At 42.4% G+C, this 72089-nt stretch overlaps 1 non-coding gene across 1 annotated transcript; it reads left to right on the plus strand.

Annotated features, from left to right (window-relative positions):
* Positions 1-17478: 17478 nt before the first annotated feature.
* On the plus strand, positions 17479-17604 carry LOC112579239. Its single transcript, XR_003103740.2, has one exon. It is a non-coding gene; the product is annotated as a U6atac minor spliceosomal RNA (small nuclear RNA).
* The last annotated feature ends 54485 nt before the right edge of the window (positions 17605-72089 follow it).

Genomic DNA, 72089 nt, shown 5'->3' on the forward strand with positions numbered 1-72089 from the left:
TACAGCCATCATGTTATTAAGTTTTACTTCATTTTTTTTGATGGGCTATTTTATATCTAATTTTAAATGGTTATTAGCACACAATTAGCCAAAAAAAAAAAAAAAAGTTCATCAGTAGAACTGATTTTAATGTAATTAGCCACATTTCAAAATTATTTTCTATACTAACCTGTGACCAAAGATGCTAAAGCTTTCCTATTTAAGAATATTGTAGATAGAGGATATGTTTGGAGGAACAATAAGGAAAGGCACATAGTGGCTTCTATTTGCAGGAAACAGGAATAAAAATGCACTTTTAGTATCATCATGGTGACCATGTCTTTGACTTGGTCAAAGTGAGACGTGGTCAGACTTACCATTCTGTTGGCTGTTCCCTAGGTCCCACATCCATCAAGGTGATGCAAGGCCTGTGATAGGTCTATTGAATATTCTATCTTTCCTCTTAATGTCATAGATGTGTCATACTCATTTATTTCCAGGATGCAAAGAAGCAAAAATTCAATCTTATGTCATTTCTGGAGCTGGATGGCCTGGGATATTTAGACTTCTTGTTTGAATTGCCTTTGTTACTTTTTTCCTGAAATGTTTTCAATGTTGGGAGCCTCCTGTCTGGAGAGAAGGGAAAGCACTCCCTCTTTGGCAATGCACAGACATTGAGCTGAAAAAACAAAACAAAACTGGCTTTGGCCAAATGAAAAAAGAACGTTTCAACTCTCCAAAAGGGAATGACATAAGGAAAACAAAACTAGACTGTGCTGTTAACTGTCCAAATGTGCAATTAAGTGCGTCAGAGTTTTAAGTGGTCTGCAAAACGGTTCCTGAATAATCTAGTTGATACAACTCAGTGGCTCCACAATAATTGCGACTCTTCATATGGAGTAACTCTCCATGCCCTTCTCTGGAGAACACTCTGGAGGAAAAAAAAAAAAAACCAAAACTTGGTCCTTCTGACTCACCAGCTTGTTCTTAAAACAGCAACAGCAGCAACAAAATGCTGGGTTTAGCCTGTTGGGTTTCCTGATATAAGAGTCACTGAAGGGGGCTGGAATCCGTAGCCAGCTTGGGGTTGTCAGCTTCATCCCCCACATCCTGACAGCAAACAGTGGTTGCATTTTAGTCTGCCTGCTCCTTATTTCTCTAGCAGTCGAACATTTCTTTATGAGCATCCGTCCTTTTGGAGCAGTAAGCGATAATTTCACTGAACCTATGCTGTGGGTGTCTAGCACAATGATTTGTATAGAGTTTAAGTCCCTCAGTAAACATTGGCTGAAGTGAATTGAATAAGATTTAAAAACAGAAAGGCTGAACTAGAAAAATCTTCTGTAGAGAATGTGCTATAAGTCTCCTTTAATTGTAGACATTGTTACCAAGTTGAAGCATTATATGATTATATGTTGATTCACTTGAACAAATATTTACAGAGCCTTCCGGGCCACACTTCACCAAGAACCTGGAAGGTAGAAGAGAGAGTAGTACAGATGATATCAAACAAATCTCTGGCTCTCCTGGAGTTTATAATTCAGCAGGACAGATGGACTACAGTGATTGCCTGTTGTTGTTTTTTTTTTTTAGGTTGGATAATAAAGACCGTTGGAATGTCCTTGAAGCAAACTCTTACTTTTGTCACTCAAAGAATACCAGATAAATGAAGGGGGAAACAAAAGCCTAGTCTGAGATGGAGAAAAAAGGGCACGTGGCATTTTCTGAGGATAGATGAAGTACTCCTGGAGTCATGCCACCAAAAGCCAGGGCTTCTTGTTTCCCAGTGAAGACCTGACTCACAGGCTGGTTCCCTTCCTCTCCCAAGTTACCCTGACTCCCTACCCCTTCTCCCATGTCTTCATGACTCAGTCCCTGGGGCTTTGACTTAAGTTCAACACAAGGGAGTTACCAAGCAACCGTGGTGCCCCTCCCCCAACCCTCCATGCCTCACTGATGCCCTCTACTGGTCTGGCTCACTCATGAACTATAATAATAGGGGATCAGTTTCAAAAGTTTTGAGCATTGTGCAAAGCTCTTGAACAAGAAAACACATATGGTAGCTCAAATTTTTAGTTTTTTAAGGAAACTCCATACTGTTCTCCATAGTGGCTGTATCAATTTACATTCCCACCAACAGTGTAAGAGGATTCTCTTTTTTCCACATCCTCTCCAGCATTTGTCATTTGTGGACTTTTTCACGATGGCCATTCTGCCTGGTGTGAGGTGATACCTCGTTGTAGGTTTGATTTACATGTCTTGATGATTGAGCATCTTACCATGTGCCTCTTGGCTATCTGTATGTCTTCTTTGGTGCAATGTCTATTTCGATCTTCTTGGCCATTTGTTGAGGGGAAATGTGGAGTGGGATGAATTGGGAGCTTGGGATGACATATATACATGACTGTGTATACAGCAGTAATTAATGAGAACCTACTGTATAGCACAGGGAACTCTGCGCCAAGTTATATGGCAGCCTGGATAGGAGTGGAGTTTGGGGGAGGATGGATACATTGTGTATGTGTGGCTGTGTCCCCTTGCTGCCCACCTGAAACTATCACAATGTTGTTAATCAGCTACAAAAAAAAGAAAAAAGAAAACCCTTACATTGGCCTCGGAGAGACCCATCTTTCTGGGTGCTCAATATTTCTTGAAACTATGCCAGCATTGTGGAGGCTACTGTCAGGCATTGAATGGAGCCCCCAGATCAGACACTGGTGGGATGAACCATGGAGGAGCCTGCTTGTTTTACACTTTCTTGGGAAACAAGAAGCTACTGTGATCTGCTCTTATCTCTCAAACTGCTTACAAATGGTTTGAAATCTCAATGCTCTGAGAACAGTAGCATTTCTAGCTTGTCCAGAGCCTTCTGGAAATAACCCCACTCTTGGAAATTGGCTTCCCTGATGACTCAGGTGGCGCTAGTGGTAGAAAACCCACCTGTCAATACAAAAGACCTAAGAGATGTGGGTTTGGTCCCTGGGTCCAGAGACCCCCTGAAGGAGGGCCATGGCAACCTACTCTAGTATTCTTGCCTAGAGAATCCCATGGACAGAAAAGTCTGGCAAGCTGCAGTCCTTAGGGTCACACAGAGTCAGACACGACTGAAGCAACTTAGCACAAAAGTATGGCTCAGCAGATAAAAAATCTGCCTGCCGTGCAGGAGATATACAAGGTGTGAGTCCAATCCCTGGACCTGGAAGACCCCCTGGAGAAGAAAATGGCAACCCACTCCAGTGTTCTTGCCTGACAAATCCCATGGACAGAGGAGCCTGGTGGCTACAGCCCAGTGGGTCTAAGAGTTGGACACTATTGAGTGACTTAGCATGCACGCTCTTGGGAGTTGCCTTTCCTCCCACTCTAGCTACATGGTTCTAGAAGGAGTCACCTCATTCTTAGCTAATATCATCCATCTCACCACAGCTGATTGGTTCAGGTGTGTACAAATTATCCAAAATGGGAAACTCAAAAATTAATTCCTGGGATTTTCCTAATTGGAATGGAGGAAAAAAGAGTGAATTTCTCTCAGGTTGTGGGAGACTTGGGATAGGAAGCCTGCCAATTTGGGGCAGCTGTGTTTTCTATTACATGGTATCAGAGAGTCTGCAGTGGGATAGGATATACCTAGAAAAAGAAGGATAAGAGATGCGCTAAAAGAATCCTAGTGGGTTTGAGTCCCTGGTTCCCACTGCTTGGGAGGCACAGCTTAACTCTGCATGGATTTGTTTGTTTAATCTTTTCATTGGTTGCTAGAAACACACCAGTATGTGTCTAAATAATCTTTCGCTTTTCATGTATCCTACTTCACATCGAGTTTTCATCACTTGCAACCTTTAAAAGAACCCTGATTATAAAAGGATTTGCTCTGATGCTGGTTCCTTGCCTCTCCTTCTTCTATATTGTTTCCTCTGCTTTTATAAATCACCAGTCATTTTCATTCTTTTGTGGATATTTTTTTCCTTTTGTTTCCTCTCCATTTCTCCCTGATCTTACCTTAGCTCCTTTCCCTCTCTCTTCTCCCTTCCTTTCTTCCTCCCTCCCCCGCCCCTTTCTCTAACACTGTCCAGGTGTCCACTGTTGTTGCATCCTAGTGGTTATCATTCATTCTGTATAAACAACCAGTTTAAAGATGTTTTCAATTGTATCCTGAAGGCCTTTGGAAGTGATTCTTTGGCAGCTATTATTCAGGATTATGTTGAAGATGAAGATTCAGAGTTGGAATATAAAGAAAGCTGAGTGTCGAAGAATGATGCCTTTGAACTGTGATGCTGGAGAAGACTCTTCAGGGTCCCTTGGACTTCAAGGAGATCAAACCACTCAACCTTAAAGGAAATCAGCCTTGAATATTCATTGGAAAGACTGATGCTGAGGCTGAAGCTCTGATACTTTGGCCACCTGATGCGAAGAACTGACTCATTGGAAAAGACCCTGATGCTGGGAAAGATTGAAGGCAGGAGGAGAAGGGAACAACAAAGGATGAGATGGTTGGATGGTATCACCCACTCAATGGACGTGAGCTTGAGCAAGCTCCAGGAGATACTGAAAGATAAGGATGTCTGGTGTGCTGCAGTCCATGGGGCCACAAAGAATCAGATACGACTTAGTGACTAAACAACAATAGCAACAACAGCGAACATTCAGAAACTAGAAATAAACGTGACTCTCCTGTTGATTACCTTTGAATTATATAGTTACAGATGATTCTTTTGGGCTTTTTATATTTCTTGGATTTGTTTTATTTTTATTAAAAATAATTAAAATATTTTGTCTTTGATCACATGAATTTGTTGCATACTTACCTGTTTCTCATTTGTCCTTGTTGGTAAAGTATGTCATATTAAAGGATTTATATAAAGATGACTCAATCAAAAAGTCTTCCCTAAGAAAGTCTGGAGACTTATAACTTAATTCTCCTTGGGAAATATGAATGGATAAATGAATAAATAAATGAATGGGTAGGGGAATGAATGTGTTTCCCCTAGACAAAAAGCAGATACCATCATGGCAAAGCCTGATTCAGTATAAGACCCTCAGATAATTTACCAGGCTGTCAGTTTCTTTCAGCAGATATGCCTGTGCTATTTGACCAAAGATAAATATTCAGTAAATTCTCTGGGCTAAACCTGGTGATGGTATATTTGACAGCTTTAAATAGAGAAAGAAAACTATACTTCTGGATTTAAATAGAGAAAGAAAGCCAGTAAAGGAAAGGCAGATGCTCAGTACAAATATTTTAGCAAATCACAAAGACAGAAAAAGGAAGATCAAGCTAAAAATAATGCTCTCTCAAATGAAACATCTGGCCAAGGAGAGTCAGATGTGGTGCCTTTGGTCTAAAGGGACATTTAACCTAAATTACTATAGAAGGAGTTGCCACATGGATGGCAAATTAGGGGAAAAATAAGTCAGTTAAGGAGAAACAGAGGTAAAGAGAATGATAATACTCAGGATATGGAGAAACTGGTACATCATATAGATGGAGTACCCATGCATGAGTGCTAAGTTGCTTCAGTCGTGTCCGACTCTGTGCGACCCCATGGACTGAAGCCCGCCAGGCTCCTCTGGAGCGGATTCTCCAGGCAAGAATACTGGAGTGGGTTGCCATTTCCTTCTCTGTAGAGTACCCATGGAAATGTATATCAGAACCACATTTGTGCAAAATACTCTGGTCATATGTCCTATGTCTTCTACCCAAGCAAATCTACTTGAAAGTATTTATATTTCAAAGTTTCAGGAAAGTTTCAGAACATTGTACAGACATATAAAGATGTTGACTGGAGTATTACTGTTAAGAAGAAAGAAATTGAAATCACTGAAGTATCAACAGGCGGTTCCTGTTTGCATTATGGCATATCCAGTGAACATCATGCAGCAGTTAACATTGATATTTATTATTCATGGGCATGGATATATATTCAACATACTCACATATAATTTTAACTGAAAAAGAAGATTTTAAAGTAGTGTGTATAAAGTGATCTTGTTTTTATTAAAAATAGTAACATGTATATGAATTCATACATATAAATACAGCATTTTTAAAATTCTGAAAAGTTGTGCCAAAATGTTTGCAATAGTTCTATTTGGAATTTTTGTTGTTGTTGTTTAGTCACGAAGTCATGTCTGACTCTTTGCAACGCCATGGATTGTAGCCCACCAGCCTCTTCTGGTCATGGAATTCTCCAGGTAAGAACAGCGGAGCAGGTTGCCATTTCCTACTCTAAGGAATCCTCCAGACCCAGGGATTTAACCTGAGTCTCCTGCATTGTTAGGCGGATTCTTTAACACTGAGCCATCAGAGAAGCCCATTTGGGATTAGAAGTATTTAAAGGTATTTTTTTTTTTGCCTATCTTGGTTGTCTATTTTTCTATAAGGAATACAAGTTAATAGCATAATAATATGAATTGAGTTTTAAAGGGGAGATGGGACACTCTTGACACCCATAAGTCAATTCCTGCCATCTCACATTTCATTCCTTGACACCCCACTCCCCCCACTACCTTCTTCTTACCCTCAGTCCCTGGATGAGGTGGATGGAGCCCATCCATCCCGGACATTCCCCCTGGGGCCCTGGAGCTGAGACACTGAAAGGCAGAGCCACGTAGTGAGTGTCAAACTGAAAAGCCACGCGGGGTAGATCCAGAGTTAGCGCTGGGACCAGCCAAAGCCACTTGTAAACAGAACTGTGGCAGAGCAGAGAGGCCCAGAATAAGCTTGAAAGGCAGTGTGCAGAGAGGGAACAGGTGGAAGGCAGATGCCAGAGGGGAACGGAGGTGAGAGCCGAAGGACCCCTGTGGAACGGAAGGCGAAGCTTTGCTTTCGGCCCCTCCAGTTCCCATTCCTGCCTGGTCTGACTCTTCCATTTATGACTTTTAGAACTTCTAGGAATTTTCTGTTTTACTTGTTAACTAAGATTGCCTCTTAACCCAGGATTGGAGATACTTTATATTCATTGCGATAACCTTGATAAACACAGAAAAGCATCCTTGGAAACAAGCAAAAGGATAGGGCAGCCCTGGTGGACTCTGCGTGGGCTGCCATCACCTCACCATCGTCCACGGCCCCATGAGAGACTCGCCAGCGTGTGGAATGCCCAGCAGAGCTTTTACTTTTTCATCCTTGGCCACAACGACTGGGAAACTGGGGCAGCTGTTCTCTCTCAAGAGCAAGCTGGAAAACACCAGAAGTAAAATCTTGATAAACATTCTCCTGAGGCAGCTGCAATTCCTACCTAAGTCATGTCTACCCCAAAATGTGTGTTTTTATGTGTGTTTCCTGAAAGACTTTTGAAGGTGAGGAATTTTACAGGGCAGTTCTCTTTTCAATATTCTGAATTCTGTTGTGCAGAACTTAGCCTGATGTGCTTGACAGCCTTGGTGACAAAAAGCACTATATAAATGCATCATCAATATAATAATATAAATTGAATTAGAATGTTCATTCTGTTCTGCCGAGTTTCTTTCCTGAGCTGATTATATCTGAAACAGCTCTTGTTAGAGGCTTTCTCATTATGAGGAACTCACTATCCTGTTCCAGCCCTCCATCAGGTACCACCTGTTTGACACTTTCTATTCTTTTTTTTTTTTCCCCCCTAAGTTAAGTAGCCTACATGAGGATTTGAAGTGCAGAGTCATGGCATTAGAATTACACCCTGCTGTTTCTCCTGATTAAGTTTTTCTGTTAGTAAGTTAAGGTTGCACTTTGAAGAATAAAGGATGACAGTTTGGATACTAATGGTTGATGAGGTCAAATGGTGGCCCAACAAATGATGATCCTAATGTTTTCTCTAACAGTCCTCTTCTCATTGCATAATTCATCTTTTATCCTCAAATAGGAGTATTTGCAGTGTCTTAAATCACACACCATTCAAGTGAACTGGGTAAGTGTTTAAATAAGTGTCTAAATTATGCTAGAAAGTGAAAGTGAAGTCGCTCAGTCGTGTCCGACTCTTTGTGATCCCATGGACTGTAGCCTATCAGGCTCCTCCGTCCATGGGATTTTCCAGGCAAGAGTGCTGGAGTGGATTGCCATTTCCTTCTCCAGGGGATCTTCCCGACCCAGGAATCGAACCTGGGTCTCCCACATTGCAGGCAGATGCTTTACCATCTGAGCCACCAGGAAAGCCAAATTATGCTAGAAATGGGTCTTTAAATATAAAGGAAGTTCTCATATGCCTCTCCCTACCCCACACCATGTTTCCCCTTTTATTAACATCTGACATTAACATGGTGCATTTGTTACAATTAATGAACCAACGAGTGTGTGTTAGTCACTAAGTCATGACCGACTCTTTTCAACCGTATGAACTGTAGCCCACCAGGCTCCTCTGTCCATGGGATTCTCCAGGCAAGAATACTGGAGAGGGTAGCCTTTTCCTTTTCCAGGGGATATTCCCAACCCAGGGATCAAACCCAGGTCTCCTGTATTGCAGGCAGATTCTTTGCCATCTGAGCCACCAGGGAAGCCAATGAACTGATATGGATACATTATTAATTAAAATCCATAGCTTGTTTGGATTTTACTTTGTTTTCACCTAGTGCTTTTTTTCTGTTCCAGGATCCCATCCAAGATACACAGTACACTTTGTTGTCATGTCTCCATTAGGTCACACTTGGCTGTATAAAACAAAACCCCAAGCAAGTAAGACCCCCAAAGAACAAATTCAAGGACAAGAGACACAAGAACAAGGACAAGAAGTGCTGAGATTTGCCTTCTCCTGGTGACTCCTACCCTGGGCGTGTATCTCTCTTCCCCTACCTTGATCTGTCCCTCAGCATTGGTAAGACACAGTGTAACTTTCACACATGAAGATTAAAAACTGAGGAATAAGAAAATTTAAGGTATATGAAATAATATTCCATTGTATATATATACCATAGTGTCTTTATCCATTCATTTAGAAAAGTGGTGCAGAGGAGCCCATTTCCAGGGCAGGAATGGAGACACAGACACAGGGAACAGACTTGTGGACGCAGATGGGGAAGGAGAGGGTGGGACGAACTGGGAGCATTCATATACACACTACCATGTGTAAAACAGAGAGCTAGTGGGAAGTTGCTGAATAGCATAGGGAGCTCAACTCGGTGCTCTGTGTTTACCCAGATGAGTGGGATGGGTGGAGGGCAGCAGGGAGGTCCAGGAGGGAGGGGATATGTGTGTACATATAGCTGATTCACTTCATTGTACAGCAGAAACTAATGCAACATTGTAAAGCAATTACACTCCAATAAAAAATATATATATGGAAAAATGACTCAATAATAATAAATTCTCTGAATAACCTCAGATATGCAGATGACACCATCCTTATGGCAGAAAGAGAAGAGGAACTAAAGAGCCTCTTGATGAAGGTGAGAGAAGAGAGTGAAAAAGCTGGCTTAAAATGCAACATTCAAAAAACAAAGATCGTGGCATCCAGTTCCATTGCATCATGGCAAATAGATGGGGAAACAATGGAAACAGTGACAGACTTTATTTTCTTGGGCTCCAAAGTCACTGTGGATGGTGACTGCAGCCATGAAATTAAAAGACACTTGCTCCTTGGAAGAAAAGTTTTGACAAACCTAGACAGTGTTTGAAAAAAGCAGGGACATTACTTTGTTAACAAAGGTCTGTCTAGTCAAAGCTATGGTTTTTCCAGTAGTCATGTATGGATGTGAGAGTTGGACTATAAAAAAGGAAGAGCACTGAAGAACCGATGTTTTTGAACTGTGGTGTTAGAGAAGACTCTTTAAAGTCCCTTGGACTGCAAGGAGATCAAACCAGTTCATCCTAAAGGAAATCAATCCAGAATATTCATTGGAAGGACTGATGCTAAAGCTGAAGCTCCAATACTTTGGCCACCTGATGTGAAGGGCCAACTCATTGGAAAAGACCCTGATGCTGGGAAAGATTGAGGGCAGGAGAAGGGGATGACAGAGGATGAGATGGTTGGATGGCATCACCAACAAAATGGACATGAGTTTGAGCAAGTTCCAGGAGATGGTGAAGGACAGGGAGGCCTGGTGTGCTGCAGTCCATGGGGTCACAAAGAGTCAGACATGACTGAGCAACTGAACAACAACAAAAATAGCTTTGTTATCTCCTATCCCAATAGAAGTGTCAACTTGCTTCACTAAACTCCCAAAGGTCTTTATTCTAGTGTAAAGTTGGTACCAAATTACGGTTTTCCTCTCTTCCAGTGCAGAGGTGGCTCAAGCCTTTTCTGAATTTAAAAGATCTTAGATGATTTCCTCCTACTTAGTTCTAGTTTCTAGTTTGAGAAACTTGCTGCAGAGTTTAGTCCAAGCTTCAGGATGCCTCCAAAGTCTAGGGTCCTCTTTCAGAGGCCATCTTCCTTCCTCATTGAAGAAACATTCTAGGCAGTTCTTTAGGCAAATATGTTCCTGTCACAATGTGACTTGGCCAAGACATTGGCTTGTCTTCTTGGCCTTGGCTGACTAGATCAGATGTGGCCATCAGGCCAAGGACAATCTATAAGCTATGAGGTGTGGAGCAAGAATGTTGTTCAACCAGAATGATGAGGATTAAATTGGATTAATCTGAATTTCTGAAATGAAACCTAGAGAATGAATCCAGTAAGGTTGTAGTACAGATGGGCCATGAAGGATCATGAACAAGAGAAATGATGAGTAAGCAGACATCTTGAGTAAACCAGAGTGATAAATAAGTGGAAACCAGAGTGATAAGTAAGTGGAAAACAGATGCCATGGGTAGTTGTTTGCCACACTGGGAGAGGTAAAAAAGAGACAGAGTAAAATGCTGACTCATTATACTAGGAGAATTCTGTGGACTTTAGGGGCTGAGGGCATGACAAGGTAACCAAGATTTAGAATTGCCTTGGATCTCCTGACAACCTCCCAGCTCATGAGCTTCATTCCTTTTCAGGGTTGCCTCATCTTTCCAATACCTTCAGGTTCCACAGGTATCCTTGTTGTCCTCCTTTCCATGTGCATCCTTACATTACCCAGGTCTTGTTTCTCAAGAAAACATCAGGGAGGTTAAACAGCACACATGCCTTGTCTCCATTCAGGTTGGCAGGAATTGCAATCAACTCTGCAACTGATTCAACCTTTTCCAGCTCGGCTTCTTTGCCCTGCACATCTCAGAAATGTTCCAAATTGTTCCATAGATGTTTGACCTTCATCTCCAACACAGGGAAGTAAGTAGCCTTACAAAAGCCCAATTAATGGAATAAAATTAATTTATATCATGGGCAAAAAAGGTTGTATCCCCGCCCCCCCGCTCCCCTCCCCCACCACCCGCCACAAGATTTCCCATCTGCTTGCATTGTGTCCTTAGGTTAACTGACTCACCTTAATCAAGTCAGTTATTCATTATTTGATTTCAGACCAGTTATAGGTCTTCTCACCTGCCCTCTAATAATGAGTCACTGATATTTACATATGCAAGGTACTAGTCTAAGAAATGTATATGTAATTATTTTAATCCTCTCATCAACATTCTAAGGAAGGTATGTATAAGCATTATTTCTTTTTGTATGTAAGGATATTAAGGCTTAGAGAGGTTAAGTAATTGATCAGAGTTCACACATATGTCATTAATAAGTGAGACTTGATGTAAAACCTGGTAGTGGAGCCTTAGTTCTTAACCAGAGCCAGGTTCGCTGGTTCAGAACTAGTCCTTCCTACATAGTGGTAGTTGGCACACAGGTTCACATTCAGTCGACTGCCTGCCTGGGTCTCCCTGAGGTCTAGACTCTCCATTAATACACTCAGCCTGACTGTAGACTAATCACTGATAAACACCCCTGAAAGGTGAGTATTGTGGAAATAAACTTGAGTAGTACTTCACCCTGGAGCCATAGGAATCCAACCCCCAATGTCTGCTTCCTCAAATCACCTGTCTGAACCAGCTTGCCTCAATATTCAGTCATTTCCACGGTGGAATGACTTGGCAGAACAACATTTTTATCTAGAGATTGATGTATTTCTTCCATTTCATCAGCAGCTGGCACTGTTTTTTTCTCTGAACATTGGGGCTTATAAGGCTAAGAGACATTGAAAGGTGTGGTCATAAGGATTCCCACAGCTGCTGGACATTGATCATTCCCTGTCCTCCAGTAACGGTGAATTCTGCCGAGTCCCTCTTCTCTGGGGTCCTGCTGCCCTGCATGGCTGTCTGTGTGATGGGCTCAGGTGGGTGCTGTGATGGAAGTGGTCTCCTCTGTTTACAGGAGCTTCATTAGAAAAGTTGCCATTTCCCAAGGAGTTCTCTTCCTGTAATAATGATCCCTTGCTAGGGGAGTGAGTGACACCCTCCATTCAGGCTCCTAATGCCTTTTCCTAATAAAGGCAGAAAGGAAAAGATGGACTCCAAATTATAAAGCTCCTCATGCCAACCTCAGGTTGTCCAATAGTAGATTTTTTCTTCTAGGAATTCACTACCTCTGAAAAAAGGCCCAGTTTTACAGGAACTGATAGCTCTCCAACACTTTCTGAGCAGTTTCTAGTGGGAAAGCTATCCGAATATAATGCGTGGCCTTTCCAGGAGTTTTCCTCTCCCTTTCTTTATTGGACAAGCCCTTCTCTTACCACTGGAAACACCAGTTACTCTTTCCCCAGTCTTCCTTACAATTAGCATATAGGCAAGTAACTCAGTATTGACCCATGGAACCTGAAGAAATGTCTGATAAGGGTTTGGAAAAAAGGTTTTTCTTCCTAGAAATGGGAAGCATCCCTTTTCTCTTTTCTGAATGTGATTTGTCAACATATGACCTCTGGAACCATTGCAGCCTTTTTGAGGTCATTAGGGGAGGCATCAATGTCACATTTTAGGTGTCAAAACACAAAGAAGAACTCCAGGTTCATGAGTTGTTGCACCCCACTTGGAACTTCCTTGCCTTGACTTACTTGTTATAACGAAAGAAAGTGAAAGTTAAGTCACTCAGTTGTATCCAACTCTTTGTGACCCCATGGACTGTAGCCCACCAGGCTCCTCCGTCCATGGGATTCTCCAGGCAAGAATACTGGAGTGGGTTGCCATTTCCTTCTCCAGGGGATCTTCCTGACCCAGGGATCGAACCCAGGTCTCCTGCATTGCAGGCAGAAGCTTTAATAGTAATAATAGTAACCGTGGGCTTCCCAAGTGGTTCAGTGGTAAGAATCCACCTGCCACCGCAGGAGATGCAGGTTTGATCCATAGGTCAGGAAGGTCTCCTGGAGGAGGAAATGGCAACCCATTCCAGTATTCTTGCTTGGAAAATTCCATGGACAGAAGAGCCTGACAGGCTGCAGTCTGTGGCATCACAAAGATTCGGATATGACTGAGTGACAAGCATGCACAATAGTAACTGTTATTGTTATTCCTGGCAATAAAGACAATTAATACTTCTACAGTTTTAATTACTTCTTAATTACTTTAAATACTTCTACATATTTAATTATTATGTAACATTATAAATATCTATATTGTTTAAACTATAACTTTTAGTTGAGTGCTCTATTATTTGCAGATGAAAACACCCTAATCAACATGCTTGCCACCCTGTTCCTTGCTCTCTCAAAGCCTTAGAGGTCTTCAAGAGGCTTCTTTAAAAAACAGACTTGAGCCTATGCCATCTAAAACATATACTCCTCCCATCATGGAGTGAATCTTCTTTTCCCAGGATCCGTCAAAGAAATCTCTTCTCCTGAGAAGAAGCTTCCTGAACTCCACAGCTAAAGGGTCCTGGGAAACCAGGTGTGAACTTTCCATATCTTTATTTTCAGCCTGGTGAGTTACACAGACAATAGAAAATAGTACACATGGTTCTTAGAGGACCACGCTCTCATAAAAGCATCTGAAAATGAAGACTTGGAGAGAGAATGGGTGAAATATTTCTAAGATTCCTCTATTGGTCTCATTCCCTTCCCTTCACATTTCAAAAAGTCAATCAGGTTATTCTAAGGGCTCAGGAGGCCCTGAGGAGCTGTAATTAGTCCACTGCAGTGAATATTTATCTGGACATGTCTTCCCATAGCAATCATTTTCCTGGTTCACACATTCCACTTGACAATATTTTATATAATAAAATAAACACCATCACCAAAGAGCTCTATAAGCTATAAAATATTATACAGAATTAACTTATGATGATGACAAAGATTTATTCATTACCTGCTCTCAATATTACTGACTCAGGGTCCTAGGAATATATTTATATTTTAGCCTGTTTTATTACCTTATTCAACTATCAACATAACCTGATTTTGCACCAAATATATTGACTGTGTCAGAACTGGTTGTGTTTTCTTTCATTGCTATTGAATTATGTCTCACATGTTTATTAATAGTTATGACCAATGTTGGTCAGCATTTTACAATTTACAGTTGGTTTTTCCTGTATGTTGGGGTTTCCCTGATGGTTCAACAGGTAAAGAATCTGCCTGCAATGCAGGAGACTTGGGTTTGGTCTCTAGGTCAGGAAGATCCCCTGGAGAAGGAAATGGCAATCCACTCCAGTATTCTTGCCTAAAAAATCCCATGGACAGAGGAGCCTGGTGGGTTACAGTCTAAAGTGTCTCAAAGAGTTGGACACTACTGAGTGTGCTGTCACTGAACTCTCAAAATCATAACTCATTGGAGCTTCATAACAATCTTATTTGAAAATAAGAGTATGGAGGCTCAGATTTGTTCAAGATGACTCAGGAAAAAGCCAGAAAAGGAGCAGGTTCTCCTGAAGGCAAGGAAAGTCCTTTCTTCTGGGAGGTGTTGACACTCCTCTGGATCACCTGTGGTTTTAAGATGGAAAAGGGACCACAGGGGCAAGAGATTGGAGTTCAGTAAGGAAGGATGACATGTCAACAACAAGCTAGGTAGATCTTTCAGCGCTGGATGGGCCATGGGGGATATTTGATGAATTGGTGATATCCTGAATTACAGAGCTTCCCCTGTAGCTCAGTCAGTAAAGAATCCATCTGCCATGCAGGAGTCTGCCTGCAATGCAATAGACCCAGGTTTGATTTCTGGGTTGGGAAGATCCCCTGAAGAAAGAAATGGTAAGCCACTCTAGTATTCTTGCCTGGGAAATCCCATGGACAGAGGAGCCTGGCAGGCTACAATCCATGGGGTCTCAAGAGTCGGACATGACTTAGCAACTAAACCACCATGAATGACCACATGGTTAATTTTTCGTGGCTCCCAGGCAAGTTATCAGGGCAAGTCACTCACCTCAGTTTCCTCATCAGTAAAACAGAATTCCCAATAGCACCCACCTCAAAACATTGTTGGTTTACATGAGTTAGAACATTGCTTATCTAATAAGTGCTTCATAAACTTCTGCTAGTTTGGTTTCTATCCTGTGGGAACACTTAGTGTGGTTGAGGAGAGAGATAGGGCCATTCAGCTACTTTTGTCTTCCTACAGACCCTTCCCATCTCTCTATCCTTGTAAAAGTCTGGGATAACATGTAGATTACAAAGCCTGTGTGTCAATGTCCTCAGGGATCACCAAACCTTGATGGTAAGCACCCTGGTAGTAAAGTGAAGCTTGAACTTAAATGAAAACTGTAATATTCAGCTCTGCTCACTGTTTAAGGAGTTCCTTTAAAGGGCTTAATAAAGAGGATCAGCAAGATCCCTGGGTATTAAACATGTCTTCCAAAGCAATATTTTAATGAGGTTAAGTATAATACAGCAAGCCCTTGGATTAATCTTCCCTTAAACTACCCATGAGCTCAAGATGCAGAGAAAAATATCCTCAGAAAATTGCCGGGACTTTTATTGAACCCATGTGTCAAATGCAAGAAAATTACAGGTGCTTGACTCCTAACCCCCATCAGGGCTGGTGTGGTCTCTCCTTAAAATCCCGAGATAAAAAATGAAGATCACAGAGGGAACTTGACAATATTGCTTCTTTGTTGCTCCTTTGAAAGGCTCTGTAGCAGCGATCTCAGGCTGGGTTTCTCCTGGGGGCTGGTGGGCCAGTTGTGCCCATTGAGATATTTCCCAGTGCTGGGGATGGAGAGTTTCTTTGCTCAAGCCCTCACGGTGTGTCTCCCTGCAAAGACTGTCTTTCCTCTGAGAGCTCCCAGTTTATTTTTAACAACTGGTGCCAAGACCTAGCATTGTTTGCCTGCATCAGAGTGTGGGCAGAGAGGACACATGCAGGAAATTTCAGAGCATGGGGGCCACTTGTCTGGGGTTAGTCATGAGGAAGTGGCTGCCGCCTCCTCTGGCAGTCTTTTATAACTGAACTGTTTTAGGTTCTCTGTCCTTATGTATACAGTTTAATTTTGAGTGCTTTAGTTTAATTTTGGCCTTCGAATGCCTTTATAAATTACAGCATCTTGTGATGATTGTTTTTCTTTTTTGGAAAGGAAAGGACTAGTACACAAATCTCTGAAATGAAAGAGAGGAAGGGAGAATAAAGGGTGAGGATAAAGAGGAAGAGGGAGCTGCCAGGGAGGGAAGAGAGGCAGCTATTCTCTTCCGTTTCTCCTTTATCTTGGACATTGAGACAGACACAAATGACCTCAGTGGACCTCAAAGGGCAGATGGAGTAAGATGATTTCTGTGGGGTTTGATTTGATAAGTTGGACATGGATTGTCCGATTTCCCCACATTCTCTCCACTTTTTGCTCTGATTTATTCCTTTCAATTAAGCACTGCCTTTCTCTAAGATGCTCCTTAAAAGGCAAATCCTCTGAGAAGGCTAATCATGAAGTTTTAAACTCATGACGAGAATGAATTCACAGATTAGTGGTTCCCAAATCCAGTTGATCATCCCAAGCCCCGAGGGTACTTGTTAAGCATACAGATTTCAGGGCCTTACCCCAGACTTGTGGAGGAGTCAGAAGGTCTAATGACATGAATCTGCATCTGCATTAAAAAACAAAACAAAACCTTTTAGGTGTTTCAATGATTTGGGAATTTCTTACAGACTCCCAGACTTGCCTCCATGTCTAATTTGTCATCCTAGAAAGAAAGGAAGGGCACAATAGTAGAACTGTACTGGGTCCTTCTAGAATGAAGATTCTAGAAAGAGGGTTCAAGTTCTCAAGTGTTAGTTGCTCAGTCGTGTCTGACTCTTTGCGACCTCGTGGACCGTAGCCTGCCATGCTCCTCTGTCCATGGAATTCTCCAGGCAAGAATATTGGAGTGGGTTGCCATTCCCTTCTCCAGGGGATCTTCCCAACCCAGGGACTGAACTCAGGTCTCCTGCATTGCAGGTGGATTCTTTACCATCTGAACCACCAAGGAAACCCAGAAAGAGGGTAAAGAAGGTAACTTTTTTAAAGACAGTGGAGAATTGCTACCTAACACTTTTGCTCTAAATTGGCTGTGCCAGTGGAAATGTACCTTCATCCAAAGTCATCTTTATCAATACAGTTTCATAAATCCATTGCAGAAAGCTTTGTTTTCCTTCTGGCACTTCAAATATTGAAGCCAGTCAACAAGTTGATACTGATCTGGCCTTGATATTTTACTGGTTTAAATAAAGAACCAGTCCATGTCAAGAAAAAGAGAGCTTAATTAATCAATTAAAAGAACACGTGCATGTTGTATGAAAGGAGAAAAGGTGAGAACTTCCTTTGACTAAGTTGGAAGAGGCTCTCGGGCTTGACAACACGCATATGATGAAGGCATTGCCACCTACTTTGTGGTAGCTAACCACTGTTTTTTTGATTTGAGAGACTAGCATTGAAACATATACATTACCATATGTAAAATAGATAGTGGGAGTTTGAAGTATGACGCAGGACACCCAAAGGCGGTGCTCTGTGACAACCTGGAGGGATGGGGTGCGGAGAGATGTGAGAGGGGGTTTCAGGATGGAGGGAACACAAGTACGCCTATGGCCAATTCATATTGATGTATGGCAAAAACCATTACAATATTGTAAGGCTTTTAAATTAAATTAAAATAAGCTAATTAATTAAAAAAAGAACGCATGCACATTCATTTATATTGGCAGGTTATTTCAGTTTACCTGTAGGTGTGATAATCACAGATGGAGGTCCTGGTGATGAAGCATCATCATTTGGCTTCTGTTTCTTCCTTCCTTATTTCTTAAAATAAAACAGAAGAGTTTAGAATCTATTCTTGGGACACATAGAGGTAATAATGGGACTCTGCATTCTATTTTTAATAACTGAATAAAAAATCGGATTAAACACTGTATATTTACTTCATAATAAAAGTTCATGAGCTAATAAAAAAATCACGTTTCTTTATTTTTTTGGTGATAAGTATTTCAGCTCACTCTTTTTTAGCACTGATTCACTCATGTTGAATTGAAATTATCATTTGGATTTATACTGTTGATAAATAGATAAATAGAAAAGAAACAAAATGAAAACACAAGGTCCATTTTTTCATTCATTTGGTTGTTTTATGTCATAGGGAGTTCAGATATCACTCCCAGAAGCATTTAGATAGAATAAAAAATACCCCAAAACCTTCAGTAACAGAAAAAGACCAGAGAAATATTTTATTTTTTACTTTATTTTTTATTTTACTTTATTTTTAAAAAATTGTTTATTTATTTGTCTGTGTTCAGTCTTAGCTGAGGCACACTGGATTTTCATTGCATCATCATGTGGGATTCCTTGTGGTGCATTGAGCGTAGGCTCAGCATAGCCTACTGAGTGTAGGCTCAGTAGATGTGGCTTACAGGCTTAGTGAAGCCGCCCAGTTATGTCCCACTCTTGGCAACCCCATGGACTGTAGCTTACCAGGCTCCTCCCTCCATGGGATTTTCCAGGCAAGAGTACTGGAATGGGTAGCCTTTCCCTTCTCCAGGGGATCTTCCTGACCCAGGGATCGAACCCAGGTCTCCTGCATTGCAGGCAGAGGCTTTACCGTGTAAGCTACAGGCTTAGTTGCTCTGTGACATGTGGGATCTTAGTTTCCTGACCAAGGATGGCACCCTGATTGCAAGGCAGATTCTTAACCACTGGACCACCAAAGAAGTCCTGAGAAATATTTTAAATAGGGCACTTTCCATGAGCTCACAAAGAAGGTTCTGCCACGTAGTAAGTCCTCTGTTTTATTGTGGGGCTGTATAGGAAGTAGATTCTGAGATGGAGATTTTTAAGCCAGAAGTCTATTGAAGGCAGTTCTTTGGGGCAATAAGGAAGTCCTCAGCCAGTCCCACAGAGAGCTCGGGAACAGGGATGACCCATCAGAATGATGACAAATTCCAGAGAGGAACTCAATTGAGCCATCAGCCCTCATACTCCAGGAGGCATCTAGAGGCACACCCAAGACAGACTCTGCTTTTGTGCCATCACCAACTCTCTACGTCTTGTGATATATGTGGGCACATGTTCCCCCCTCCCCCATACTCCTAGGACCTGTGTTGTCACATATAACGTATCAAGCCTTTTCTTTTGACTTTGTGGTTGCTGAAGAGCATTAACAGAACACATTAAGCTACTTTACAATGCCAATTCTTCATGTATTTTCACAGGAGTTAGGTCTCTGAGTTGACTGCTCATGAATGCTCTCACCAGTAATAATATATTGGCCATAAAGAGAAGGATGGGGCAGGGGAGAAACTAACAGTTAAACATACCTACCATATGCCAGGTCTTGAACTAGACTCCAGAGCCAAATAATGAATTGAACATAGTAGGAATGCACAGGTTTACAAATTAGTAATTGCAACACAATATTATGGGTGCTCAAACAGAGTATGAATAAGTTCAATGGAGATGTAAGAATGAGCCTGGTGAATTTTCCATGAGAAGTATTCAGGGAAAGCTTTCTGTGAAATGTGAAATTTGAAATAAATCTTGAAAGATGACTAAATAGAGTCCAGGAAGTGGCACACATAAAGACGTTCCAGACAGAAGCAGGGTATGCAAAAGTCTGGGGTCCTGGACTTGCTTGGGAAACGCCAATCATTTTGACATTGTTGAAGCTTAGGTTTGGGGATGTGCCATGCTAAATGGCAAAGCTTGAGAAGTGGGAAGATCATAGAGTCTTTGATTTCTTGTCAAGCTCTTTGCCAGTATCTTGAAGGCAAAAGGGAGCCTCTTAAAGATGTGTGTGTGCTTCCTCGTTAAAGAGAAGAGTGACATGATCATATTTATATTTTTGAGAATCCACTTTGACAATGCACAGTACTACTAGGCTAAGGCAAATTGTAAACTCTTTGAGGGACAAGCTTTTTAAGCCTTCATTTGATTTAAAGGTTGTGGGTAATCAGGGAATAAAAGCCAAGAATGTGGTGCTTTAATGAGACACAGATGTAAAGAACAGACTTTTGGATTCTGTGGGAGAAGGTGAGGGTGGAATGATTTGAGAGAATAGCATTGATATGTATGATGATACAATAGCAATGACATGATACATTATATGTATACATAATATACATATAACATGTATATTACCATATGCAAAATAGATGACCAGTGCAAGCTCAATGAATGAAGCAGGGCACTCGAAGCTGGTGCTCTGGGACAACCCAGAGGGATGGGGTGGGGAAGGAGGTGGGAGAGGGGTTCAGGATGGGGGGACACATGTGCACCCATGGCTAATCCATGTCGATGTTTAGCAAAACCAACACAATATTGTAAAGTAATTAGTCTCCAATTAAAATAAATCAAATTTTAAAAAAAGAATGTGGTGCTTAAAATTGTTAACTTTGTTACATATTTTTATTAAATAAAAGCAAATGTGAAGACTCATATTTATGGGCCCCATCCAACATTATAGTCTTTGTTAAAGTCAAATGAATCAATTCATCTTTGTCAGCACACTTCAGAAACTCATGCTGTTGCTTTCATTTATCTAGAAACAATCTAATAAAAAGTAGAGAATTTGTTTAGAACAAGTTTGGCAAAGAAAGAAGTGTTCTTAGATATACTGAGGATGTAGATCAAAGATGCAGTCATATGTGCATCACTCCATACATCAATCCATCCATCCATCCATCCACCTATCCATCCATTCATCCATATCTATCCTGGCTCACTCCAGGCACTCTACAGGATACCAGGGCTGCAAAGAGGCACAAACTCAGCCTCTGTTCAAAGAGCTAAGAATCCAAGTTCAAAGAACATATATAAAACAGATGATGGTAACATTATATGGTAATATAAATACTACTATAAAAATATATTTTCAAATAAAACAGACAATTATTTGACCACACTGATATATACCATTAAAAAATATGTACAAAGGAAATAATGATTGTACTTTATCCAAAAGAATCAACTGAAAACCATTCAAAATAAGAGTTCAACAAATTTGCTGCATATAATACAAGTCCTGAAAACCCAAGAACACTCATGTACAACTTGGCATTGAAACATGTAAAATATCATGTATGAAACGAGTTGCCAGTCCAGGTTCGATGCACGATACTGGATGCTTGGGGCTGGTGCACTGGGACGACCCAGAGGGATGGTATGGGGAGGGAGGAGGGTTCAGGATGGGGAACACATGTATACCTGTGGCGGATCCATTTTGATATTTGGCAAAACTAATAACATTATGTAAAGTTTAAAAAAAAAAAAAAAACTTTTGTGAGAGAAGATCTGCCACAGCCCTAAGCATCCATGCGTATTCTTGGTGGATGTGCCAAGAACTCAAGGTCCTGGCCTGGCCATGCTTTATTCTGCCCAGCTCTCAGGCTTGGGTTTGCAGCAAGCTACTTTGAGGGAAAAGGTAACATCTCCACACACAGAAAAAGCAGGCTTCTTTCTTCTTACTATTCAAGTGAAGAGGATCCCAATCTCAGAGTTCTTCTATAAATTCTGCCCACTGTGTGTGCAGTCGTCCAGGCAGAGTCCTTCCCCTCATCCTTTAGGAAGATGGAGAAGTCACACAAGCAGGGTACTGGCACACTGGCTGCTGCTTCTATCACGAGGAGTCAAGTTCTTTTTCTGACCAGGGATTCTCATGTCTTCTGCCAGCATTCATGAAACAGTGACAGATAGGCATATTGGCTGGTAATTAGTGTAGAATCTTGGACCTTGTGTGGTTCTTGACAATAACTATGATAGCTATTTAATACTATAAAAAAGAGATTGTCAGCACTAATAAACATATGGCAAAAAGAGATGATTTACAGAAAAAGTACTTCTGACTTATATGAAGTCACCTTATTATATGTACATGTATATGTATAAGCATATTATATATAAACATACCATGTTTAAACATATATATTTGCCTTCTCTATTCATCTGTGATATTTCCTTTATTATAAATGTTTGTGTATCTGTATAGTATATATATATATATGTATTTGTACAATTTTTTTGTATCTATATAGTATATACAAGGTCTTCCCAGGTGACGCTAAGTGGTAAAGAACCTTCCTGCCAATGCAGGAGACATAGGAGACGCAGGTTTGATCCATGGATCAGGAAGATCCCCTGGAGGAAGGCACAGAAACCCACTCCAGTATTCTTCCCTGGAGAATCCCATGGACAGAGGAGCCTGGTGGGGTACAGTCCATAAAGTCACAAAAGTTAGACATGACTAAATAAACTGTGGAAAATTCTGAAAGATATGGGAATACCAGACCACCTGACCTGCTTCTTGAGAAATCTGTATGCAGGTCAGGAAGCAACAGTTAGAACTGGACATGGAACAACAGACTGGTTCCAAATAAGGAAAGGAGTACGTCAAGGCTGTATATTGTCACCCTGCTTATTTAACTTCTATGCAGAGTACATCATGAGAAACACTGGACTGGAAGAAACACAAGCTGGAATCAAGATTGCTGGGAGAAATATCAATAACCTCAGATATGCAGATGACACCACCCTTATGGCAGAAAGTGAAGAGGAACTAAAGAGCCTCTTGATGAAAGTGAAAGAGGAGCGTGAAAAAGTCGGCTTAAAGCTCAACATTCAGAAAACGAAGATCATGGCATCTGGTCCCATCTCTTCATGGGAAATAGATGGGGAAACAGTGGAAACAGTGTCAGACTTTATTTTTTGGGCTCCAAAATCACTGCAGATGGTGACTGCAGCCATGAAATTAAAAGACACTTACTCCTTGGAAGGAAAGTTATGACCAACCTAGATAGCATATTCAAAAGCAGAGACATTACTTTGCCAACAAAGGTTCGTCTAGTCATGGCTATGGTTTTTCAAAACCTGTGGTCATGTATGGATGTGAGAGATGGACTATGAAGAAGGCTGAGCACCAAAGAATTGATGCTTTTGAACTGTGGTGTTGGAGAAGACTCTTGAGAGTCCCTTGGACTGCAAGGAGATCCAACCAGTCCATTCTGAAGGAGATCAGCCCTGGGATTTCTTTGGAAGGAATGCTGCTGAAGCTGAAACTCCAGTACTTTGGCCACCTCGTGCGAAGAGTTGACTCATTGGAAAAGACTCTGATGCTGGGAGGGATTGGGGGCAGGAGGAGAAGGGGACGACAGAGGATGAGATGGCTGGATGGCATCACCGACTCGATGGACGTGAGTCTGGGTGAACTCCGGGAGTTGGTGATGGACAGGGAGGCCTGGCGTGCTGCAATTCATGGGGTCGCAAAGAGTCAGACACGACTGAGCGACTGAACTGAACTGAACTGAACATACAAGTAGGTACGTATCTGTATGTGTATCCATTATATACACATGTATATATATATATATATATGTATCATGTGTGTATATACTTGTGTGTACAAATACATATGTATACACTGTGCTGTGCTGTGCTAAGTCGCTTTCAGTTCAGTTCAGTCGCTCAGTCGTGTCCGACTCTTTGCGACCCCATGAATCGCAGCACGCCAGGCCTCCCTGTCCATCACCAACTCCCGGAGTTCACCCAGACTCACGTCCATCGAGTCGGTGATGCCATCCAGCCATCTCATCCTCTGTCGTCCCCTTCTCCTCCTGCCCCCAATCCCTCCCAGCATCAGAGTCTTTTCCAATGAGTCAACTCTTCGCACGAGGTGGCCAAAGTACTGGAGTTTCAGCTTCAGCAGCATTCCTTCCAAAGAAATCCCAGGGCTGATCTCCTTCAGAATGGACTGGTTGGATCTCCTTGCAGTCCAAGGGACTCTCAAGAGTCTTCTCCAACACCACAGTTCAAAAGCATCAGTTTTTCGGCCCTCAGCCTTCTTCACAGTCCAACTCTCACATCCATACATGACCACAGGAAAAACCATAGCCTTGACTAGACGGACCTTTGTTGGCAAAGTAATGTCTCTGCTTTTGAATATGCTATCTAGGTTGGTCATAACTTTCCTTCCAAGGAGTAAGTATCTTTTAGTTTCATGGCTGCAATCACCATCTGCAGTGATTTTGGAGTCCAAAAATATAAAGTCTGACACTGTTTCCCCATCTATTTCCCATGAAGTGATGGGGCCGGATGCCATGATCTTAGTTTTCTGAATGTTGAGCTTTAAGCCAACTTTTTCACTCTCCTCTTTCACTTTCATCAAGAGGCTTTTTGGTTCCTCTTCACTTTCTGCCATAAGGGTGGTGTCATCTGCATATCTGAGGTTATATGCACAAATAAATATGCGTGATGCATATACACACATACATAAGCAGGCTTCCTTGGTGGCTCAGTGACAAAGAATCTTCCTGCTGAGGCAAGAGACATGGCTTCAGTCCCTGATTGGGAAGATCTCTTGGCTAAAGAGATGACAAACTGCTCCAGTATTCTTATCTGAGAAATTCCATGGAGAGGAGCCTGACAGGCTACAGTCCATGGGGTTGCAAAGAGTCGGACATGACTTAGTGATTAAACAACAACAACAAATATACATAAATACATTATATATCTATACACAAACATTTACAATAAAAGAAATATCACAGTGAATACAGAATGGAGTGAATAGAGAAGGGGCACACATATATATGTTTATACATAGTATGGCTTTGCAAACACATATATTAATAATAAGGTGTGAGCTTCAAAAGGTGGGAGTCAGGGTTGCATTTAATGAAATGATAGCCCCCCAACAGACTAATAATTCAAAAGAAATCCCTTGGAGCATACTAGGTAATCCTGCCTACTAGGAAATATTTTATGCAAAATTCCCATCAAATAAGCTCTTCTTTCCTGCTTCTGGCTGCCAAAATCAAATACAGGCTCTGGTGCAAAGGTTAATCACATCCCTTTAAGGCGAAAACCCTCTAAAATCTGATTGCCAAGTGTTAGGGGAAAGTTGTAAATAGGTAGTAAGTTTTGAATTAAATTTAAGGCTATTTTAATTATAAAAGCATTAATGACAGCAGGAAATTTAATGAAATAGTGGACCATGAAATCAGTGTTATCATTTTAATACATAGCAGAGTATGACAAACTCTGTAAGATTCCTGTTCTCTTTCATGTCTATTACAATTTCCTTCTATTAGTTTCTACAAATAGAAAATTACATATAAAATTGAGTTTAACCAAATCTCTGTTAAAATCAGGCAATCTGATTTGGTATTATATAACCACACTGAAATTTCATTTAATTTAGAAAGGGCTTCTCCTGGTGTCTTGAATACTAACTACTTTCCTAACAACACGTATGTAGCTCTGAGTTTGACAGGGGAATAATCCTTGTGCTCAACAATAGATCAAGATTTTTAAAAAAAGAATGAAGATGGATAGAAATGGAGAGCTTGACCCATCCTTCTATTGGAGAGATTTCAAAAGCATTTCTTGAAACGGTCTGAAAATATTTACTCTTGCTTATCATCTTACAAAAGAATTTTTTCCTGTGAAAAAGTTGAAGATTCAGATGTCAGGCCTGACTGTCTCCAAATACAGCATGTCTGTATCTCTCCCCTGTGGTCTCTATAAAGAATAAAAAGCCTTAGAAAATAGGTCTTCTGTGCTTCTACTATACTGACTGGTTGTTAGAATAGAGGTGTATTTGAGGTTTTCTAATCTTTCACACAGATAAGAAGTGTTTCAAAATGAGATATTTTAATAGGAGCTTAGTTTATTTTAGAGGAAAGGGCCCAACCTAGCAGTTAGGAGAGAGGTGACCCTTGGGGAAGGAGTGCTGATTTGAAGGAAAGATGACTCGGAAATCTGGGTGCTGATAGTGTTCTTAACCTGGGTGCTGGTTAGAGAGTGAGAGTTGTAAAAACGGACCCTATAATTGTGATAGGTGCGATTCTCTATATGCATATTAAACTTTACAAAGATTTTTTAAAAATATTATACTTTTATAGGGCTTTTATTGTTGTTTAGTTGCTAAGTCATGTCTGACTCTTGATGACGCTATGGACTGTAGCCTACCAGGTTCCTCTTGTTTAAGTGATTTCCCAGGCAAGAATACTGGCGTGGGTTGCCATTCCCTTCTTCATAACAGGGTTTTGCCTTTAAACAAATATAATACATCAGAAAAAGATCCATTGAGTAGACTATACTCCCCTCTTATGACTTGAAAAATATGCCTGGTTCTTTGAGCAACCAATAGGTGAAGAGTAGCCCTTACCCTAGGATATCTGCTTGCTTCTGGAAGAATCTGCACCCTAGGCTTTAACTAGCAGACCCTGAGCTACCCAGCCCTCAGGTCTTATGAGAGGAGCATGGAGTTTTATTGGTAACCAGTGTTCCTTCCTACTGCTTATACCTTACAAAGTTGTTTTAAATTAAAAAGTAATTGCCTGTACCTTTTCTGTTAAAAATACAGATGCCTGAAATAATACAAAAACCTTTATACTTACCCACTTTATATACTGCTTCCCTGGTGGCTCAGCAGTAAAGAATCCACCTGAAATGCAGGAGATGCAGTTGTGATAAAGTAAGGAAGATCCCTTGGAGGAACATATGGCAACCCACTCTAGTATTCTTGTTTGGAGAATCCCCGTTGACAGAGAAGCCTGGCAGGCTACAGTCCATGGGGTCACAAAGAGTCAGACACAACTAAGTGACCGAGCACACTTTCTGTTAAAAGTACAGTTGCCTGAAATAATATAAAAATCTCAGTCATTAAAAAAATTTCTAGGTTAGAACTGGTAGAAATTCCTAGGCTTGATTTATGTTGTACACCATAAAGGTAAGATTAGAAGCAACTAATAGGATCCCTATCTCCTCTGAATCTGACCACTCCATTGTGACTTGTCCAGTCGTATCTCCTAAGAACCGTCCAATGAACGTATCCTTAACCATGCAACAGAATCCTAAAATGTTTGCCTAAGCCATTACTTTTATTTTGATTGGTTTCCAAGTTGGCAACTTTCTGTCAGCACCTAATCTGTATTGAATCCCATAATCTAACAGTGAATCATGCGCTCATTTAAGCAAATTGTCCTGAGCATCTAGAAATATAACTCATTTCAGCCTTTAAGGGTTTTTCACATCTGGCCACCTCTCTTCTCCCTTTCAGTTAACCCTATCTTCAGTGGTATGGCAGACAGTCCTGTTCCCTGACACTGGATCTCTCTCTCTTTTTTTAAAGTAATTAATTAATTTGGCTGCACCAGGTCTTAGTTGCAGCATGCTGGATTTTCCATCTTCATTGTGTCACATGTGACCTTTTAATTGCAGCATATGGGATCTAGTTCCCTGACCAGGGATCAAACCCAGGCCCCTTGCATCGGGAGTACGAAGTCTTAGCCACTGGACCACTAAGGGAAGTCCCACGACTCTGGATTTCTTAAGGAGATTACTGCAAAGTCAGGCTGGAAAGCAATGCAGAGTTAAAAAAAAAAAAAAGTAGTGCAAAAACAAGAATCAGAATGAGAATCCCCTGGTTCCAATCAGCAGTTTACTTTTAAATAGATGTACGACCTTGTGCAGCAACTTTGCAAAATATCAGGAACTTTGCAAGATATTTGACAAAGATAACTTTGTCAAATATCTGCCCTCGTGGGTTTATTATGAGGATTGAATAAGACAATGTATGAGAATACATCTTGTTCTCATAACAGCATATACAGCTATGCAGGAGTTTTGACAGTGAGGTAGTTTATGTGTTGTAGGCAACGGCTTTGTGCTTGGGGGCAAGGAGCTACTATCACTTTGAAGGTATTTTTAGCTCTTCTCCTGTAGAGAGGTACTCAGAGACACAGCCAAGACAAAGAAGGGCAGAACCGTTTTTGTTTCACTTCTGGCCACTTCACTGGGTATCTTTCAAAAGCAGCTAGGCTTGCAGTGCAAGATGCCAAATTACAGCTTCAACCCTGTGAGACAGGATGGTCCTCCTTTCTCCTTCCAGATGACTGTCTGAAAGAATTTTGTGTTTGTCCTCAATTTGCTGTGTTGGGAGCTTCCCAGATAACTGACAACAGTGGATTGTGATCATAGTATTTAGGTCATCGGCGGCATCTTGGAGCAAGTCTGTACAGAAAACATTAAATGAGCTGAACATTTTAAGCTCCAGTGATAACGTGCAATGGGTGCTCTATAAAGAAACTGGGTTGGGGGAAAAAATGACTTTGGAATTCTTCAGTAGACTGAGGCCATTTATTTTCTTTTTAAATTAAAAAAACTGTTTATTTGTATTGGTTGTTGTTTAGTTGCTCAGCTATGTCCAACTCTTTGCTACCCAGTGAATGGACTGTAGCCCACCAGGCTCCTCTGTCCATGGGATTTCTCAGAGAAGAATACTGGAGTGAGTTGCCATTTCCTCCTCCAGGTGATCTTCCCAACTGAAGGATAGAACTCGTGTCTCCTGTGTCTTCTGCATTGGCAGACAGATTCTTTACCTCTGAGTCACCGGGGAAGCCCTTTGTATTGGGGTATAGTCGATTAACAATGTTGTGATAGTTTTAGGTGAACAGTAAAGGGGTTTAGCCATACATATACATCTATTCTCCCCCAAATTCCCTTCCCATGTGGGCTGCTATATAACACTGAGCAGAGTTTTATTGTTGGTTGTTCATTTTAAATATAGTAGTGTGTACAGGCAACCGTATGTTCACTCTCTAAGTCTGTGAGAGACCATTCATTTAGAAGTGGATTGTTTCTTGAATCCAGGAGACATTTCCTTGCAGGAAAACGATTGTATAACCTTGGACTGTCTCTTGCGGACTCCTAGGGACCCCATCCCCACTTAATTCAAGCAATGTTTTAAAAATTATTTCAATTCAACCCTGCTGGAATTCTGAAACCTGCCTCAAAGGGTTTGTAAGGTTACATAGCCCTGAGGGAGTTGGAAACTAAATTGAATTCTTTAGCTTTACAATTTCTTTACCCAGTTGGAGCTTACATATGACATTATTTACTGCGCTTCGAAGTGGTAGCCTCTTTCTTGTTCATAAGTCTCAGATAAGCCATAACTAATACTTAAAGAATTACGAATGCAGAGAATAGACAGTTTAAAATAAACATAAAGATGTTTGCAATTCTCATGGAAAATAACAACTCTCTATTCCAAGGAATACAGGCCATAAATATGCCCATAGACCAGAGTTCTAAATTTTTTTCAGGGGAAGCCGGGTAGTGAAGCAAGTTAATTATATTGTTGTCCTAGGGGCCAGATGGAAGGTCATGTAATGCCTTCAAATGCTTTCTACAGTTCTGTATATTAGAAGAATGGCACTCTCATCAAAGTAGCAATCAAGACATCCCATTTGTCGTCTAATTTCATTACATGCTTTCAGAAGCTGCAGCTTTCTAGCCATAACCTGGCATGATTCAGAGAGACAGAAAAGAGGGGACAGATGGGAGGCTGTGGAAGGGGTCTTTGCAGTCACTTTCCACCCCACACCCCCAGAAGGACAGGGCAATTTCTGAGAAAGGAGGCCTGGGTTGGGAATAGGTAACGGAAGATACAGAAAGAGCTGTAGGCTGAGGAACTGGTGTCAGGTATGGGCACAGGGCCTGGGTAAAGAAGACAAAATTCTCTGGGTTGTGATCGTCAGCAGCCCATCACCGGCCTTGCTGGTGCAAGACTGACATCTAAGCTTCCTGTCGCACCCTGTGGTAGATGTCTGCTTAGCTGAGCCTTCTCTCTAAAAGTACAAATCTACTCAAGAGAAGCAACTCATTAAGCCACCTAACACCTTAGCATGAGTGAACCTGGACAGGTGAGGCACTGGAGGGAGGGAAGTAGAAAGGGAAGGTGAAGGAGGCCAAAAGTCAAACTATAAATTTATGCAGGGCTTTGCCCAGACAGGGGAGGGGGAGGGTGGGGGAGGGGGAGGGGGAGGGGACAGGTCAGGGAGGGGAAAGGGGAGACCGGGGTGTGCATCTGGCGGGAGAGGCAGCTTGCTTCTTTGCCTGCTCATTCCCGGGGCAGTGTCCCGTCAGGGGTGGGGGGTGGTCATGAGCAGAGGATGGCCAGCTGGCAGATGTACAACAGAAATCCTGGCTTGAAATGGTTAAAATCAGGGGCAAATAAGGCAACATCTGTCTTGTCTAATTCCAGGCATTGTCCATTCAAAAGGAGTTGCAGGTCCCACTTCTCTCACTTGCTCTGGGTAGACTCTCGAGGTCAGCCTCCTGTGAAATGAGAGTGTGTAATCACAGTTTGGTTTTGAGCTTGGACCACTCCCGCAGCTTCCATCTCATCTTATGCTGTGTCCAGTTCTGCTATGTTCTGCTATGCTATGTTCAGTTCTGTTCTGCTGTTCTTCCTTCCTCCCTCCCTTCCTCATTTTCATGCAAAATTTGCTCTGAGGTTTTTGGCCTTGGCACTGCCTCTCTCTGCCCTCCCCACCCTCTCCCTGACTCTCATCTGATTTGCCTTCCCTCCCCGCTTTTAGTCCACCCGCATCTTTCTCTCCCTGAAGTGCTTCTTCTTCTCTTTGTCTCCTCCATCTCTCTTCCCTAAGATGAGATAGAGCCAAGAAAGTCAGTAAGGGAATCCCACAGCCTGAAAACCTTGTTCCCTGTGCTCTCCAGAACCCACTCTCAGGGGAAGTTGCTGCTCTGTAATTAAAACTCAGTGCTGTAATTTTTTCCCCTACAGGAGCCCTGGGGAAGGAAATGGCAACCCACTCCAGTATTCTTGCCTGGAGAATTTCATGGATAGAGGAGCCTGGCGGGCTACAATCCATGGGATCACAAAGAGTCAGACACGACTGAGTGACTAACACTACTTATTGTATTTTTCGCGTGTGCTGATATGTTTTAAAATATTCAAAAAGGAAAATACTGGTTTCACTGCATGACAAAATATGATCTATGTGGAAGAGCAAGTCTGGTAGAAAGCACCTTTCTTGGGAGCAAAGGCAGGCTCCATCCCAGGCTCCGACCTACTTTCTGCCACTGCAGACACCCAATGACCAGGGTCCACTGACCAGGGTTGTCCATCTTCTGTGAGCGGCATGGAACACAACAGGGGACACCCTTGTCTTGAGATCCAGGAGCAATGATTCCACCTGCTCAGCTGGGTCTTATAGGCTCTGGATTCCCACTATACTTTGCCTGGGACATTTCTAGAGTCACTTGAGATCATAACCAATTTCTGGGGCTGTGGCCTCTGACCCACCTACACCTTTCCAGTTTTGCCTTTTCTTTCTGCTTACTTATTCATCTGGTTTCTTGCATTCAAGGCCTGGTAGCAAGATATGTTTGCAGTACAGAAACATTGCATGGTAATAAGCATTTGTCAAGAGAAGGAAATAGTGTTAATATGCAGAAAGCCATGATCATCAACCTTGACCTCCCTCCCTAGTGTTTGTTAGTTTGTTAGCAATATCACTGTTCTGCAGTGTTGTTGCATATTTTTATCTCTTCTCTGCCATTTACATGATAATCTTACTTCAGCTTCTTTATATCGTCCCTGCAAAATGTCCCTTGACTCTGTCCCCTCCTTTCTGTGTCTTGGGTCACTACCTCAGCACGGGCTCCTGTTACCTCTTATCTTGAAAGATGCTGTTTAGAATTTTTTCCCCTTTCTTAATCATCTTCCAGATGGTTTCCTAAAATCTGAAATATGATCCTATCACCCCCACCCCACCCCACCCCTGCCTAATAGTGTTGCTGCCTGCACACTGCTGGCATCATGAGTGTGCCCTGAGTGGCCTTCACCCAGCACACTTCCTGACCCCACCCCTATCTTGTGCCCCTCACCCATCTTACATCCCAACCCTTGTTTTTATCACCAGGCAGCCCCATGAGCCCCCTCCGCTTGAGCATGCTATATAATGGACAGCCTTCACACTTCAGGTCAAACTATTTACTTTTCTTGAAAAATGTTTTCCTGCCTCCACTTGTCTAAACCCAGTGGCATGTTCAAGACAAAGCTCAAAAGCTGCCTCCTCAGAAGAGTCCCCCTCTATCAGCCAGGCAGAATGAGACGCCGGCCCCCACTTCTGTTGCCATAGCACTTGATTCATCCATCTCTTGACAAAGCCATCATTTTCCCTACTACTGTAGTTATTATTCACAGATTTTTTTTTCCTACTAAACCCTGGTATCCTAAAGATTAGAGTTTTCCTTTTTTTGGTGTGTGTGTGTGTGTGTGTGTGCTCAGTCACTCAGTCATGTCCAACTCTGCAACCCTATAGACTGTAGCCTGCCAGGTTCCTCTGTCCATGGGATTTTCCTAGCAAGAAATACTGGAGTGGGTTGCCACTTCCTCCTCCAAGGGATCTTTCTGACCCAGAATCAAGCCCGAGTTGCCTGTATCTCTTGCATTGTAGGCGATTCTTTATCACTGAGCTCCTGGTGGGAGATGTGTTTAAAAATCCCTAGCAGAGGGCCTGGTATCCCAGTGGCAATAAGTGAGATGCAGTTAGGACCTGTGTCCAGGGATATTTGCTGATCCTGAAATCCCCAGGTTGTTCCTGCAGCCTTAGGTGCACATAAGGGGCAATGCTATTTGGGAGAGCCAGGCTGGAGGAGAACCTCTTTCCAGTATCATACGGTGAGTGGCCCACGGTGTTAAAGCTGGACTCTTCCTGTCTTGGGGTTTCGTCTGAAGTCTTTTTTTTTTTTGTTGTTCAATTAATTAATTAATTAATTTTAATTCGAGGCTAATTACTTTACAATATTGTGGTGGTTTTTGCCATACACTGACATGAATCAGCCACGGGTGTACATGTGTCCCCCATCCTGAACCCCCCTCCCATCTCCTTCCCCATCCCATCCCTCTGGGTCATCCCAGTGCACCGGCTTTGAGTGCCCTGTTTCATGCATTGAACTTGGACTGGCGATCTATTTCACATATGGTAATATACACGTCTCAATGCTATTCTCTCAAATCATCCCACCTTCGCCTTCTCCCACAGAGTCCAAAAGTCTGTTCTTTACATCTGTGTCTCTTTTGCTGTCTTGCATATAAGGTCATCATTACCATCTTTCTAAATTCCATATATATGCATTAATGTACTGTATTGGTGTTTTTCTTTCTGAGTTACTTCACTCTGTATAATAGGCTCCAGTTTCACCCACCTCATTAGAACTGACTCAAATGTATCTCAAGTCTTAAAGTGGAGAACAATAGATTCCAAATATCTCCACTTTCTGAGGCAGATGTTAGACCATTTTTTAAGAATTTATTGAAAGGGAGTAATAAAAACTTGTTCTATTAGCTATATCTAGACTAAAGGAGAAAAGATGAAGAATTTACTAACTGAAGTGGTCTCCAAACCAGTCTCCCTGATTCAGCTTGTCTCCTCTTTCTCCCTGGTGGTCTCAGCACAGCTGCCAGCATGATCCAGGGCAATCGGGCCTCTTGTCTCCTTAGAAACATGGAGGATCGGCTCTGGCTGAGTGATGGCCCAAGTCTTTGCAGTGGCTTCTGAGGCTAGCAAAATTTATTTCCTTTTGAATTTCATCTCCTGCTCTGCCTTTCCTTGCTCTCTCTGCCTCGGCCACACTGGCCTCCTAGAAAGTGAAAGTGTTGGTCGCTCAATCATATCCGACTCTTTTGAGACCCCATGGACAGTAGCCCATCAGGCTCCTCTGTCCATGGAATTCTCCCAGGCAAGAATACTGGAGTGGGTTGCTATTTCCTTCTCCAGGGGTTCTTCCTAATCCAGGGATCGAACCCAGGTCTCTGGCATTGCAGACAGATTCTTTACTGTCTCAGTCACAGGGAAGCCCTACACTGGCCTCCTTGCTCTTCTTCAAACCTGCAGGCATATTCCTGCCTCAGGACCTTTGCACTGGCTTCTCTTGGCTAATCTTCATACCATCAAGTCTTTGCGTTAAGTATCACTCTCTCACTGAGACCTACCCTATCACCTTATAAATACCAGCACTCCTGATTCCTCATATTGTGCTCTATCTTTTCTTTTTCCACAGTAGTAAAACAGTATAAAATTAAATTATTCATTACTTTATAGTTCATTGTCTGTCTCTGAGGGTGGGATGTTCATCTTTTCTGTTCATGAAGTACCCATTCTACTGATGATGCTTGTTTTCTGTACTAGCCATTAGCTAAGTCAGGATTTCCAGGAAAGAAAGGATAGCTCATTCAACATACTTCCCATAACAACTATATTTTTTCTTAGATTCGACTCCTTCTTGCATGTCCACTCTTGAATTAGTCAAAATGGCCCTTTCACTAAAATAATTGCTCACTGTTATTTACTAGGACTTTAAAGAAGGTATTCAGAGTAACCTTATCATAAAAGCAGTCTCCTTTGAGTTGCAGGTAGTAAAAAGAGATTTTCTGTCTTGTTTTCCTCTTGCTCTGTCTTGTCATTTCACTGTCTCATATTACTGCTTTCCCAGGTGGAGGAGATAATTCATCTGTGAGTTTTATCTTAACAGAAGAAACGGTGAATCAAGCGAGCCAATTGAGGCAAAACCAATGGCTCTAGAAAAGAGAAATTCATGTGTCTTGAAATTAGTTGAATAGACTTGTCAACAGACCAGCCTCTAATACCAGGTTCATAAAAACAGATGAGGTGAATGTTGTCACAGACTTCAGGGTGCACTCCGATTTCAGAATCACAGCTAGTAGCACAAACACCAAGTCCTTGTGTTACCCACCCATCAGAGAGATTTGGCAGGGCCATAAACTAGTGGCCAGAGGACTGGGCTACATCCTGACTTATCCACTAACTCTTATGTAAGTGTTGGCCTGACAATTAATCACCAAGTGGGAATAATGATAAACAGGTCATTCTGTTTCACAGAATAATAGAAAGATAAATCGGAAAATATTTGAGAAGGCACTTTGCTAAGTGTTCTATAAATATTGGAATCATTTATTCCAGGATTAAGGGGATTTGTCTATTAGCTTACAAAACACAAGCACTCAGATTCATTTGAATCTCCATGAAAAAAATTCAACACCGTTCCATTTCCTCACACCAGGAAACAAATCCTTTTACTCTTCTGTGTCTACATTTATCAGCTAGGGAATCCAGCCCTCAACTATCTTCCTTCCCACCGAGATTAAAAAACACAACAGTGGCAACCGGAAAAACACAGAACTATGAATAAGAGATAAGGATTTCCGACTTCTTAAATATCTTCATCTCCGTTACTTGTTATATAAGCAATTTTTCTTGTGATTGGTGCTGCCCATGCAGTAACATCAACATGAACCCTGAAGGCCCCTCTGCTCTCCAAAGGTTCTGACATTAATTTCTGCTCAAATCTCTTTGAATTGTCACACAAAGAAGGGAAAATGAGGTCAGGAGAACCAGGTGACCCTGGAGAGGTAGAGGCACTGGCTGCATAAAGAAAAGAATTACTTAAAAGAGGAAGTGAGAAGATGCTGGAGGTCAACTTTATCCCCTTTGATTATTACCTTGAACTGTCCAGCAGAGTAGCAATCTCTTTTGCCCCAGCCCTGACTTTCTAAGCATGGTGAAAGACACTGAACAGCAGGTGCCGAAGCTCTGATGTGAGTTGTTACATTTCTCTAGATGAAAGTGAAAGTCGCTCAGTCTTTGTGACCCCATGGACTATACAGTCCATGGAATTCTCCAGGCCAGAATACTGGAGTGGGTAGCTGTTCCCTTCTTCAGGGGATCTTCCCAACCCAGGGATCGAACCCAGGTCTTCCACATTGCAGGCAGATTCTTTACCAGCTGAGCCATCAGGGAAGCCTAAACAGAATTTTCAAGATGAAGATCAGTTTTGTCCTTACAGTGTCTTGACTTTTATAAAACTCTGCCCCTCACCAACTGCCAGTGTTCATTCTTGCCAACATTTAGCACCATTTTTTTTTCCCCTCTGATATGTGCTATTAAGGAACCATTGTGGGCTTTAGATTGCTTATCTCTTGGTTCAGTTATGAAGGATGAAGTTAGTTATGAGGGCCTGGATCTTTACCAAGTGTAACCAGAAGAGTTACCTTGGGATTTAGTACAATCCCTGAATAGCTTTGATAATCTTGAGCTAGCATTGCTAATTGCAGGAGAAGCCTGGGGGTAGCCCAGAAATGATCTGGGTATTCAAATACAAGTCTCTTCAGTCTCTGGTTTGTATTTTAGGCTACAGATTTATATGTTGACTTGGTTTATACAAGGCTTGTCACTTTAAAATGCTAATTTCTTTTTTGAGATGAGGTTATGGAGGGTGGGGAGGGATGGGAAAGAAGAAATATGAATCAGCAATGGCTGGGGCCAAAAAATGAGATGAATATTTTAATATGAGTCTAAGCAGTTTTGCAAAGACCCAACTTTTGTGCTTCTTTTGAGGGCAAGTCAATCAAATAGACACAAAGGTGAGTCTCAGCTTTCTGCTGTCTGTACCGGATGAAGTGCTATTTAAAGCTGCTGGAGAAATGTAGGAAGAAAATGGTTTTGAATGTCAAAGGAAATTCATGAAAACCAAAATTACAAAGAACCAAAGTAATCATTGCCACAATAAGAAAATCAGCTATGTGAGTTGCAAAGATCTTCCATGATCCCAAGATAAAGCCTTAACTGTTCCTTCCACACGGAAAACATAGGAGGGTAAATCCTAAGTGTCCAGGAGGGTAAACCCAAGGTGATGATAAATGCTTACAAATAAAGGTACATGGTGAAGTATTAATTACTTTTTATTAATCTCCTTTGGCACCAAAGATGAGATGAGAATCTGTCTGGAAATCTAAAGAAACCAGGATTGAGAACAAAACAGAACTGTGACTTTGGAAAAATAATCAGCATTATAAAATCAAATATAATCTTTCTGTCTTGCTTATTTGGCCAGTGTTCAGTTCCCAAGGGGCTTCTCATTTCCATCATGTAAATAATGCACTTGATTACCTACCTGTCTGAGTTTACTTAGAAGTGCTGTGCTGTGCTTAGTTGCTCGCTCACTCTTGTCTGACTCTTTGAGACCCCATGGACTGCAGCCCACCAGGCTCCTCTGTCTTTGGCGATCTCCAGGCAAGAATATTGGAGTGCATTTCCATGCCCTCCTCCAGGGGATCTTCCCAACCCAGGGATTGAACTAAGGTGTCCCACATTGCAGGCAGATTCTGTAATAACTGAGCCACCAGGAAACCCAAGAATATTGGAGTGGGTAGCTTAACCTTTCTCCAGGAGATCTTCCCACCCCAGAAATTGAACTGGGGTCTCCTGCATTGCAGGTGTAGTCTTTACCAGCTGAGCTAACAGGGAAGCCCTGTTTAGAAGTAGCACACTTATAGAAATTAAGAACGAGGGCCCTGGAATCAGACTGCCAATGTTCAACTCAGTCATTGACTAGTTGTGTGACCCTGGCACTTCACCATGTACCTTTTATTGTAAGCATCATCACCCTGGCCTCTCCAAACTTGTTTCCTATTTGTTAAAAGAGGGGGAGTACCTGTTATGGATATAGTAGTGCTCAATTAATTTAAAGTACTATGGCTACATTGAGCTGTTGATGTTGAAAGATCACAATTAATCTTTAAGGACTTGCTCTTATCAAGAGGGAGGAAACTCTATGGGGAGATTGCAACTCACCCTGTTCCGTGATGCTGGCAGCCAATGATTGACTGACATGGGTTACAAAAGGATACAGGCCACCCCACCCTCCTTGCCCTCTTTCATTCCCCAGCATGGAGCCAGCAAAAGCTAAATGTCTCTGGAGATCACATTCTTGCCTAGCTCCTCCCCTTTCCCATTCTCCCATTCTCCTCCTCCTTCTCTCCCTTTCTTATGGGGCATTTCTTTTTTTCTCCCTACAGAACACTTCCTTCATAATTCATAAACTAAAATATCTGTTTCAGGCTTCTAGTAGCCTGACCCAAGATAAAAACTGTATTTCTTTGATTTTAAGCCATCCATATTTTCATATTTGAACAATTCTGAAATCTGGACATATCTTAAAATCACTGTGGCTTTGGCTGAAGTTGTTTAATGTCACATTTTGCACATTGAAATAAAAGCATAAAGAAAATCCTGGGACAACAATGGAGCATTCTTTTGCTGCATTGCCAGCATTCTTGGTGGCACAGAGGACCCCATTTTGTGGAAAAACAGTCATCAGTGGCTGAGTTGAAAGGTTAAAGAGTCAGACTTTGAAGGAATGAAAGTTTCAGGAATATTTAATTAATTTTGCTTTTGTTTTCCTTTTGCATCTATTAAATGCAAAACAATGATGTGTAATAAGTTTTATCAAAATAATTTCAGAAGTGCTCTATAGTCACAAAACAAATTCTAAATGATGATTATGACAAGGTGACATTGCAGAACAATGGGAAAGTGATGGTCTTTCAAAAAGGCCCTGAATCCACTGAAACTGCACCTTGGTCATGGAGGTGTGGTGGGGCTTCCCTGGTGGCTCAGAGGTAGAAGGATCAACTGCAGTGCAGGAGACATGGGCTCAGTCCTTGGCTTGGGAAGGCCCTCTGGAAGAGGGATTGGCAACCCACTGCAGTATTCTTGCCAGGGAGAATCCCACGGACAGAGGGGTCTGGTGGGCTACAGTTCATAGGGTCACAAAGAATCGGACATGACTGAAGCAACTTAGCATGCTCTACGTATCTGCTCTGACCCTGTGATTCTTCTTCTAGTCATGAACTCGAAAGAAATGCATCTAAATTTCCACCAAAAAAAACCATAGGAATGCTTATAGTAGCATTATTTGTAGCATACTCAAATCGTAAATAGCCCAAATATTCATTAATACTACAATGGATAATTATAATATGGTATATTCATGCATAGAATACTATATAGCAATGATAGTAACTATAGTATAACTATATATAACAATATGAGTGAATGTCATTAACATAATGCAGAACAAACTCAGACTCAGAAGAGCGCATAATGTACATTTTCATGTATATAAAATTCAAAATCAGCTTAAAATTATCAGTGTTGTTAAAAACCAGGATAATTGTTACCTTTGGAGGGAGGTAGTCACTGAGAACACGCATAAGGGTCTTTCAGGGCAATGTTCTAGCTCTTAGAGTATAGTTTACTTGGATGTGTTCACATTATGAAAATTCACTGAGCTCTGTTTATGGGTTTCATATTTTTTGATAAATATGTAAAGTGAAAGCATTATATCCTTATTTAATTGGCTGCATTTCCCCTTTTTCTTAGCAGTATTAAAATCATGATATGGCTTATAATTAATGGCGTCTTGGTTGAGGTAAAACATACTATTGCTATTATTGTCATTGGTCAAAGTGAAAGTGAAAGTCGTTCAGTCGTGTCCGACTCTTGGTGACCCCATGGACGATACAGTCCATGGAATTCTCCAGGCCATAATACTGCAGTGGGTATCCTTTCCCTTCTCCAGAGGATCTTCCCAACCTAGGGGTCTCCCACATTGCAGGCAGATTCTTTACCAGCTGACCCACCAGGGAAGCCCTGTCATTGGTTAAGTAGTGGTATTTCCCTAACTCTGTCTTTTGCTTTCACTTTCCCAACTCACATCAAGTGGTCAGTGTGGTACTAAGTGTGGCCAATGTGATTACATTTTGGTCTTTCTCAGAGGAAGCTTTATGAGATGGTGTCCAGGAAAGTGTTAACTGAACAGGGCCCAATTGATCAAACCTTCCACATGCCCAAGAAGTGTCTGCTCCATGCCTGGCCCTTGGCTGCTTTCTGAGAATTGAGCTCTTGAAATGTTCTGACTGATAAGAGTGTTTTGCATGCTCTGGGCTTTCAATCACACTGTACCAGCTCATCTAGATATTTTGTGCAAATAATTTCATTCTTGCGGTCTGGGACTTCAGTGCCTGCAGTTAATCCCACAGGCATCATATGCCTGCGTGACTGATGCTGGACCCATCAACTCAGTCAAGCTTCCCTGACCGACATCACTTTGTGTGGATGAATTGTGGGTGCCGGGAGACTCCTCTGGGAGATACTCTGGGAAGTGAGCATCAGGGTCCTCTGGATTTCACCCCCTGTTGAATTTGCTTTGTATCTTTTCCCCATAATAAACTGTAACCTAGTATAATGACCTGTAAGTCCTAGTGAATCACCAAATCAGTGGGTGGTCTTGGGGACCCCTGGCACAGGTAGTGTAATATATTACGTTATTATTCAGAAAATATTTACTCCTCTCCCTCAGCTTTCATGGGAAGAGTATACTTTCCCATCCGATTGATTTTGAACTTGGCCTTGGCACTTGCTTTTGCCAATGACATATGGATAGGAGTGACTTTGTGCCAGTTCAAAGCTGAGACTCTAAGAGGCATTGCATGTTTCTACCTCACCTTGTGGGAGCATTTGACCTCCACCACGGGAAAAACATGTTTCCTGTTTCATGTTGCTGACTCTATCAACCCAGGGCTACAGAATGAACATATAAAACATAGACTGATGTCCAAACTACAGTCTGGTGCCAAGCCTGGTCAGGTCTGCGGTCTGAAGCAGAGTCACCCTGCTGCCCAAACCTAGGTCAGATGGCCAGGCATGAGAGGAACGCAACACAGCGCCACGTGGAGCAGCTGCCTGACACAGGAAGTCCCGGAAACACCCCGCGACACAGCGCCACGCGGAGCAGCTGCCTGACACAGGAAGTCCCGGAAACACCCCGCGACACAGCGCCACGCGGAGCAGCTGCCTGACACAGGAAGTCCCGGAACCACCCCGCGACACAGCGCCACGCGGAGCAGCTGACACAGGAAGTCCCGGAACCACCCCGCGACACAGCGCCACGCGGAGCAGCTGACACAGGAAGTCCCGGAACCACCCCGCGACACAGCGCCACGCGGAGCAGCTGACTGACCCAGGCAGCCCCGGAAACACCCCGCAACGCAGCGCCACGTGGAGCAGCTGCCTGACACAGGAAGTCCCGGAACCACCCCGCGACACAGCGCCACGTGGAGCAGCTGACTGACATAGGCAGCCCCGGAAACACCCCGCGACACAGCGCCACGTGGAGCAGCTGCCTGACACAGGAAGTCCCGGAAACACCCCGCGACACAGCGCCACGTGGAGCAGCTGACTGACACAGGCAGCCCCGGAAACACCCTGCAACACAGCCCCGAAAGAGCTGTCTTCTTTTTCTTTGTCTGATTTGCTGTCTGGAAAACCAGATTTGGTCTCTGAACTCTAGTTACTTTTGTGGGGAGTGCGGATGCAGGCCAGACCCTGGGGATGTTGGGGTCGCAGCTAGAAAACAAATGGGTCCCTAATGACGTCGTGGAGCCTTCATATTTCTATGCTGTTCAGACCACTGTTAGTGGCTTATCTGTCACATGCAGTTTCATTTAATCCTGATACAATCAGGAAGATCTTTATCCATCCGTAGACTCTGAGGCTAGAAGAGTTGAGGGAGACAAGGCAAATACAGAAAGCCCAGCAGGACTGCTTTTATGTCTCCTGGAAGGTCCTAAACTATTGTTAGAATATGAGCTTGTTTCCGGTTTTGATTTTTTTCCCCCTTTCCTCTGTCTATCTTTGATGGATATTCCACTAGACAATTTCTCTTAAAAAAATATTTTCCTTTTATTTTTTTAAACTTCCAATCTCTTTCAAATGAAACCTGAGTGAAGGCCAGTAAGTAAAATCAACATGAGGGAAGATGCTCTGAAAGAAGAATGATATCAAGTCCCTCTTGATGAAGGGTGATATCTGCCCTCTCCTGGCCCCTGGAAGGGGGACCTCTGTTGAGTAACTCTGGCCTCTGGAAACCCAGGACTGTGCCCAGAAGTGGTGCTTTATTTCCATCCCCTCTGGATTCTGCCCTACTCCTCAGCCTAACCCGGGGCTCTTCTGAGAACACTTTATTGAATGTCACATTATTATTCTCTTCAATGTTCTTGCTCCCTTCCATCTGGGGTGGAGGGGAGACAGTGAGGCAGACAATTACATTGCTGATGTGGGATTTTAGAGGAAAATTGAGGAAATTATAGGGACTACCCAGCTGTGGTAAAAACTCCTCACTCTCTTCCCACAGGAACCATTATTTTACAAACTGCAACTATTAAAAATGATTTATCCTCACTTGTCAACTTTACCATGCTGTTAGATTCACTTGAATCTTACCCAGCTCTTAAAAAGAGTACAACGGTCAAAGTGAGTCCACTCTCAAAATGGCATGGATGGAATTTGATGACTATTGTTTAGAAAGTTGAAATCTACTAACTATCAAGGTCAATCTTATCTCCCCAATACCCCCTATTCTGTTTGATTTTATGTCCTACCTCCTGGATCCTATCTCCTATATCAGCTTATTTTTACCTCTGGATTTTCTCTCACTAAAGATGTCTCTGGACTTTTACCTATTTAAGTCTTCTCTTTCCAAATATAGAGGAAAATTCTTGAAGTTTTTATCCTTACTTTTTATGTAAAGGCATTCAATATGTAATTATACTCACTTTCTTCCTTTCCTGTTTCATTAAGACAGTGACCTGAGATGGGTGATAATCCTGTAAGATGGACCAAAATCCTACTGGCTTGGTGAGCTGACAGGTCCTAGTCTAGCTTAATCTCCCAGTTGCCTTATTATCTTAGCATTTTGAAGAGCTATGGTACAGATGTGGATAAACAGTCACGTGTCTATACACTAGCCCTGAGCAGAAGTGAAGCTAATTACTGACGGGTAGCATCTCCAACGCTTGGTGTAAGCTTTGGGAACCTGACTTTAGAAAGGAATTACTGTCTCGTTCTCTTCTGCTTAGTCACCCAGTCATGTCCGTCTCTATACAATTAATGTGTAGCAATTTTTTTTTTCCCCTGGAGAGAATGGTCAGGAGACCTCCCAATAGTTTAGATGATAGCAAAGGACATATCTTTGAGTGTGACAAATGTACAAATGAAGCAGGGATAAAATGAGTCACTTCCAAGATGTGTGTTTAAGAACTGGAGAGTAATGAGGTACTTTGAAGTGAGGATAGTCTTACCATCTGGCCATCACATTAGGTGGTTATTTATTTATTTTTAAGGGAAAAGTACCGAGATTCTAGCTGGGTAGCTTTTTTTTTTTTTTAAACATGGTATAGAAGAAGGTTTTAATGTTTGTTTTTTGTTGATGTATTATAGAGGTCAAGTGAAAAAGTGAAAGTGTTAGTCGTTCAGTTTGTCCGACTCTTTATGACCCCGTGGACTGTAGCCCACCAGGCTTCTCTGTCCATGGAATTCTCCAGACAAGAATACTGGAGTGGGTAGCCATTCCCTTCTCCAGGGGATCATCCCGACCCAGGGATCGAGCCTGGGTCTCCCGCATTGCAGGCAGGTTCTTTACTGTCTGAACCACCAGGGAAGCCTTTATGAAGGTAATTCATTATAAAGGTAACTCATGCTTAAAAAATGCATGCGAATGGAAGAGAATATTGTATTGTTCAGGGCAGACTGGGCAATGCTGTGTGTGGTCATCAGCCTCTGAGATGGCCCCAGTGAGCCACTTCTGGTACTCTCAGTCTTGAAATTCTTATCTCCCTGAATCTGGAATGGATTTAGTGACTCACTTCAAACAAACAGAATAGGGCATTTATAACTTAAGGGATAAGGTTATAAAAAGACTATGGCTGATATTATAATATTAAATTATATTATCTTGGAATCTCTCTTTCTCTTATATCTCACTCTCTCTAAGCAAGTTGCCTGGCCTCCAGAGAGGCCATTTGTGTCTTTGGCCAACTGCCACAAGGAGCTAGGACTAGCCAATGGTCACACGAGTGGGCTAGAAAGACTGTCCTGCCCCGGCAGAGCCTTGAGATGTTTACACCCTTGGCCAACACTTTGATTGCAGTCTCATAGTGATCCTCAATGGGATCCACTCCTGAGTTCCTGACCAGTGAGATTATAAATGTTTGTTGCTTCTACCTACTAAGCTGGGAAGGGTGGGGGAAATTATTTATGTCCAACAGATAACTAATATATTACATTAACTAACTTCTAAATCTCAGTGGCTTTCCATAATAAGCCTCCTCCCCCAACACACACATTCACACGCTCATACTATATCTTCATCAATTCAAGTTAAGCACCCAGGAAACTCCTCCATGGGAACTTAGTGATCTAGGCTGCTTCCGTGTTGTGATAAGGAAATTGCCTGGAGGACTCACAACTCATGTATCCCAGACAGAAAGTGACGTATGTCACTTTTGCTCACATTTCTTGTGCAGAAACCAGTCACACAATTCCACATACTTGCATGGGAAAATGGAAAATTGGAGAAGCTTATGGATAGCCAGTGAAAACTGATGAGAGTTAAATATTTCTGCCACATATGCACATACAAGTGAATGTCCACTTTTCTCCTTCCATCAAGAATTTTATATTTAACTGCTTGAATTATGGCCTTGCAGATAAACACACTCATCCCACGAGGACATATGCATACATATAATGTGTATGTATATTATACATACACAGAAGTGTAACCACATATGTATATCACACACCTGTGTGTAACTGCATAAGTATATCACACATATATGTATCATACATATATATGTATCATATATATGTTACATATAGCATACATATATATGTGAAATAGGATTAAATTTCAACATTGAGCTCTATCTCATTTTTGGTATTCAAGGAAGAGCTATATGATAATTCATTTAATTGCTCCTGTATCAATAAAGAATAATCGTTTCTATAGTAACAAAAATGTCTTACTGGCCCTATTTTCACCAGCTATTTCTCTAACTTGTCCCTGTGGCATCATGTGCATATATTGAAAACAGTCCACAGAGAAAAAAATCCTGTCTCCACAGCCTTTGCCTCACCCCGCTCTTGCTTGCTTTTTAAATAAAGAGCATCATCATGTTTTCCCCCATTTTTTAGGGACAGTGAGAGGTATTAGGGAGCTGGTGAAGTATTCAACTTCACTAGACATCATTCTGATGTGAATGTAAGAGAAAGGGGCAGAGGGAACTAGTGTCTACTAAGCACAAAGTTCTTATGTTCTCGGCTATGAATTCATATTTTGATTTCACTCAAACCTTAGAGAACTCCTGTGAAATATGTGATTATTACTTAGCTCCTGTGGTTAAAAACCTCTTCAGGAACTTTAAGCACCTCCTTGCTTCCACCCTCACCACATGTGCTCACCATGTAATTTCTTTTTCTTTTCTTTCTTTTTTTTTATTTTCTGAAATGCAGAGTTAATAGGCTGTGGCGATCGTTGCTTTTCTTATAAAGATCCATGTGTCTTTTCCCAGAAGATAGAACCATATGTAGTTTTAAAAAATGCAGTGTTTGCAAATTTCCTGGGAAAAACTCTGTTTAAAAGTATACTAGTTTGATTTCCCCATCTCTATTAAATAACAGAACACCAAAAAATAAATATGTCCCAAATGACGGGAGAGAGATGACTGGCTGCCTCCATAGGGCCACCATCTCGTTTAGGGGACCTATTAAAGGGCCAGAACACCCTCTATGTTTGAAGCAGTTGCCAGATAGGGTCATAATTGTGTGGGGATTACAGAGAAACTCCTTACAGAGAAACTCCTTACAGAGAAGGACCCTTACAGAGAAAGACCCACTCCTCTGGGTCTTTCTCTCTGATCAAGTAAGCTGTTCCAGTTCCGAGGCTTGGGACTGACTGCCAGACAGCAAAGTAGTCCAACCTCAGCAGAGAGATGAGAGTAGGGAGGGTAAAATGTGAATTTCCATAGCACTTTCTCAGATGGGAAGTAAAGGGAGAGAAAACTTCCTTGACTATCTTTGACTTCTCGAGTCCTACAATTTCCTGCTCTCTGCACTAAAAGAAATAAAGTGAAAAAGGCTCAGTCTAGACAGAGAGCCATCTCTAATCCTGGTAGGTACTAAGATAGTATTACCTTTTTAGTTTTGTAGATCAGCAAACAGAGGCTTCGAGAGATTAAGAAACTTGACACCAAACTTGGAGTAATCACACCAACCTACATGGACCTTAGGACATGTAGTTTACACGTTTGGACTGAAGCAGTGGACCTCTTGAGATTTCTTAACTTTTCAAAAATACATGATATAAGCAGAGGTGTGGCCAAATTACAGGCATCTAGAAGAACTCTTCTTCCATCCCAACACCTGGAATGCTTTCTCTGGACAACTTAAAATTCCTACACTACAGCCCTTCAGCAGACAGAGTTTGGGAAGCATCGGAGAAAACATTCTGCTAACGAATTTGATGTGGGGCTTCGCAGGTAGCACTAGTGGTAAAAGAACCCACCTGCTAATGCAGGAGCCATGGAGAGAAGCGGTTCCACCCCTGGTTCAGGAAGATCCCCTGGAGAAGGAAATGGTAATCCACTCCAGTACTCTTGCCTGGGAAATTCCAGAGTAGGACACGACTGAGAGACTGAGCATACACACACACAAACACACACACAGAGTAAAGGAGAAGTTTAACTACAGATTTTTTGAGAGGTTTTTCTGCAAAAGAAAGCAGTAGAGGGTAAAGTTTTGGTTGGATGGATATTATAATGGTTCTTGTTTTCTACGTATCTGCAAGTTCCAGGACATTGACCGAAACCAGTTAAGGGGAATTGAAGCATCTCTCTAAGCCAGTGTTTTTGTTGTTGTATTGGAATATAATTGCTTTATAAAATTCTGTGTTCGTTTCTGCTGTACAATGAAGTGAATCAGCTATGTCTATATGTATATCCCCTCACTCTTGGATATCCTTCCCCCCATCCCACGCATCTAGGTCATCACAGAGCACTAAGCTGAGCTCCCTGCTCTATACAGCAGGTTCCCACTAGCCATCTATTTTTCACATGGTAGTATATACATGGGCCTTCCCTGGTAGCTCAGACTTTAAAGAATCCACTTGCAATGCAGGAGTCCTGGGTTTGATCCCTGGGTTGGGAAGATCCCCTGGAGAAAAGAATGGCAACTCAATCTAATATTTTTACCTGGGAGAATTCCATGGACAGAGGATCCCGGAGGGCTATAGTCCATGGGGTCGTAAAGTGTCAGACACGACTGAGCGACTAAGCAAACACAGACACACACAATGTATATATGTCAATCCTAATCTCCCACTTCACCTCACCCTCCCCATTGTTAAATGGCATATCTATTCTCAGATGGGAATGTTATACAGATTAGGTAACATTAGTGAACAATTTTCTTTTTTAACATAAAATTAGACTGTCCCTCCAAGAATTATTATTAATTATTGAAATGTGTGTGTCTCTGTGTTCTAATATTCCATGCATTTGTTTACTAATAAATATTTAACTTATTTAACTATGCATCAAACACTGATGTGACTGCTGGGAATAAAGTAATGAACAAAAAAGATAAAACTTCTTACCATCTTGGGGCTTTTTTCATTCTAGTAGGGGAAGAGAATGAAAGCAATAATTAAGTAACATAAGTATTGAATACTTTGTCAGATGCAAAGGATTATTATGGAGAAAGACAAAGCAGAGAAGAGCAAACGCAAGTGTAGGGTGGGGGGGTGGTGAGGATGTTTGCAATCTTAAATAGAATAGTGAGGACTGACCTATGAGCCCTGATGTGAGTCAGGGTAGAATGTTCCAGAGAGAGGAGCTGCAAATGCAAAGGCCACCAGGAAAGGCTCGAGAGCCTGGGGAAGAGTGGAGTCAGGAAGAAAGTGAGAGATATGGCCAGGTTGGCAAGGAAAGGGTGGGGGTGCTGGGATGTTGGAGGATGCTATAGGGACTGGAGCTTTCATTCAGAGTGGAACAGGGAACAGTGCAGGGATTCTAGCAGAAGGCCGATAAGATCTCATTAATTTGTAATAGGATCATTTTGGCTAATCTGTTGAAATTCAGCTGTAGGGAGGCTATTTATAAACTATTGCAATAATCCAGAAGAAAGGTGATGGTAGCTTCGATCAAGATCAATGTGGCAAGGATTTGCCTGGTGGTCCAGCCGCTAAGACTCTGCGCTCCCAACGCAGGGGGCCCAGGTTTGATACCTGGTCAGGAAACTAGATCCCACATGCCATAACTAGGAGCTTGCATGCCACAACTAAAGATTCCACATGCCGCAATGAAGACCCAGTGCAGCTAAATAAATAAAAATAAATATTGAAAAAAGATCAATATTGTGGAGGAGGCAAGAAGTCTTTTGATTCTGGATATGTTTACAGACCTATTCAATGTGGGACGTGAGAAATGGGGGCACAGATGGCTCCTACATTTTTTGGCCAGACGATGGAATGACTATTTAGGGGCAATTGAGTTCAGTTTTAAACATGCTAAGTTTCAGATGCCAACTGTATATTTTAGGACAATCTATGAGTCTGTATTTCAAACGAGAGCTTTGGACTGGAGAAAATAGTTGTCTCCAGAAAATAGGCAACTATTTTCTATTGACTAATACTTAAATCTTGAGATTGATAAGTTTGTCTAGGAAATAGATGTAAGACAGAGAAAAGAAGTCCCAAGACTGAGCCCCACTTAAAATCACAACTGAAAAAGTCTTTAATCTCCTACATGGGCAGCAGAGTGGGGAATATATTTTTAAATAGCTTAGTTATCCTACTGTAATGAATAGAAAATTATCAGTAAGAAAATGGGCACACCGTTTTTTCCCTCTCAAAATATTTGCATTGAGTTGTATATGAAGCCCATGCAGGCAGCTTTCTAATCCTTTAACCCTTTACATGTTTAGTGTTTTAACATTTTGTAATAATTTCACATGCATTATTTCATCTTGTCCTTGAAAAATTCTGGGAGGTAAATAATATTCGTGAAAGTCCATAATGAAGCTCAGAAAATAATATATAAATTATTTACAACAGCCCTATCAGGTAGGTATTTTTATCATCCTCAACGTATAAGTGAGGAAGTAGAGACAGAGTGGAAGAAGGAAATGGCAACCCACTCCAGTGTTCTTGCCTGGAGAATCCCAGGGACGGGGGAGCCTGGTGGGCTGCCGTCTATGGGGTCGCACAGAGTCGGACACGACTGAAGTGCCTTAGCAGCAGCAGAGACAGAGTGAGATAAAGGGATTTGATCAAATTCAAGCTTTTCAAAGCTTGTATGTTAGCAATACAGCTGGGTTTAGAATGAATGCATGACAATCCCTGTAACTTACTGAGTGCTAATGACAAAGAGCTGAGTCCTGGGCAGCTTTCCTCTGTGTTCCCAGCCTCAGCTTTCCTCTTGGGTTTAGGGCAGGGCTTCTCAACCTGGGAACCATTGATGTGATGGGCTGGATAATTCTTGGTCAGGGTGAGAGGTGGTCCTGTGTGTTGCAGGATGTTTACAGCATCTATAACTTCTACCCAGTAGATGCTCACAGCACTCCTCCCATTGCGATGACCAAAAATGTCTCCAGGCATTGCCAAATATGCCCTGTGTGCTTAATCATTCAGCCGTGTCCCACTCTTTGCAACCCCATGGATTATAGCCTGCCAGGCTCCTCTGTCCATGGGATTCTCCAGGCAAGAATACTGGAGTGGGTTGCCATTTCCTCCTCCAGGGGATTTTCCTGACCTAGGGATCAAACCAGTGTCTCCTCTGTCTCCTGCATTGCAGGCTGATTCTTTACCTGCTGAGCCATTGCCAGGGGACAAAATGTCCTGATTGAGAATCAAGGGTCTCTGGGCTCCACTCTGCTTGCGCTGGGCTGGCAGAAGCTCTTCTGTCACTAGTCCCAGGCCAGCTGCATGTGGGTATCTGAAGCTCTGGGCGGCAAGCATTCTGTCTGGAGGGTCCTGGGGTCCCGGTGCTGGCCGGCTGTGGCATCCCCCATCTGATGGGACTGATGCACTGCCTCTTCCAAAAGGCCCTGTCCTTTACTAATTCCTACCTCTAAGGACATTGCCTCCTATACACTCATCTTATCACCTCTAATTGCTATGCTCCTTCCAGTGTCCAAGAGAGAAAGCCAAGGACAGGCCCCTAGTGGTTCTCCTGTGATTCTGTGTCTGTCAGCTAAATAAACAGCAAGTGTACATAGCTGTTAAACTGCAGGGAGAAATGTTAGACCCTGGATTGGATTGGATTATCTCTGGTCAGGATGAGTAAATTGAGAAGATGGCTAAGATGGCTAAGTGCTGGTAGAAAAAAATCCTATCACGTCTTCAAAAAGCATTTAAAGAATACATAACTTAAATTTACTTAGCACAGATGTGCCATGTTTGGCTGCCACCCCAGATGTGATATTTCCACATACCAATAAAGACACATGAATTTGGAATTTTGTTCTATGTATAAGATACTTAGAATAAAATTGCAAATTATATATATATATGTGTGTAATATATATATATATATGTATATATATATATATATAATCTTTCTGTCCTTCCCACCCCCTGGATATGCTTGGATTGCTTCAGAAAGCCTGGCTCAGTGCTCCAATTTTGTGTTTCAGTACATTCTATTGGAATGTTTTCTTTCAAGACACTTGTGTCTGCCAAACTGGTGACATTTCTCTCATGAGGCATGTCTCAACGAGTCACCAAATGCTTACTGTTAAGCTGGAGCTTAAATTCTGCCTCAACTAATTCAGCCTTTGGCACCTGAACCTGCAGGGTCTGTGCTCAGGTAGTGGGTCCGGCAAGTGGCTAAGGAGAGGGCAGGCAGCAAAGGGAGAACCTTACCAGTTTTTTCCCAATTTAAATTCATCAGGACAGTCTATTTCCAATGCAGAGCATGTTGTCATTTTGTGGAAGCATTGTTGCTCGCTCCTCCACTTTTGATTTATTAGTAAGTGGTCGCCTGGATGATGAAAGGCCTAGGATAGCATTTGGTTGGCAACTTGAAGCACTTGTGAATCTTCTCCCGTATTCCATTTTCTGGTTTTCTTTTTGAATTATTTCCTTTTAGGAAGGTTTCCTTATAGTCATCATGTGAATTATGTGGGCTACTGCTTGATTTGATATATACTTCTGTATTATTACAGTCATGAGGCTCTGGGAACGGTTTAAATATAGCAGGTCTAGAGCATTGTCCCAGGAGGGGGCTCACTGGGTACTGTGCAGTTTTAAGGAATGGCAACTGTTCCAGTTATGCTGAAAAACATTCTCTCCTGTCTGCCTGCCACTATAAAGTTTGATAAAATTACCCACTGTCCCAGCCTCCTCTTAAACCTGACCTGGTTCAGGTCAATAAGATGGATGAGGGAATTTATGGGAAGGATTTTTCCTCATTGATAAAAAGAGAGTAGTATGCAGGGATAGTACTTTCCTACTGTCCTGGCTACCTACCTGCTTCCTACCTTGAACTGCAGCCAAGTGCAATGGCCGCAACTGTGGCAGCCACCTTGTGACTATGACGGGTAAGTCTCTCTTCCAGGGAATTCCAGAGACGCTAGATAACAGGAAACCCAGTTAAAAGGGCTTTAAGCCATAAAGACATCTATTGTTTCCTTAGGCAGGTGTTTCCAGTAGTGCTTCTATAATCTATAGCTAACAACTGCCTGAAAAATGTCAAAGTTGCTCAGTCCTGTCTGACTATGTGACTCCATGGACTATCCAGCCCATGAAATTCTCCAGGCCAGAATACTGCAGTGGGTAGCCTTTCTCATCTCCAGGGAATCTTCCCAACCCAGCAATCAAACCAGGGTCTCCTGCATTGCAGGCAGATTCTTTACCAACTGAGCTATCAAGGAAGCCCTAAAAACAACCTAACAACTACTAAAGCTCAATCTCCAAAGTTCAGAGAGCTAATGCTAAAACCAAGGAGCCATCTCTACAGGGTCCCTCTTCCTTTATCCCTCTCTGACTCTGTATATAAAGTTTATAAAGTTAAAGAAACACAGACTACTTCTATAACTGAACAATAAGATGTGTGGATAGTAGTAATGAAAAAGGCATAACTTCAAATTATGTTTAATTTTTAAGAATCTTTAAAATTGACCAAATCCAGGAAATAGGTTAGCAAATGCAAGGCTGAGAGTAGGTCCTAAAGATGCAAGTATCTATATAACACTGAAGTCTGAATTGAGGCAAAACAATGTGAGACATTTGCAGTCTCAGGTGGCTCAGACGGTAAAGCGTCTGTCTACAATGCAGGAAACCCGGGTTCTATCCCTGGGTTGGGAAGATCCCCTGGAGAAGGAAATGGCAATCCACCCCAGGACTATTGCCTGGAAAATCCCATGGACAGAGGAGCCTGGTAGGCTACAGTCCACGGGGTCACAAAGAGTTCGGACATGACTGAGCAACTGAACTCTGAGTTAAGTGACTTAATAATAATTTAATTTGCCCTCAGTCGCCTTTAGATTTTCCTCTACCCAGAAGTCAAGCAGTGAGTGTGCACATTCTCTGCTGCTGCTGCTGCTGCTATGTCGCTCTCTAATTACCCACAAAAGAATCAGAATAAACTGGGAGCAATTCCCCAGTGCCATGAGCTGGATCCAGTCACTTCCCTTTGCCTTTCCCTATCAAGTCTACAGGTATAGAAAATGAAACTAACATTCTGTGCTTCTTTGAAAGGATCTTGCCTATTGTTCACAATTGCTCCTATATTAAGAGGCAAAGGTAAAGTTTGTAAACGGCTTGGGCATGCAGATGGCATTTTGAAAATAACCCTTGAAGAAATGGAAATTTACGGGATTTGGATATCAAAACTACAATTGAACTGGCAGCTTGTATGCAGTCAGGTTCATCTCAGTGTAATTTGAAAGAGCTGAGAGACTAAGCTGCCTGAATCAGCCTTTTAAAAGAAAGAGACGAGCTCAGTATGCCATGACTGTGTTACTCCAACTACGAGATGCTCACTTATGCTGACTCTGGGTGATGTCTCCCACTGTGAGGTGTTCAGAGGAAGAATTGCATTCCATGAGACAAGAAAGCCATTGGTAGAAGCTTTTATGCAAATTGATTAATAACCTTCTCAAAGAATTACAACAAAATGCACAGCTTTCCCTAGAAAACTTCTCCACTGACAGCTGGCAGCAGAATTTATCACAGGAAGGGAGCTGGCTCAGGTAGACTGACTTGTGGGGAAGAAGGTGAGATCTGGAGGACTTGAGTGTTGCGTTCTGTAGAAGCCTGGAAGGAAATGGCTAACAAAGGTTACATTTTTTTGTGCTATTGAAGGAGTACATGAGAGGAGAGGTGGACAGTATGGAAAAGGCATGATGTGAGGCTGAGCAACTTGGAGGATTATGTAGCCCATCAAGTCTTCTGGTGGTTGGGCTGAAGGGCTTCCAAGCACAAGGATGCCTTGTTCAACTTGAAGTTCTTTGAGATGTAAACTTTTATTTGATCTCCCTCCAAATCTCCAATTCAGTTCAGTTCAGTTCAGTTGCTCAGTCGTGTTCAACTCTTTGAGACCCCATGAATTGCAGCACGCCAGGCCTCCCTGTCCATCACCAACTCCCGGAGTTCACTCAAACTCATGTCCATCGAGTCAGTGATGCCATCCAGCCATCTCATCCTCTATCGTCCCCTTCTCCTCCTGCCCCCAATCCCTCTCAGAATCAAGGTCTTTTCCAATGAGTCAACTCTTCGCATGAGGTGGCCAAAGTACTGGAGTTTCAGCTTTAGCATCATTCCTTCCAAAGAAATCCCAGGGTTGATCTCCTTCAGAATGGACTGGTTGGATCTCCTTGCAGTCCAAGGGACTCTCAAGAGTCTTCTCCAACACCACAGTTCAAAAGCATCAATTCTTCAGTGCTCAGCTTTCTTCACAGTCCAACTGTCACATCCATACATGACCACTGGAAAAATCATAGCCTTGACTAGACAGACCTTTGTTGGCAAAGTAATGTCTCTGCTTTTGAATATGCTATCTAGGTTGGTCATAACTTTCCTTCCAAGGAGTAATCTCCAATACAATCTGATAAACACAAACACTGCCTTTGTGAGTGGATTTTTTTTTTTTTTTTTTTGTGGAATTTGAGGCAAGGATTGCAATTTACATCTGAATCTGTGCCATGAAAACCAGCGATAACTTCCACTGGATGGCAAGGCAATGAGTAGATTGAAGAAGAGGTGAGGGCTAGAGGGGAGCATAAGAATTTAAAGGCATCCTTCTCCCCACAACCCTCAGTTGTTGAAATTGTTTGGAAATCATGGAGAGCCTGAGGTTTGTGGTGCTGGAGAAGACTCTTGAGAGTCTCTTGGACAGCAAGGAGATCAAATCAGTCAATCTGAAAGGAAATCAATCCTGAATATTCATTGGAAGGACTGATAATGAAGCTGAAGCTCCAATGCTTTGGCCACCTGATGTGAAGAGCCAACTCCATGGAAAAGATCCTGATTCTGGGAAAGGTTGAAGGCAGGAGGAGAAGGGGATGACAGAGGATGAGATGGTTAGATAACATCATCAACTCAATGGGCATGAATTTGAGCAAACTCTGGGAGATGGTGAAGGACAGGGAAGCCTGACGTGCTGTAGTCCATGGAGTCACAAGGAATCGGACACAACTCAGCAACTGAACAACAACAGCATCTGAGGGCTTGAGTAATATCAACGCCATCCCATTACTTGCATCGAGACTTTTGAGGTCCCTGCTAGACAGAGCTGGACATCTTCCTCAGGTTCTTCCGTGCTCCTGCAGGCTTGCTGCTGCTCTGTGTGCATCTTCTGCCCTCCGCCCTGCAATGGATGCTCACCAGTGCAGGCCTGGCTTCTGGTTGGCTTTGGCTCATGGGGAACTCAATGCAGAGCCTCTGCAGGAGGTGAGAAGGAGCGAGGAAAGTGAGGTTTCTGTTCCCTGACCTCCTCCCTCTGTGATCACTTTGAGTTGAATGTGGCCTTGTCCGAAGATCACTTGCTTCCTTTTGAATGGGACCATCTTTCTTCCTAGGTTTCGATAACCATTCCTTTATTATCTACTTCCGCTCTAGGTGGGGTGATCAACCATCCTGGTTTGTTGGAACTGAGGTGTTCCCAGGACATGGGATTTTGAGTTTTAAAACTGGGACAGTCCTGGACAAACAGGGATGAGCTGGTTCCCCTATCCTAGGAATGGTTAATAGCTCCTCTGCTGTTTCTAGCTTCAGGTTACTAAATCACAGCTTGTGCTGCCCTTACACCCATCTCTTTTTTTTTTTTTTTTTTTTGTAAATAGTCCTTTGTCAAACAAACTCCCCTGGAATTATCTTGCTAAAGGGCATCATTGTCTCTTTTCTGTCAGGACTTGAATAACATCCTGGGTGTCAAGGAACATTCATGTCCTCTCTCCTCCTGTATCTTCTATTACCAAAAAGAGGACTACACTAGAACATTCCCTTACATCCTTCCAGCGGCAACATTAGGAAGTGATTGAAAAGAACATCGTGATCTTTATCTCTTAAAAATGTGTAACTCTGTGCTTAATTCTCATGGTCATCCTCTGGTAATTCTGCCCAAGGAATTCTTGAGGGCCTCCGATTGCCAGGCCTTGGCTGCACTCTGGGGAAGCTGAGAAGCACAGCACTTAGGCCTGGCCCTGGAGAGGGCCATGTGTGCTCTGAGGGAGGGGAGGAGGGAGATGTCAGACTGCCAGCAGATTATTTCAGCACCATGTGCTACGTATGTGCTAAACGAGATTTATGCAAGGTGTCCTAGAAGACCGAAGTGGGTACCCAGTCAAGTTCAGGGGGTCGTGGAAGGCTTCCTGGAGGAAGGGCCACCTGAACTGAGTTTTCAATGATGTGTAGAGCCTTGGTGTTGGGGCAGAGGACATGAAAAGATCAGGGGGAGTATTCCTTGCAGAGGCCTGGAGGAGGCCAAGTACGTAAGTCCTAAGAGGAATACGGGAGGATTTAGGGGTGGGACAAATCAGCTGTTCAGTTTGTGTAGAACCTAAGATGTGAGGCAGAAAATGAGGTTGGAGAAACAGGCAAGATCAGACTATAGAGGATCTGGCAGGAGGCTAAAGGAGGTGACCCTTTATCTTGTAGGTGGCAGAAAGCCACAACAGGATGGGTTGGTTTGTCATTGAGCAGGCTAACAGAATATTTAAATATCCAGTTTCTTTCTGACAATTAAACATAAATATCAGTTCTGAACCACCACCAACAAAAAAGAATGTGTGTTCAGCAAAGTTTCTGGGGTTTTGCTCATACAGTGGTGATTGAAATCCACATTTTTAGCTATATGAAATGATAAAGTGATGCTGCTATTAGGAAAAGTCATCACACTCTGCCCAAAAAGCCTTCTCTGAAGGAAAAATAACAAATACTAGGCTTGATAGATTCATCTTGATGGTCTTCATTCACTTACTTCAATATTCATTTTGGTTCACCCAAATTTTGAGGTTTTGAGGAAAAATAATGTATCTTATTTATATTTGCATCACCAGCAATTAAGACATTGTTTGGCACATTGAAGGGGTCAATAAATGTTTGTTCCATGAAAAATGTGTGTTCCGCTGAGCGCCTATTGAACAGTCCTAAGCTGCGCTAAGGCCAAGAAGTAGGGTAACAAAGCCCAGTACTTAATAGGCTGTGCGCAAATCCTGAATTAAATAAAGCAATAATGTAAAAGGACATTTTCGTTCTTTTAAATTATTTTGAACTTGGAGTGGATACTAGATAAAATGAGAAATCATTGTTATGTATGTACGTATGAAATGTATATATGTATGAAAACTCTTGAGAGTCCCTTACACAGCAAGAAGATCAAATCAGTCAATCTGAAAGGAAATCAGCCCTTGATACTCATTGGAAGGACTGATGTTGAAGCTAAAACTCCAATAATTTGGCCACATGATGCCAAGAGCCGACTCACTGGAAAAGACCCTGATGCTGGGAAAGATTGAGGGTGGGAGAAGGAGGTGACAGAGGATGAGATGGTTGGATGGCCTCACCAACTCAGTGGACATGAGTTTGAGCAAGTTCTGGGAGATGGTGAAGGGCAGGGAAGCCTGGCAAGCTGCAGACCATCAGGCCACAAAGAGTCAGACCCAACTGAGTGACTGGACAACAACATTGTTGTTGTGGTTGTATGACAAAATAACTTTAAAAGAATGGTAAAATCTGAAGTATTTAGGATGAAATACTAAAAATACTAATGATTACTAAATGTAAATCAAGGATTTACATGAAAATATTGTCACTTACATCGCAACAACTTTATTTGAAAACAAAAAGTTAAGTTACTGCTGAAGCAATAAAGAAAGGAAGAAAAGAATGAAAGGAGGAAGGAAAGAAAGAGGAAGTTACATGGTTCCAAGCCAGTATATATATAAGCCTCTAGAGTTAAAAACACAACATTTACAACATTATACACACTGGTGAATAAACTCTCTTTGTGATGGGTCATGAAGTAAAACATAATCGCAGAGCGGGTAGAGACCAAGAAGCATGAATACTTGAAGTGGTACATTTTGAGAAAGTTCTCTTAGGTTCATAAAAAGAGCTCATCTCAAATTGAAGACACCTTTTCTTTCCTGTTGTCTTCTTTAGTAGAACCGTGTTTCTCATTTCCTCTCCAAGTCTAGTGTCATTTAGAAGAAATACAATGGGGTAAGACACTGTCTTATGGTAACTTGGTTACCATGAATAAAAATGATCTGGATAGTTTCCTAGAGATGCTGCTCCTTGGCAGCTAATTGTGTGACTCTGATTACTGAGAAAAATAACATGATTCCTCATTTCACAAATTCATGAAAATCTTACCAAGTGTCTACTCTGTCTTGAGCGACACATTAGGCATGGCAGCAGAAATCAGGACCAAGTTCCTGCCTTCCTGATGTTTTCATGCTACGGACATCTGGAGACTATGGTCACAGATTACAGACAGTGTTTATGTAGTTGTTTTCTTCTCTTGAAGAAAAGTTGTTTTCTTCTCTTCAGTCTTAACCACCATCTGGTGAGGTTAGTCACATTCCACGTGACCTTCCTCTTTAACGGAAGGCTGGGTTGGTCCATGCCTTGCTCATGGTCAAGCTAGTAAATGGCAGCGAGTACGATTCAAACCTGGATCTTCTCACTTGGAGTCCAGCCCTGTCCCCAGCGCACCACAGGCTGCTCTTTCTTATGCCGCATCTGTGAACCCAAGGGCAGTGCAGGTGCTGTGTGCGTACCCTGCATATGGCTAGATGTCTGCAACAGGGGATCAGCGCCAGCTCTTCTGGCCACGAGCACGAGTCCCACTTGGAGCTGCTCCGTGGTGCAGCTCTGAGACCCGCTCTGTTAACTACCAGCACATTGTGACACTTCAGGGGAGATTTTCTGTCACCAGCTAATTATCACTCACATTTGTCAGGAAGGGGAAAAGCGCCTCTCACATTTTATTTTAAAATAGAAAAAAAAAACAAACCTTGGAGAAGTTTGAGGGTGATTTGCTGCTCTTTCAGCGCCTCAGGAGGCCCTGGCCAGACCCGAAACAAGTATTGGCAGAAGGGCTGTCAGTGCGGTGTCTCGGAGGTGCTCCCCGGGGGTGGCGATCTCAGACCTGTGGCTGCACACTGAGTAAGATGCAAACAGCACGGGAGCGTGCCTGGGGAGGGAGGTGAGAGGAGGGAAATGGAAGATGGGTCTCAGAGCAATTAACTAGAGATGAGTTGTACCCAGAAGGGCTGCTGATGCCAAAAGAATAAAGCCAGACACAAAAGACCACATCATAGGATTTCATTTATATACAATATCCAGAACAGAAAAACCCACAGAGAGATAGAGAACAGATTAGTGGTTGCTAGGGTCTGGGAAGGAAGGAGGGAGGATGGGCATGCAGTCATGGGTCCTTATGGGTACAGATTTCCTTTTTGGGTGATAAAGATCCTCTGGAACTAGATGGTGGTGACGGCTGCACACCACTCTAAGTACTATATGTCACTGATAGTAATTTTTATCTTAGGTGTATTTTGCATATACATATATGTATGCAGTAAATACATGTATGGTAAATACATGGAGAAGGAAATGAAAACCCATTCCAGGATTCTTGCCTGGAAAATCCCACAGAGAGCCTGGAGGGCTACCATCCTTGGGGTTGCAGAGAGTTGGACTCAACTGAGCAACTAAATGACAACAGCAAAACATATACATATATAATATAAAAATGTACTTCTGAGATGGCAGTGTTCTTCTCAGTGAAGATATTCTGGTAACATTTGGATGAGCACTCATCAGGTATGTTGCAGAAGTACCTTAGAGACTGACCAACCAATAAGATGATTTTTAAAAAATGTGTATGTATATGTACGTGTACATGTACAAGAGAGAGGAGGAGAGAGAGAGACTTCCGTCCAGTGATTAGGATGAAAAGGTAACAGGGACCTCAGAAATTTCTCCCCATTTATAGTTCGTATTTATATTTATAGTTCACCCCAAAACTGCAGTTGCAGTTCTGGACAAAAGGCAACGATGCTGCAAAGATAGTTGAGTCAAAGTACACTTCAGTCTAGAGCAAAATGCTATGTTTTGGGATGCAGAAGATCTATCTGAGATTTTTCCAGACCTTGGACCATAGGTTATTCAAAATCTAGCCTTGAGGAGCACTGATAGATAGGAATCTAGGAAAATTTTCACAATTTTCTATTTGAAGAAATGTACCCTTGTGCTCATTTTAAGATGAGAAAACACATCCCACCTGGAGAAAAATGCATGAGAAGAACCACACGACCAGAAGCGTTATGGGTTTTGAAAGCAGACATACAGTTGCACAGAGTCGGATACGACTGAAGCGACTTAGCAGTAGCAGCAGCATACAGTGAAATGGGCTTCCCTTGTGGCTCAGATGGTAAAGAACCCGCCTGCAATGCGGGACACCCTGGATTGATCCCTTGGTCAGGAAGATCCCCTGGAGGAGGGCATGGCAACCCACTCCAGTATTCTTGCCTGGACAATCCCATGGACAGAGGAGCCTGGCAGGCTACAGTGCATGGGGTCCCAAAGAGTCAGACACAACTGAGTGATTAACACTTTCACTTTGATACAGTAAAATGTCTTTACATGGTGAAGCTCCCAAGGATTTTGATTTATTAAATACAACACAACACACACAAAAAGCCTACGGTTTAAATTCAATTACCTATACACATTTCCCTTTATTTATATGCTATAACTTAAATAACACATATACATAGATAGTTTAATATTAGGAGAGATGAAAAGTCCAGAAATTACTCTATAATCTAGTTTAATCACTAGTGAAAAAAATCAGTAGAAAAAAGCAAGTGGCTCCCTCCAAGCAGAGCTCAGGGAGTGCTGGAGGGAAAGGATGCTGGCAGTTCATTTTGATTTCAGATGCATCCAGGGCATGGCTCCCAGTCCCACTTCCTTCTGTGCTTCTCACAGCTCCTCAGAAGTGCCCTGAGTAATGAGGGCTCCCTTCTACTGGGGTGCCTGAGAGCTTTGTAGCAGAACAAAGGAAGATGTGAATTCTGTCCCTGGGAACCAGCACCGGTTTGTATTTTGAAAGCCCTGCCTTAGACGGTTCCCAGCATAGGCACATTTGAACAATGTCTTATCTTTTATCAGCATTATAGCGGAAAAATACTAGCCTGAGGCTGTGGGCTGCTAAAAGCTGTCAGAGCCTGCCCACCTTTCGTATTTCGTGATGACGTTAGAAGCTTTTTGCCACCCATACTCGGATCTGACTCAACGTGGGGAGAAGCCAGAAATACCAGAACAATTCAGGAAAAAACAGAGGAGCAGCCAGGAGGCAAGGGAGCTTTGTTTTAAACCCGGAGAGAGGGAGACAGAACCAGGTTAAGATACAAAGGATGTGAACAACATTTATCTTTCCCAGAAAGTGTTGAAAGCTGGGGAACATAGGACCCACGCAAAGCTCTCGTTCACTGAAGCTTCCAGGCCTATGATTTTCTTCTCACCGTGGGAGGGGCAGGGGGTTTGCGATGCAGGAGAGGCCGAGAATGCAATGTGATGCTGGACACTTTGCTTCTCTCGCCCTTCCCGGGGATTGACGAGGCAGGCAGGCTAATCGGTGTGCAAAGAATAGGTCTGCCGGGTAACAGCTGCACGAATGGCACATTATGCAGTTTTGCAGGCACGCACTGATCTCAGTCGCAGAGAAATGAAATTATATGAGGCCAAGGGTTCCGCGGTGCCAGCTTCAGGGCTCAGCGTTGGCCTGGTCGCTCTCGGCTCTGGAAAGGGTTTTATTTGCAGTCTGTCTCACAGCCTGCAGTTCTGTGCTGCGCCATCCCTAGCACAGAGCTGGTGTTTACTCACTCAGGTGAAGAGGACGTTTTCACTCTCCGTCTTCCCCTCCAGCGTGCAGTATTGATTTTCTGGTGGAAGGAGGCAGAAAGGCCTTTTTTCAAAGTACCTTTGGAGGCAGAGTCCACCGGTGGACTGGGCTTTGTGAGAAGGAACCCCTGTTCAGCCAATGCGGAAGGTCTGGCAAATTGTGTTTTTGCAATTCACTAGTCATAACAAGTTCATGTTTCACTGTGAAGTTGTTCAAGAAAAATCCAACAGATTGAAGCTGTTTCATCACTTGATTAGTCTAAACAAGTTCGGATAATTAGCCTGACTAATTAATACCTATGTCTAGTGTGCAGTTTGAGCTGACATATTTTGAAGGTGGTGCCAGTTCAAAAATGTAGAAATAATTACTCTATAAAACTGGGCATGAGGCAGAGTTCCATGGGCTTTCACCCTGAATATGCAAATTCTCTCCCTTTTGAAATGTGATTTGCAAAATTGAGGAGTATTTGAAAATTCTCCAATCTGGAGCTGCTTTTTTTTTTTTTTTCAGGAGTTTATTGAAACCCTGATACTGCCTTGCAGGTATAAATTGCTTTCCAGTAGCAACAGAAAAAAAAAAAAATTAACAAAGCTATCCATTGCTTGAAAAAACTCAGGTGTATATTAGGCTGAGTATATAGTCTTGATAAAACAGAGAATTAGTCTTTTATTACTTTGAAATTAAGTGCTCAATTTCAGTGCCTCCCCATCACTTCCTCAGATTCCCCAGCCTGAGTTTCAAAAAGCCTGAACCACATACCCAACATCAACAGGCCAAATGTGAGACTGCCACATACTTTTATTAAATACAAATACCATGAAATACAGTACTTAAGTGCAAGGGAAATTTCTGAGGCCATGAGTGAGAGGGCCACAGAAACCAAAAGAGAAAAGATTTATCAATTCACTGACTCCTCAAGGTCTATTTCCTGTGAAGTAACTGGAGGGGATGCATAGTATATGGTACTCAAAAGAATCATAAGAGGAGAAAATTGTCATTAAGAAGTTATTAGTAGCCAGAGGTAGAAATACTACTCTACAACATCCCTTCTATATTTGGAAAGGATAAATGTTGGTGGAGCCACTTGGTTATTAAGATGTTGGGCAGGGAATTCCCTGGCTGTCCAGCAGTGAAGACTCCTTGATTTCACTGCTGAGGACGGGGTTTGATCCCTGGTCAGGGAACTAAGATTCCACACACCATGAAGCACGGCCCCCTCAAAAAACAACAATAATAACAAAATGATGTAGAGCTGATGTGGATAGCGACCAAGGAGGATTCTTGGAGGAAGGGAATGAATCACTTTGCATTGAAATCCAGTGTTCTATGTCTGATGGATTGAAGTGACCATGACCGAGGACAACTGTTTATAAATGAAGATCTCAAGAGGAAACTCACTTTAAGGAGAAAGAAGGTCTTGAGCAATGTCCAAGGCAGAGTCCTTATTAGAAACAGACATGGAACATCAGTGCATGGCTGATGCTAGAACACTGCTTGGCCAAGGAGTGTGTGTGTGTGAGTGTGTGTGTAAACATAAAAAGCTGAGTCAAGAGAGATTATGGTTTTGGAAGGCCAGACCAGTCACACAGTGCTGGGAGCACTGCTGTATGGGAGCTTGGAGGAGAGCTACCGCTCCAGTCTTTCTGTCACCCGAGAAAATACTGTCATGGCAGCAAATTCCTTGCCACCTGAGCATGACCAGAAGTGGACAGGGGCTGCTCAGGATTGCCAGAGTGCCTGGTTAAGGGCACTTTTGGGCACAGTCTCAACTTCCAACAAGGTAATGGAATAGTAACTACATCATAACATGAAAATGCAAAGTAGTATGTGATATGTGTCTTAAAAGGGATGCAAACTAAGCAATATATGGTTCTGAGGAGTGGAAGTTCACTTACACCTGGAGGTGACCTGGACAAGGACACATCAGATAGAAGCTAAGGCCAGAACAGTTTCAGAGGAAAATCTCAGAGGAAAGTATTGAATTGGCATAGCATAGCATAGTGTGAGATACATAGGAAAGCGTAGAAGACTGCAACAGACTGGACACTGAGGATTAAATGGAAAGAGAGGGGGACTGTGGGAGTTTCTGTTCACAGGGGTGCATTTGTATATATTTATGAGGAGTCAGGGTGTCATGGAAGGCTTGATTTTTTGACTATGGTACCAGTGTAATTTGAATTGTGCTCCGACGACTATAATAAATAGTCATCTATTTGAATTGTGAAGATGACTATAATAAATAGTCATCGATTTGAATTGTGAAGATGACTATAATAAAGATTTTCTGGATAAATGTGATAGAGGGTGATTCAGGATAAACACTTGGAAGGATCATAGCTATTATGCAGTGAAGAATGGTTATCAGGGTTGAAGCTGTAGCAATGGAGTTAAGAGGTCATGTCTTAAAGATATTATGGAAGTCAGTCTATGGGACATGACAATTAATTGGGGGTAAAGTGAAAAGGAATGGGAGGAGTGAAAGCAGATATTGATGTTCAGACAATATGAATGAAAAAGTAGGGGTAATACTAACAGAACTAGAGAATTCAGGAAGAGAAACTGGTACGGAAGACAAGGTAATGATTTCAGCTTTAGACATACTGTGTTTGACATTCTGGAGAGACAATCTGGTGAAATTCTTTGGAACCGAGATATAAACATAGTCTGGAATTTAGGAAGGAGGTCAGGATTAGAAATATGTATTTGTCTTGGTTGAGGTATGTCTGTGATAATCCCATGCCTGGAAGCTTTGCCCTTCCCGGCAACTATCACTTTGTATTTACAAGGACAATATGGTAAGAGTGGTTAAAACTGTTCCCTTTGGCTTCAGTTGGGTCCTATCCAGTTATTCACAGACTCCATAAACATTGGGGGTATTACTGAGCTTCCTTCTGCCTCAATTTTTTTGTTGGGAACAGTAACATCAGGATGATTGTATTTACTAAGTTAATATGCATGAAATACCTGGCTAGGCTATTGTTACACTCCAGAACTCTTAATAGAAGTTCCTTTTCTTCGGGGGCCCAGATCCTCAGCCGTGGGCTCCAGGACACCCTCCCTCTCCTGCCCATTCCAAATCTCACATGGAACTCCTTTTCTTCTGCCACTAGGAGTGGTGAGAAACTGCAGTCCTTACTTGTCCATCTATGGATCTTCTTTTTTCTTCTCCTCTGTGTCTTGAGCGATTAGTCGATGATGTGAAAGTTGGGTTGTACCCTTAGCCTGAGGATGTGTGTCTCTGGTTTAGGTCCACTTAAATGGACAGAAAAGAAGTTACTGAAGAAAAATCAATCCTTAATCAGACAGATGTACTTGTGTAGAGATGATGCTGCAGCTGCAGGAGTGGATGGCATTGCCACTGGAGTAAGAAAAAAAACATCTAGAACAGAACCTTGGTGGACTTTATCATTTTTGAGATGTGGAAAAGAAAAACTCACAACAGTTATCTCTAATAAGACAACCAAAATTAGTAGCAAGAGTCTTATTTCTTTTGTTCACCAATGTTTCCCCTTCATTTATGCATTCAATGAATATTTATCGACATCTGAAAAATATAAATCACTATAATAGGCATTGTGCATGTAGTGGTGAACAAATTAGGCAAACAAGTTTAGCTTTGATGGAGCTTGAACTGCAATAGGCACTTGAAAAAAATATTGTTAAATGAATGAATAAATATTTGAACAGCAAGCATGTCTGAGGGAAGGGAGCCTCTATGTTCAAGCACTGCATTTAGCAGGCACTGAGAAGTCTGTAAAGGAATAAAGATAGGAGGTGATACCTGGAGGATGGACAAGACGTAGAGGAATGGAAAGAAAGGAGGATATTCTGAGATGGATGCAGGGAAAAGGCAGAAGGATGGATATTTGCAAAATGTCTTTAAGGAATAAGAAGACAGTGGCTGGCATAGTTTGTGGGGAACATTCAGCTGTCCATAAGAGTGGAGAGGCAGAGAGTAGAGATAATGAGGTCAAAGAACTTGACTCATGTTGAGAAATAAAGAACATAAGGTTCCTATTTTGAACAGGAGCCTCATCCATCATCTCTAAGATCAACAGATTAGACCATCACAGAATTTGCTGGTCAGTAAGAAGAGGAAAGTAGCATCTCTTAAGCCTCTCCCAAGTGCCAGATGTTAGATCAGAGGCTGTGCGTATACAGGACTTAAATGACTTATCTCCACAACACTCAAGTGTCCAACCATTCTATTTCTTTTCTTATTAAATTAGATTAGATCTGGATTGGCCCATACCAGCCATAGACTGGTCTAAAGAGCTGATGCTTTTGAATTGTGGTGCTGGAGAAGACTCTTGAGAGTCCCTGGGACTGCAAGGAGATCAAACCAGTCAATCCTAAAGAAAATCAACCCTGAATATTCATTGGAAGGAGTGATGCTGAAGCTGAAGCTCCAATACTTTGGTCACCTGATGTGAAAAGCTGACTCATTGGAAAAGACTCTGATGCTGTGAAAGATCGAAGGCAGGAGGAGAAGGGGATGACAGAGGATGAGATGGTTGGATGGCATCACTGACTCAATGGATATGAGTTTGAGCAAACTCTGGGAGATAGTGAAGGACAGGGAAGCCTGGTATGTTGCAGTCCAGGGGCTCACAAAGAACTGGACACGACTTAGCTACTGAACAACAAGAAGACCAGTTAAGATTGGTGAGAAACTTTTTTTACTGGGGAAGAATAAGTTTCTTCCCCTCCCTCGTGCATGCACCATAGCTTCAGGATTTGCACAAGACAGGAGGCTTAGAAAGGACCTCTGGTCTTTGGCCCATTGTTACTAAGACATTTATTTTGTGTCTCCTCTCTTCACCCAGCTTAGTCCCTGGGCCGCTGCTCCTGCCTTCCAACCTTGAGGTGAAAAAGTGAAAGTGTTGGTCACTCCATTCAGTCATGTCCAACTCTTTGCAGCCCCATGGACTGTAGCCTACCATGCTCCTCTGCCCATGGAATTCTCCAGGCAAGAATACTGGAATGGGTAGCCATTCCCTTTTCCAGGGGATCTTCCTGACACAGGGATTGAACCCAGGTCTTCCACATTGCAGGCAGTTTCTTTACTGTCTGAGCCACCAGAGAAGTTAGGGGCTGATATCAAATCATCAAATATCAAATCACTCATCCATTGGGGTTTCTGCCATCTTTAGGGACAGGTTTCTGGTTCTCCTCCAGGTCCCAGTCCTTTCAGTATCTGGGCCTGGGGTATCCCTTCCTCATCAAAGCACCTGCCTCCCTCTTATCTCTTGTCCACAACTGCCCTCCGAGGATTCAATTCTCCCAGACTTTCCTATGTGTGAGTTGTCTTCAGGGAAGATTATGCAACTAAAGAAAAAGTTCTTTCCTTCCGTGGCCAGCAAGTCTAAGACCAAGGCCTCTTCTGCTAAGACATGGGAAGGAGGAAGAGGGGGAAAAAATCAGCTCTTCATTTTCTGGAATTTCCTAGAGAATCAAGAATAAGACAGAAATTAATATGCCAGTGTATTATGGTGTCATATGCCTTAGCTTCTCTAATCCTCCAAATCACAGTGTGAGAAAGGTATTGTTACTATGATTTTATGGAAGAATTAGTTCATTCAAAAATATTTATTCTTTCTGCCTTACAGTGATCCAGACTCTGGAGAAAAACAAAACAAAACAAAACAGTGAATAAGACAGAAAAAACCCAGATGAAGACACTAAGTTTCAGAAAGTAAATACCGTGCTTGAGATCACATAATCCATAAGTGGAAAAGCTACAATGAGCCCAGAACTGTTTCTCCGAAGTCCACATCATTTTATGCTGCTTTTACAATTTGAGCTCTTCTGTAGAAAGCTGCTTGAGCTTTTGACAGTCTTCATGGCAGATTGAAACGTGACATCACAAGCAGTGATAATAAAAACACCTATCATGAAGTGATTGCCTACTGTGTGACAGGCAATGGAAGAGGTTGCCTGCAGCATCTCATTTAACCCTCACAAGAAACCCAAACTCTTATTTTTCTTGGTTAAAGGAAACTGAAAATTAACAACGGTACATTCCTTGTGCAAGATTACTGGGCCAGCATGTAAGTGAGATATATCTTTAGATAAGATATATCTAAATATATCTTATTCTTTCTTGGGGCACTGAAGAGCATTGTTCTTCATCCTGATGGTCACGGGGTCTTGTTAACTTGAAACTCCGGCCTTCTCCCATCTTGGTCTCGCCTCTTGCTGGGAAAGCTGGGGTGGGTTGAGTGGGGATAGTCAGCTTCTCATTCTGGTTCCCCAGTTACCTGCACCTACTCTGTGGGTTTCTGCAGGTTTGGTTACAGGGATCAGAGAGGACAGGCGAGGCACTAATAACTTGGTCTCTCTTGTGGACAGAAGAAATGTCCAGCATTTTTTTTTATTCTTCTCCCTGTAGAAGTTCCTTAGGGATCCTGCCAACTCTGGAATAGGCTGTCAGAGGCCCTTTTGGGTAGTCCAGACTTTCCTATTTAGACTCCTCAGACATAATTGAGGGGCTGGTCCCTACATCCTTTAAACTCAAAAGACTACCTGTTTCACTCCCTAAATAGTTCTTTTGAAGCCCCCTTATTTGGCTTAACCTGGCAAAGGGCAAGATTGCCTGCTTACCTTCTGCCCTGGATGGGCAACCCAGAGGGAAGGGTCACCTGGGTCACTTTAGGTCTCTTGACCCAAAGTCATCCTCACTGCCTGCCTCTATGAATTTGCCTCCTGCAAGGCTCAATGAATTTCTGAATGTCTCTTACACGGACTGGGGGCTGGGCACAGGGGGCAGAATACAGTGTCCCAGCAGGACCTGCACAGATTGTGAGAATATTTGGAACCTCTGCTGGAAACAAAAGTGTCATGGAAGGAACATCCAGTTTGCATTTTCCCCAGAAACTTCTTAAGGAGGTGCAAGATCATAGGCCTTGGCATCAAATTGCCCAGGTTTTCATCTTTCTTCTTTTCCTTACTAACTATATGATGTGAGGCAAGTATTTAACCTTTCTGTATATCCATTTTCTCTGCATATCTATCTATAAAACAGGATTTCTCAACTATCAGCTTCTTAAGGTTGTTGGAAAAATAAATGAGGTAATACGTGTTAACTGAAGCACAACACTGGTCAAGTGGCCAGTGTCTCCAAACTGAGCTGTTATTATCCTGACCGCCTTCTCCTGTACATCAGTTACTGAGACAGATGGAAGATAAACACTTCTGAGTTTACAGCACAGGATTTTGTCAAACCCAGACTCAAGAGGCAGATATGAGAGGCAAAATATATATGACTTCTTTAGAACCATGGCTTACTTGGCTTTAGGGCTGCCATGATTTCTTTTATCTTTCAAGAAAGGAGCTTGCTGCCTAGTGAGGGTTGTTGTATTTCTTCCAGTGTGGTTGTTACTATTTTCAGAGTGATCAGAAGCCATATGCTGTGGTAATTAAGATAACAGACACCGGGCAGTCAGACTTGGCCTCTGACATTCTGATGGCTACTGTGACTTATTGCAAGTGACTTCCTTTTTCTGTGCCTTAATTCCCTCATCTGAAAGACAAAAACAATACTTGTGTTTAATTCATGGAGTTGTCGTGAGGATTAAATAAGATACTGTAGATGAAGAGCCTGGCCTCTTCTGAGCCCACAAAAGTGGGCTCAAAAAATGGTAGTGAGGGTATGGTAGATGGTGCTAGAGCTTGGATTAGAAGCAAAGTCTCTTTTGACTTTTGCTGTAAATGGATCTAAATAGTAGGGCTAATCTCCCCAAAGTAGGTTGAATCTGTTATAGAAAGTTTTGAACTTATTAGACTGTGAACACACAATATCAAAAGCTCATGTGATTATTGGTGCTGGTGGGGAGGGGTCTGGTCGACTTAACAAGAAAGGCTCAGGTTTCATCTAACTCCCTAAAAATAGTGCTGAAAACAGGGAGGAATCATGGGGGTTCAGGACCTTGCACTGGGAGGTGGAGAGCTCTCTGCTTTCCTCTCAGACTTCACCAAATGCTTTTTCTACTTTCTCTTCGAAGTTTGAGCCTGTTGGTCTCAGAGTCATCCCAGAATGCCCTTTCCCCAGTCCAAATCCTTGGAATTTATCAGATAATGGGTTAATCCAGTTCTGATTAGGATATGCATTTTGTGTCGATTCTGAGTTTTGCTGAGTTTTACCATGTCTTCCTCTTCAGGACATGATGGAACCGCTTTGGGGACACTTGATAAGATGCAATGGGCCGGGCTCCTCTGACTCTGCTCCATTCTGTTAGGACAGGCTATGCCCAGGCTGCTTTCCTCAGAGGACACCATCTAGGCTGGGTGTCATCAATGTTTGTTAAATCCCAATATTCATTAATCTCACCTATTTTCTAGCAATATTTTCTTCTGTTCTCACCTTGCAGTTTCTAACTTGGGTTGGTCATGGTTGAGTGGTTGACCCAGAGGACACAATGATCAAATTGTTACTGAGTGTAAGTTCATGTGCCCTGTGCACAGCAAGGACAAACAAACCAAATCATTGAGTTTGGAGCAGAGCAATGTTTACTGCAGGGGAAGCAAGGAGATGCTGTGATTCATCCCCGTCCCCACACCCACCGCCCCCCTCCCCCCCACCCCTCAAACTCCCTGAAGGGTTTCAGCGAGCCTTTTTAAAGGCAAAATGAGGGCCGGCCACCCCAGGGGACGTGATCGTGATCATGATCAGATCATGCTCAACTCTCTGACTGGTTGATGTTGAGGTAACAGGGCAGCTGACCATTATTAATCCTTAGGCACCAATAGGTCTGGGAGCTATGTGCTCATGATCATCAAGTAGTTAATTGCTTCCTTTTGGTGTTTTTTAGCATCTGAAAAACTCAGGAAATATGCATGAGATACTATTATCCGAGTACTTCAGGGAGGAGCTAGAGCAGAGGATGTGGGGGAGGGGTCTAACCAGGGAAGGCCCCATGGGGTCCTACTTGGTTGCAATATGGCCCCTTGATTGGGTCCATTGGGTGTCTGGAGATCTTCCTTCTAGAGGAGCACTTTGAGGTGATATTAATCCTTGCCGGTACTCCCTCCCACAGCCCCCAGGGTGCTGGCTGTCCAGGGACACCCCAGGGCTTTTGGACACTGCTGCTTCTTTTGGGACTTTCTCTTTTTCATGCTCTTGTCTTCCTCACATGCTTATCTTCAGATAAAGATTATTGAAGCAACTAGGAGTTTAGATTTTTGTAATTATTTGAGAGAGAGAGGTAGAGAAAAAAAAGAGGGGGCAGGAGAGAGCAACTTCTCTGAGAGGTCTTCTTGTCACATCAGAGTCATCTGTAGAGCTTTCAAGCACATATGCCTAGACCCATCTCTGATTTTCTTTATTAGATTTTTTTTCTGGGCACCCGTTTGTTGACTATGAATTTTTGTTGATACCAGTCTTTCCACTTGTACAGTGTCCATCTCTGGGTCCTCTGAGAGGTATGAAGGAGTCAATGAGGTGGGCTCAGCTGTTAGGGGAAGCCCACTGACTGAAACCACCCACCCTGGCCAGGCACCATAGTAACATTTTGAGTGAGTTTTTTTATGACAGGAGGTCCTAGTAAGGAACAAGCCAACCGTAAGAGTTCTGGAAAGGTCAAGAGGAGATGCCAAGTGTCCAACCACCTCCCAGAATCCTTCTTGCTGGAATCCATCTTGGATGAGCAATGCATGCACCATCAGGAAGGACTCTGAGTCAGAATGATTGGCCAAAGACAACCTGAAACGAAGCCCATCATCATAAAACCCAAGACTGCAAGCTACATGGCAGAGCAGTTCTCCTAGGTTCTCTTATCCTTCTGCTCTCCACCCAGGTGCCCCTTCCCAGTAAAGTCTCCTGCTTCATCAGCATGTGTGTTTTCTCAGACAATTTATTTCTGAGTTAGACAAGAGCCCACTCTTGGGCCCTGGAAGGGATCCTCCTTCCTGCAACACAGCCATGGATGAAAGTTAGACAGAAGAGTGGATGAAGAAAGGGCAAATGAGCCAGGATATTGAGTGTGTGGACAAGGGGGTGATTGAAAAGATATAGAGTTAATAAAGATGTGAGAACTATTGAAGATTCTGGTGATGTCTAAGAACAGGTATAGTGAAGCTGGTTGTGCAGGTCGACTGGAAGGAGAAGACGGTTTTATCAGAGTGATATTTTTCTGAATTAGGATTTCAGATTTTATTGCCCTGATATTGTAAAGTCAGGGCAATAACTCAGGTACTCAATAATCAATATAAATTAGTCTCAGGTAATCTGAAAAATGGAATGATTTCTCATTCACATTATAGTCTCTACTTAGCTTCTGATTCGCTTATTTTGTTGGCTTGAGTTTGTAGCTTCTCTCATGTCCCTTGAACTACAGTAAGTCCTGTACATACGAATGAGTTCCGTTCTGAGAGCACATTTGTAAGTCCAACAAAGTTAGCCCAGTTGTTAGGAGAAGTACACTGATTGAAACCTCCCACCCTGGCCATAGTAACCATTTATATGAGTTGTTTTATGACAGGAGATTCTGATAAGGAGTACGGAACTAATAAGCCACCACCAACAGGAAGAGTTTGGGAAAGGTCGAAAGGAGACTCCGAGTGTCCGTCCATTTCCCAGAATCCCTCTCGCTAGCATCCATCTTGGCTGAGCGATGCGTGTGCCACCAGGAAAGACTCTGAATTAGAATGATTGGCCAAAGACCACCCAGAAACTAATCCCATCACCATAAAACCCGAGACTGAGAGCCACGTGGCAGAGCAGTTCTTCTGGGTTCCCTTACCCTACTGCTTTCCCCCCGGGTGCCCTTTTCCAATAAAATCTCTTGCTTTGTCAGCACATGTGTCTCTTCAGACAATTCATTTCCGAGTGTTAGACAAGAGCCCAGTTTAGGGCCCTGGAAGGGGTCCCCCTTCCTGCAATATAGATATTCAACTAACATAATTGGCTACATATAAATGTACTATGGTAGGTTTGCAATACTTTTCACACAGCTAATACGTGAAAAAACAAACATGCAAATAAAACATTTTTAATC

Source organism: Bubalus bubalis, chromosome 15, assembly GCF_019923935.1.
Source record: "Bubalus bubalis isolate 160015118507 breed Murrah chromosome 15, NDDB_SH_1, whole genome shotgun sequence".
Classification (NCBI taxonomy): Eukaryota; Metazoa; Chordata; class Mammalia; order Artiodactyla; family Bovidae; genus Bubalus; species Bubalus bubalis.